The sequence below is a fragment of the Triticum aestivum genome, chromosome 2A (assembly GCF_018294505.1).
Source record: "Triticum aestivum cultivar Chinese Spring chromosome 2A, IWGSC CS RefSeq v2.1, whole genome shotgun sequence".
In the NCBI taxonomy this organism is placed as follows: domain Eukaryota; kingdom Viridiplantae; phylum Streptophyta; class Magnoliopsida; order Poales; family Poaceae; genus Triticum; species Triticum aestivum.
In genome coordinates this window covers 601,220,985-601,292,729 of record NC_057797.1, presented here as the reverse complement: position 1 = coordinate 601,292,729, position 71,745 = coordinate 601,220,985, and the positions used below count along the sequence as shown (strand labels likewise).

General features: G+C 46.6%; 2 protein-coding genes and 1 pseudogene across 2 annotated transcripts; 1 reads left to right on the top strand and 2 right to left on the bottom strand.

Annotated features, from left to right (window-relative positions):
- The first annotated feature begins 49,082 nt into the window (after positions 1 to 49,082).
- Positions 49,083 to 52,265, top strand: LOC123189668 (probable folate-biopterin transporter 2; annotated as a pseudogene).
- A 406-nt stretch (positions 52,266 to 52,671) lies between these two features.
- On the bottom strand, positions 52,672 to 60,095 carry LOC123189669 (enhancer of rudimentary homolog). The gene is made up of 5 exons (NM_001426806.1): positions 59,736 to 60,095; positions 59,542 to 59,644; positions 58,296 to 58,389; positions 53,166 to 53,286; positions 52,672 to 53,083 (listed from the first exon to the last, which is right to left on the bottom strand). The coding sequence occupies exons 2-5, from the start codon at positions 59,542 to 59,544 to the stop codon at positions 52,990 to 52,992; spliced, it is 312 nt and encodes a 103-aa protein (NP_001413735.1). The 5' UTR covers positions 59,545 to 59,644; positions 59,736 to 60,095; the 3' UTR covers positions 52,672 to 52,989.
- Positions 60,096 to 60,123: 28 nt separating this feature from the next.
- Positions 60,124 to 66,532, bottom strand: LOC123189667 (eukaryotic translation initiation factor-like). The gene is made up of 9 exons (NM_001426805.1): positions 66,234 to 66,532; positions 65,559 to 65,630; positions 64,424 to 64,519; positions 64,017 to 64,241; positions 63,398 to 63,495; positions 63,184 to 63,271; positions 62,747 to 63,097; positions 62,426 to 62,668; positions 60,124 to 61,871 (listed from the first exon to the last, which is right to left on the bottom strand). The coding sequence occupies exons 1-9, from the start codon at positions 66,393 to 66,395 to the stop codon at positions 60,834 to 60,836; spliced, it is 2,373 nt and encodes a 790-aa protein (NP_001413734.1). The 5' UTR covers positions 66,396 to 66,532; the 3' UTR covers positions 60,124 to 60,833.
- Positions 66,533 to 71,745: the final 5,213 nt, after the last annotated feature.

Below are 71,745 nucleotides of genomic sequence, written 5' to 3'. Positions count from 1 at the left end.
GAAAAAATATCACAATGTGGACATTAGCTCCTGATACTCTGTTCGGTGTCCGGAAAGGAAAAGCTAAACAGGGGATCAAAATAATCTTCGCAGGAGTCTAACATAATATGTCTTTGTGATTAAGTAGGCGTCGCTGCTGGCTGCTGCTGCTCACACTGTGGAGGTCTCCGGACTGAAGCAGAACCTGAAGCGGGCCGAGAAAGAGCTCGGCCTCATGAAGAAGTAGCTGGAGGACAGCAAAGGTATGCAGTGACCTTCATGTATGTTTAGGAAGAATGAATGGTTCGTGCTTGACTAAAGTGCCATGAACTTTATTAGGGGCCACGACCGAGGTGGCAGCTCTTAAGAAGGCATTAGAGAAGGCCGAGAACAAAGCGGCCAAGGAACACACCGCGCGCGATAAGCACGAGGCCCAGGTCAGCGAGGTTCAGCAAGAGCTCCAGGACGTCGTCAAGAAGTGTGAGTCCTTGGAGCGTGATTCTAAGACGCAAGCGTCCGAACTTGCGAAGGCCCTCCAGAGCACGTAGGAGGCTCAAGCCGAAGCCCAGAGCGCCCTTCAAGAAATCCAGGCGGCCCGGAAGATCGCGGCAGGTAAGGCTTTCAGTATGCAAAGCAAGTCTGTGGAGGAAGCGTTCCTTTTACTTACCCGAATTTGGGGCTCTCCAGGGGCGTTTATGGATTTGTCGCGCGGTGTATCAGAGGCTGCCGAGTTCTATCAGGCCGAGGAAGGGAGTTCGACGGAGAAGCTGTTCTGGTCCTAATATCTTGGACCCGAACATCCGGTGTCCTTCAGCAACCAGTTGAAACAGCTGGTCGAGTTGCACAAGCCAGCCGAGCTAGCCATGAAGGAGCTGATAGTCCGACTATGGCCTGCTGCGCCGATACATGGCAGTTACTTCAGACTTGTGAACTGGCTTGTTGATGCCTGCCCCCGGCTTGAGGTTATAAAGCGGTCGGTCTGCATCGAAGGTGCACGGATGGCCTTTGCCCCCGTCAAAATGCACTGGGCGAAGATGGATGCCAAGAAGGTAATGACCGAGCGGCCACCTGAGGGCAAGGAGCATCGCCGACCCGATATGTATTTTGATGGTGTCCTGGAGGGGTCCCGCATTGTTGCAGATCACTGTGCGAAAGACATTATCTTTGAGTGAATGTACTTGAGCTCCCTCTGCTTTGTATAAAACAAGTTGTTTATGCAATATAATGCTTGTTATGTTTTTAAAATTTTACTTCATGTGTGGCCGTATTGTATGAAATCTGAGGGTTAACCAGTCGTCGGCTTCTGCCCCCATGTAGGTAGTACGGGGGTGTTCGGGATGGAATCTAAACAATCTTGATCCAATTAGATGGTCCTTAAAGGAGTTGTTTAGCGCAACGAACCAGGCAACCAGACTATGCGACTGTAACACCCTCACTTAGCCATAGGAGTGCGACAATAAAAACATGGGCGCAGCCCCTAGTATCTGAACTAGGGTGCTATAGGCGTCAGATCGTGAAGTACCAATCCTTCGCGTAATGCGGAAGAAATCTCCAATGATTTGCAACCTCTGAACAGCTGACCGGCTCTCGCCGCATAATGACAGTCGGTTTTCGGCTTTCTCTACTAAGGTGCTCCTTTGGATAAAACAAGGCACAATCGCAGTAGTTCTCCCTTTACTACCTTAGCCGATATAGCAGAATGTAAGGTAGCAAGCACAGGAGCCGGGCAACCCAACTATTGACCAAAGACATGGTTCGGAGCCAATGCATATAATGCTAAATTTGGGGTGCCGAACTATACTTATAAAAAGTGTTCGGACTTTTGTTGCCATAGTGTGGGGTGCTATGCAGCCCCTGGCGAACATGAAAATGTACCAAAGTGTACGGGTGCTAGCTGATAGGATTATCCACAAGGGAGCTGGAAAAAAACAGAAAAGGTGCGAAGGTAAAAAGCTAGAGTCCTGCAGCTCCACCCGCAGACTGTTCTGATTGTAATTTAATTAGTACATCAAAGCGCATTGATACAGGTAGTGCGATAAGCAACAGGCTATTTGACATGCCGAAACCAAGGGAGAGCTGCATGCGGGTCCTAAAAAACAGGTAAAGCTATTGTTAACGGAATCACCTAAAAAGTGCCCCATATGTCTGCATTTCTCGTCATCTTGGTGTGTTGATCGTTCAAAACGAACGATGTCCAGGCCATCAGATGGTGCCTGTGGGATTGAGACCTAAAAAGGAAACAAGTAAAAGTTGAAGTATGTATGTATCCAATGTCGGTTGAGCCGTACTACGGACCACGAGCTAGCTATGCCTCCATCGATGCCCATGGGATTTTGAGTGTGTAGTTATGTACGCGCGGCACGAATGCCACCACTTGATCGGAACTGCGACAGAGGCTGTATTTCTAGTCGAGCTCCTGACGAGCCGAGCTCTCCTGCTGTAGAGTAGTTCAGACCCTCTTAATGGTGTTCGTGGGCTCGGCAGCCAGATTAAGGTTCTGCTTGAGAAGGTCGCACTGTACTTCTGCTGCTAGGGCAACTATGTGCTCTTCTGTACGGAGGGAGCATTCCGTATTTCCGTTGACTGTTATGACGCTGCGTGGACTGGGTATCTTGAGCTTGAGATAAGCATAATGTGGTACTGCATTGAATCGAGCAAACGCAGTTCGTTCGAGCAGTGCGTGATAGCCGCTGCGGAAGGGGACGATACTGAAGATTAACTCCTCGCTTCGGAAGTTGTCCAGAGATCCGAAGACAACCTCTAGTGTGAATGTGTGATTGAGCCCGTACAACGGGCCTCGACACCTGGTATGACTCCTTTGAAGGTAGTCCTAGTGCGCTTGATCCGAGATGGGTTAATGCCCATTTTTCGCCTTGTATCCTGATAGAGCAGATTAAGGCTGCTACCTCCGTCCATGAGGACGCGAGTCAAGTGGAACCCATCAATTATTGGGTCTAGGACAAGTGCGGCTGAGCCACCGTGATGGATACTGGTCGGATGATCCCGGCGATCAAAAGTGATCGGGCATGACGACCATAGATTAAATTTTGGGGTGACTGGCTGTATCGCGTAGACGTCCCTGAGCGCACGCTTGTGCTCCCTCTTGTGGATGTGGGTAGCGTATATCATGTTCACCGTTTTGACCAGAGGGGCAAACTTCTTCTGTCCCCCTGTGTTCGGTTGCTGGGGCTCTTTGTCATCGTCCTTGCTTTGTGCTCCTTTTTTCCTGTTCTCGGCGTTTAATTTGCCGGCCTATTTAAAAACCCAGCAATCTCTATTTGTATGATTGGGTGGCTTGTCTAGGGTGCCATGAATCTGGCATGGACGATCAAGTATGCGGTCCAAGTTGGATGGGCCTGAATTGTTCTTTTGGAACGGCTTCTTCCACTGTCCGGACTTAGAGCCCCTGAATCCGGCATTGACTATCGTGTCCTCGGTGTTATCGCTGTTGTTTCGATGTTTGTATCTGTTGCGTCGAGATTTTTCTTTGCTAGTTTTAGCTTCAGGGGTACCGGTGTTGCTTGCATTGTTTTTGCTACGGGCCAACCAACTGTCCTCACCCGCACAAAAGCGGGTCATGAGTGTCGTGAGGGCTGCCATGGATTTTGGCTTTTCTTGGCCAAGGTGGAAGGCGAGCCATTCATCGTGGATGCTGTGTTTGAAGGCTGCTAGGGATTCGACATCCGGACAATCGACGATTTGGTTCTTTTTAGTTAAGAACCTAATCCAGAATTTCTAGGCGGACTCTCCGGGTTGTTGGACTATATGGCTTAAGTCATCAGCGTCCGGAGGTCGAACATATGTACCTTGGAAGTTATCGAGGAAGGCCTCTTCCAAGTCCTCCCAGCTGCCAATAGAATTTGCGGGCAGACTGTTGAGCCAGTGCTGAGCTGGCCCCTTGAGTTTTAAACGGAGGTATTTGATGGCGTGGATCTAGGGTTACACTAGGTGAGTTACAAAGAAGGGAATCTACATATCTGGTCGCCAAGCTTGCCTTCCACGCCAAGGAGATTCCCATCCGTACACGGGTGCAGTCTTCGGTCTTCGTATCTTCACAGCCCATCAGTCCGGCCCATGGCTAATAGAACAGACACCTGAGGACCCCTTAGTCCATTACTCCCTCAGTAGCCCCTGAACCTTGCTTCAATGACAAGGTATCCAGCGCGTAGTGTTGTCTTCGGTATTGCAAGGCGGGTTCCTCCTTCGAACTCCAAAAATAGTCTTTGGACGAATTGATCATGTCTGGACCTATAACACACACCACACACAACCGTAGAGAGAATATAATAATACACGAGTCCAATCCACTAACAACTTTTACAACATGACATCACGTCCATCTGGTCATAATTTCGAACCATTTTTTGCCTGCCGCTCCATGTTTCGAGATGCGGTTGCTATTGGCACGTCTTGTCAAGGCATAGATCGTGTCCCCTTATTACGGGATTCTCATCAATATGAGCGTGGGTAACCCAACTGTGCCGTTTACACAGTCCTTGGGAGCAGGCGCATTTTGAGGCGAGTGGGGTGGCGTTCAATATTCACTGCCCTTATAAGGAGATAAGATCCCCCTTTCTTCTCCCACGCCTTCTCTCTTCTTCCGCCTTTCCACTCTTGAGCTCCAGCGCCCAAGTTCTCATCCGTTCCCCACTTGACAAAGTACTCCACCATGTCCGGATCCAGAGCAGGTGGCAAGTGGATGGCTTCTTCTGTTAAGAAGAAGGACATCAAGGAGTTGCGAGAGGCCGGATACCTGGCCAAGGAGATCGTTCACCGTCTCCCGGCCGAAGGACAGATCGTGCCTAGACCAGAACCTCATGAGAGGGTTGTATTTCTCGCACATTTCGTCCGTGGGCTGGGATTCCCTCTCCACCCGTTCGTCCATGGACTGATGTTTTACTACGGGCTAGATTTCCATGATCTAGCCCCCAACTTTGTCCTTAACATCTCGGCATTTATAATCATTTGCGAGGCCTTCCTCCGCATCCCGCCTCACTTCGGCCTATGGCTGAAGACTTTCAACGTAAAGCCGAAGGTGGTGAGAGGTCAACAGGCAGAGTGCGGAGGCGCCATGGTGGGTAAGATGCCCAACGTGATATGGCCCGAAGGTTCCTTCGTGGAGAAGGTGAAGGGGTGGCAATTGGGGTGGTTCTACATCACCGAGCCACGCGACACCAATTGGGCGGCAGCCCCCGAATTCTGATCCGGAACTCCGCTGCGGCTTACCTCCTGGCAAGAGAAGGGCCTCGCCTGGGGCTCTTCGAGCGAGCTGACTGGGCTCCAGACGTGCGTTCAAAACATGCTAACCAAGAGGATCAAACTCGTCAATGTGATCTAGGTTATGCTCATTCGCCGGATCCTTTCGTGCCAACACCGGACTTGCTGTTTGTGGGAGTTCAATCCGGCCAAGCATCAGACGCTACGAGAGCTCTTTGGCACAACGCACGAAGATATCTAGAAAGTGCTCTTCAAGGCCGGTGAGACACCACCGCCCATGACCGAAGATCGTGGCCTCATCTTAAAGCGCTAGGCCAATTCGGTAAGTTTTTTCATGTATTCAAGGTATAGCCTTTACTGGCATATTTTGGGAAGGAGTCTAAGCCTTCCTATCAATTTCCAGGCCTGGATCGACATAGGGAGGGGATTAATTGTCCCGCTCCACTTCCCGAAGACGAGTAAACCCCATTCCTAACAAAAATGCTATTTTCGGCGCCTTATGAGGTGCCAGAGAAGAAGGCCAAGAAGACGGCCAAAGGGAGCAGGAGCGGTCTTCGCCGAAAGGGCGCTTTGGACATGCCGTCCGAAGACGAGACTGACTCTTCGGTCACCGAAGACGACGGCGAGGAGGAAGAAGAAGGCGACTCCCCCCCCCAAAGGGGGGAAGGTAGAAAAGAGAGGCCCCCACGAATCTGGAGGCGAAGGCGCCCAAGAGGGGGAAGGGCTCCCTTGCGGATAACTCCGCATGGGATGTCGAAAGCAGTCCGGAGCGAATGCCCCGAACCAAGCCTCGGGCTGCCTCGTAAGCACCAAAACCCTATGCTCCTCCCAATACATGGCGTTTCCCGTTTATAATATTAACATGTTTAAACTATGCCATTGCAGTCCGGCCCGCGACGGCTCCCCGCGATCCTCGACAGATGATTAGCTAGACTCAAAGGAGATGGCTAGCATGTCTCCGCCGCCCGCTCATTCTGCCTCACCCAAGGGTGATGATGAGGTGGCATCCCAAAGGATCTTCCCCGGCCAGAGGGAGATTCCAGAAATCATTAAGGTGGCGCCGCAGGATGACTCCTCGGCTGCCAGGCACATGGGGGAGAAAACCCCCATGGAGACTGGCAATGGGGGTCAAATTCCATCGGTCCTCAACCGGATACCGTTCCGGAGACCTACACGGCTTTGGAGTCCAGCGAACAGCCTTCCCCAAAAGAAGGAAGTGTGCCTGTTCCACCGGTGACCTCTGTCTAACCAGAGGCATTGGATAATCTTCTGGAGGCACTGCGAGGTGTCTCCATTGTGGATGAGCACCGTATCCTTATGGGTACGGTGATCGAAAAGGTTCAGTCCGCCAAAAGCGGACTGACCGATGCCTGCACTAGCCTTTCAACAGGCTTTGAGGTAACCACTATAGAAAAAATATCACAATGTGGACATTAGCCCCTGATGCTCTGTTCGGTGTCCGGAAAGGAAAAGCTAAACAGGGGATCAAAATAATCTTCGCAGGAGTCTAACATAATATGTCTTTGTGATTAAGCAGGCGTCGCTGCTGGCTGCTGCTGCTCACACTGTGGAGGTCTCCGGACTGAAGCAGAACCTGAAGCGGGCCGAGAAAGAGCTCGGCCTCATGAAGAAGCAGCTGGAGGACAGCAAAGGTATGCAGTGACCTCCGTGTATGTTTAGGAAGAATGAATGGTTCGTGCTTGACTAAAGTGCCATGAACTTTATTAGGGGCCACGACCGAGGTGGCAGCTCTTAAGAAGGCATTAGAGAAGGCCGAGAACAAAGCGGCCAAGGAACGCACCGCGTGCGAGAAGCACGAGGCCCAGGTCGGCGAGGTTCAGCAAGAGCTCCAGGACGCCGTCAAGAAGTGTGAGTCCTTGGAGCGTGATTCTAAGACGCAAGCGTCCGAACTTGCGAAGGCCCTCCAGAGCACGCAGGAGGCTCAAGACGAAGCCCAGAGCGCCCTTCAAGAAATCCAGGCGGCCCGGAAGATCGCGGCAGGTAAGGCTTTCAGTATGCAAAGCAAGTCTGTGGAGGAAGCGTTCCTTTTACTTACCCGAATTTGGGGCTCTCCAGGGGCGTTTATGGATTTGTCGCGCAGTGTATCAGAGGCTGCCGAGTTCTATCAGGCCGAGGAAGGGAGTTAGACGGAGAAGCTGTTCTGGTCCCAATATCTTGGACCCGAACATCCGGTGTCCTTCAGCAACCAGCTGAAACAGCTGGTCGAGTTGCACAAGGCAGCCGAGCTGGCCATGAAGGAGCTGATAGTCCGACGATGGCCTGTTGCACCGATACATGGCAGTTACTTCAGACTTGTGAACCGGCTTGTTGATGCCTGCCCCCGGCTTGAGGTGATAAAGCGGTCGGTCTGCATCGAAGGTGCACGGATGGCCTTTGCCCCCGTCAAAATGCACTGGGCGAAGATGGATGCCAAGAAGGTAATGACCGAGGGGCCACCTGAGGGCAAGGAGCATCGCCGACCCGAGATGTATTTTGATAGTGTCCTGGAGGGGTCCCGCATTGTTACGGATCACTGTGCGAAAGACATTGTCTTTGAGTGAATGTACTTGAGCTCCCTCTGCTTTGTATAAAACAAGTTGTTTATGCAATATAATGCTTGTTATGTTTTTAAAATTTTACTTCATGTGTGGCCGTATTGTATGAAATCTGAGGGTTAACCAGTCGTCGGCTTCTGCCCCCATGTAGGTAGTACGGGGGTGTTCGGGATGGAATCTAAACAATCTTGATCCAATTAGATGGTCCTTGAAGGAGTTGTTTAGCGCAACGAACCAGGCAACCAGACTATGCGGCTGTAACACCCTCACTTAGCCATAGGAGTGCGACAATAAAAACATGGGCGCAGCCCCTAGTATCTGAACTAGGGTGCTATAGGCGTCAGATCGTGAAGTACCAATCCTTCGCGTAATGCGGAAGAAATCTCCAGTGATTTGCAACCTCTGAACAGCTGACCGGCTCTCGCCGCATCATGACAGTCGGTTTTCGGCTTTCTCTACTGAGGTGCTCCTTTGGATAAACCAAGGCACAATCGCAGTAGTTCTCCCTTTACTACCTTAGCCGATATAGAGGAATGTAAGGTAGCAAGCACAGGAGCCGGGCAACCCAACTATTGACAAAGACATGATTCGGAGCCAATGCATATAATGCTAAATTTGGGGTGCCGAACTATACTTATAAAAAGTGTTTGGACTTTTGTTGCCATAGTGTGGGGTGCTATGCAGCCCCTGGCGAACATGAAAACGTACCAAAGTGTACGGGTGCTAGCTGATAGGATTATCCACAAGGGAGCTGGAAAAAAACAGAAAATGTGCGAAGGTAAAAAGCTAGAGTCCTGCAGCTCCAGCCGCAGACTGTTCTCATTGTAATTTAATTAGTACGTCAAAGCACATTGATACAGGTAGTGCGATAAGCAACAGGCTATTTGACATGCCGAAACCAAGGGAGAGCTGCATGCGGGTCCTGAAAAACAGGTAAAGCTATTGTTAACGGAATCACCTAAAAAGTCCCCCATATGTCTGCATTTCTCGTCATCTTGGTGTGTTGATCCTTCAAAAGGACCGATGACCAGGCCATCAGATGGTGCCTGTGGGATTGAGACCTAAAAGGAAACAAGTAAAAGTGGAAGTATGTATGTATCTGATGTCGGTTGAGCCGTACTATGGACCACAAGCTAGCTATGCCTCCATCGATGCCCATGGGATTTTGAGTGTGTAGTTATGTACGCGCGGCACGAATGCCACCACTTGATCGGAACTGCGACAGAGGCTATATTGCTAGTCGAGCTCCTGACGAGCCGAGCTCTCCCGCTGTAGAGTAGTTCGGACCCTCTTAATGGTGTCCGTGGGCTCGGCAGCCAGATTAAGGTTCTGCTTGAGAAGGTCGCACTGTACTTCTGCTGCTAGGGCAACTATGTGCTCTTCTGTACGGAGGGAGCATTCCGTATTTCCGTTGACTGTTATGACGCCGCGTGGACTGGGTATCTTGAGCTTGAGATAAGCATAATGTGGTACTGCATTGAATCGAGCAAACGCAGTTCGTCCGAGCAGTGCGTGATAGCCGCTGCGGAAGGGGACGATATCGAAGATTAACTCCTCGCTTTGGAAGTTGTCCAGAGATCCGAAGACAACCTCTAGTGTGAATGTGTGATTGAGCCCGTACAACGGGCCTTGACACCTGGTATGACTCATTTGAAGGTAGTCCTAGTGGGCTTGATCCGAGATGGGTAATGCCCATTTTTCGCGTTGTATCCTGATAGAGCAGATTAAGGCTGCTACCTCCGTCCATGAGGACGCGAGTCAAGTGGAACCCATCAATTATTGGGTCTAGGACAAGTGCGGCTGAGCCACCGTGAAGGATACTGGTCGGATGATCCCAGCGATCAAAAGTGATCGGGCATGACGACCATGGATTAAATTTTGGGGCGACTGGCTGTATCGCGTAGACGTCCCTGAGCGCACGCTTGCGCTCCCTCTTGTGGATGTGGGTAGCGTATACCATGTTCACCATTTTGACCAGAGGGGCAAACTTCTTCTGTCCCCCTGTGTTCGGTTGTTGGGGTTCTTCATCATCGTCCTCGCTTTGTGCTCCTTTTTCCCTGTTCTCGGCGTTTAATTTGCTGGCCTATTTAAAAACCCAGCAATCTCTATTTGTATGATTGGGTGGCTTGTCTGGGGTGCCATGAATCTGGCACGGACGATCAAGTATGCGGTCCAAGTTGGATGGGCCTGAATTGTTCTTTTGGAACGGCTTCTTCCGTTGTCCGGCCTTAGAGCCCCTGAATCCGGCATTGACTATCGTGTCCTCGGTGTTATCGTTGTTGTTTCGATGTTTGTATCTGTTGCGTCGAGATTTTTCTTTGCTAGTTTTAGCTTCAGGGGTACCGGTGTCGCTTGCATTGTTTTTGCTACGGGCTAACCAACTGTCCTCACCCGCACAAAAGCGGGTCATGAGTGTCGTGAGGGCTGCCATGGATTTTGGCTTTTCTTTGCCAAGGTGGAAGGCGATCCATTCGTCGTGGATGCTGTGTTTGAAGGCTGCTAGGGATTCGGCATCCGGACAATCGACGATTTGGTTCTTTTTTGTTAAGAACCTAGTCCTGAATTTCTAGGCGGACTCTCCGGGTTGTTGGACTATATGGCTTAAGTCATCAGCGTCCGGAGGTCGAACATATGTACCTTGGAAGTTATCGAGGGAGGCCTCTTCCAAGTCCTCCCAGCTGCCAATAGAATTTGCGGGCAGACTGTTGAGCCAGTGCTGAGCTGGCCCCTTGAGTTTTAAAGGGAGGTATTTGATGGCGTGGAGGTCATCGCCGCGGGCCATATGAATGTGGAGAATGAAGTCTTTGATCCACACTGCAGGGTCCGTGGTTCCATCATATGATTCTATATTCACGGGTTTGAACCCTTCTAGGAATTCATGATCCAGGACCTCATCAGTGAAGCAATGAGGGTGTGCGGCACCTCTATATCGGGTCATATCGCGACGTAGCTCTGATGGAGTCCGTCTGCGGTTTTTGGCCCGCGCATGACTAAGTTTGTCACGTCCGAATAGGTGGCCATCGTCGCGTGTCGAGGCACGCCCTCGCGATCCGTAGATTGATCTAGTGTGTCCTGGTTTATTGTTCAGGGTTTGCCGGAGGTCATATGTAGGCCCATGGGCTAATTTACCTCTGCCAGTGCGCTGAGGCGGGGCTGGCTGGTGTTCGGCGTGAGTTGTCATTTTGTCTCGACCACGTGGTGGTCGGTCAGCCGCATTGTACGATGGAGGTATGTAATTCGGTGCCTCCTCGTCAAACTGAGGTAGCAATTTGCGCTTTGGGTAGCTTTTGGTTGAACGCTTGAGGCCGTACTCTTCGGCTGCTAGGACATTGGTCCATTTATTATTGAGCGGATCTTGGTCAGCTTGAAGCTGCTGCTACTTCTTTTTCTGGCTCCTTGCAGTGGCAATTAGCTAGCGCTCGAAGCGCTCCTTCTCAAGAGGTTCCTCAAGAACGATAAAATCCTCGATGTCAAGGCTCACCTCGTCCTCGGAGAGCGGATGGTAGTTATCGTCCTTCGAATCTTCATGCGTGGCCTATTTACCGGGGTTAACCTGCCCGCCTTCCCGTTCATCTTGTTCATTAACTGTATCGATAGGGTATTCGTTGTCTTCGGCACCTTCTGGAGTGTTGTCTTCTCCTGTGTCGGTACTGTTGTCTTTACTGCAGCGTGACTTAGAGCAACGCCGCTGATGCCGGCACTTGGACTGTATTTCAGAAGGTTTATCCTCAGCTAGATCTTCCTTGTCCTCGTCGCTGTTCTCCTTTGGTGCATCCAGCATGTATACATCATACGAGGAAGTGGTCGTCCATCGTCTGGTGAACGGCGGGTTCTGGACCTCTTCTTCTCCGGCATCGTCGTTCATACCATCGATGTCCTCGGAGTCGTAGTCAAGTTCGTCGGTCAAATCCTCGACCGTGGCTATGAAGTGGGTGGCGGGTAGGAAGCGAAATTCTCCACTGTCAGCCCCTAGTTCGAGCCGGATATAGTTCGACTGTGAGTCCTCTGTCAAGGACAGGTTTTTTAACGAGCTTAGCACATCGCCCAAAGGCCAGCGCTGGAAGATGTCTGTGGCGCTGAATTCGAAGATCGATAAATGATCAAGCTCGGCGTCCGTGGCCTCACGTGGTTCGGAACTTACGGCCGGAGACGAGTCCGGAGTTCCGCTGACATAGACGTCGTGAGAGGTTAAGTCTATATGCGGCTCCAACACCGTGGAATCTGTGGCCTCCGTGGTGGGGTTGATCCTCTCGCCCTTGGATGGCATAGCTTGCCCCGGATCTAGGGCCGGAGCGGATACAGGAGCAATCTCCTGGATGCATCCAGATGACAGATTTGGGTCATGATCATCGGGGTGACCGGGAGCGGTTACCGCGGACTCGAATCCGACGAAGATCAAGTCTCCATGGATGTCCGCAACGTAGTTCAAGCTCCCAAATCTGACCTGATGGCCAGGGGCGTAGCTTTCGATCTGCTCCAGATGGCCAAACAAATTGGCCCGCGGTGCAAAGCCGCCGAACATGAAGATCTGCCCGGGGAGGAAAGTTTCTCCTTGGACGGCGTCATTATTGATGATCGAAAGGGCCATCAAACCTTTTGGCGACGACACAGTGGAACTCTCAATGAAAGCACCAATGTCGGTGTCAAAACCGGCGGATCTCGGGTAGGGGGTCCCGAACTATGCGTCTAAGGTCGATGGTAACAGGAGACAAGGGACACGATGTTTACCCAGGTTCGGGCCCTCTCTATGGAGGTAATACCCTACGTCCTGCTTGATTGATATTGATGAATATGAGTGTTACAAGAGTTGATCTACCTCGAGATCGTAGTGGCTAAACCCTAGAGGTCTAGTGAGTATGGCTATGATAATGAGTATCCTCTCCGGACTAAGTCCTCTGGTTTTTATAGACACCGGGAGGATCTAGGGTTACACTAGGTCGGTTACAAAGAAGGGAATCTACATATCTGGTCGCCAAGCTTGCCTTCCACGCCAAGGAGAGTCCCATCCGGACACGGGTGCAGTCTTCGGTCTTTGTATCTTCACAGCCCATCAGTCTGGCCCATGGCTAACAGGCTGGACGCCCGGGGGCCCCTTAGTCCAGGACTCCCTCACCTGTGATAGCATTAAGGTGCGAGGGAAGGGGAAGAGGTCATATGCATTCTCAGAAGATTTTGAAGATAAATCAGTTTAAAGACATTGACCTCATAGTGCGAAGACATTCACTTATTTGAAGAGAGTCGGTTCCAGATTTGTGTGAATCCTTGAATAAGTACAAGTGAGAAATCTAACTAGTTGTGAAGCATAAGTGAATATACTTGGCATGATATGAGATGCAGACATAGATAGATCCATATTTGGAAGTTTAGAAACCACTTTTGGTTGAAGTGGTTGGACCTGGCGGATCAAAAAGGCAGTGAAAAGTAAGTTTTAATTACCGCTTGACGAACTGCTAGACGAGATGGAGAGAGAGGACGAGCAGTTCAATCTCCCACGCCCTAACTTGGCGGCGAAAGACACCTACGGTGGCGGCGGAGAGGACGAGGTCCGCGGCCGGCATGAGGACGGCGTCGAAGATGTCGCGACAGCTAAGCACTTCGTCTCTGGCGTCGATGCGAGCTAGCGGAGGCGCTAGGGTTTTGGTGCGAGTAGAAGAGGTGGAAGAAGAGATAATGACCGCGGTGAGGTGTGTATTTATAAGGACAGGGACGGCACAACATTATTATGCAGGTGCCTCTGGCGGTTCACATCTGAAGGACACGTGCCATGCATGCAACTCATTGGAAGTTGTTCCATGTTCCCACGACGCCTGGATTGTCAGGTGGTCGTTCCGGCTTCTCCGGGTTTCAGGCAATAAGGATATAGCATTAAAACAGATTTAACTTTTATCTCTATGTCTTCTGCTGACAAGGACTCGGAGAAGACAATTGTCAGTTTCAATAGAATGCATATGATTTGGATAGATAGAATTTGAGGTAGAAGCACAGAAGAGGTTAGGGTCCGATCACATTCACTTAGATCAAGAAAATGCAAACTTGAAGACATAGCTATAAGTGAATGATGTAGAGGACAGAACTCGAATATATGTATATATATCAGACCAACTCAACCTTGTGAAGATAAACATGAAACCAAATCAGTGTTGAAGACAAACCAAATGCGAAGACTGTGCAATGTGAACGCCATTGAAACACACCAAACAAGAATTTGGTGGTGGCGTTACCCACCGTATAGGAAGTATTAGACCTAGACACGGCGCACAATTATCGTGGCACTCTGAAGTCAAATTCCGCATTAATGTATTCACACTTAGTATATGTATTCATTGATTGAAGATATATGATACTTCATGTGTTGCACATCTAAGTCATCAACATGCATAAGCGTTAGGATGTGTGTCCAATTACAGGACATTTGAGGTTTCTAGGATATTCAGCTCACACGCAACTTGCAAAACCTTTTCTCATCCAAGGGCTTTGTGAAGATATCTGCCAATTGCTCTTCAGTGTTGACGTGAATGATATCAATATCTTCCTTCATGACATGATCTCTGAGAAAGTGATGATGGATCTAAATGTGCTTTGTCTTCAAATGCTGAACTGGGTTGTTGGCAATCTTGATGGCGCTTTCATTGTCGCAGTACAGTGGCACTTGCTTCAGGTGGATGTCATAGTCCTTGAGAGTTTGCTTCATCCACAGAAGCTGAGCGCAGCAAGATCCAACAGCAATATATTCAAATTCAGCAGTGGAGAGAGATACATAGTTCTGCTTCTTTGAAGACCAATAGACAAGAGATCGTCCAAGAAAGTGACATGTGCCTGATGTGGACTTGTGATCAACCTTGTCACCAGCATAATCAGCATCTGAGAATCCAACTAGATCAAACTCTGAGCCCTTTGGATACCCTAATCCTAGTGTTGGGGTGTAAGCCAAATACCGAAGAATTCGCTTCATAGCTAAGTGATGCGACTCCTTTGGTGCCACTTGGAATCGGGCACACATGCAAACGCTAAGCATGATATCTGGCCTAGATGCACATAAATAGAGTAAAGAACCAATCATGGAGCGATATACCTTTTGATCGAACTCTTTACCATTATCGTCGGGGCCCAGATGACTTTTAGTTGGCATTGGCGTCGTGTATCCTTTGCAGTCTTGCATTCCAAACTTCTTCAGGCAATCTTTGAGGTATTTCTCTTGAGATATGAAGATGTCGTTGCTTTGCCGACAGATTTGAAGACCAAGGAAAAATTTCAGCTCACCCATCATGGACATCTGATATTGCTCTTGCATCATGTGTCCAAACTCATCAATGTATCTCTTGTTAGTGCAGCCGAAGATAATGTCATCCACATAGATCTGGCATACAAACAGTTCACCATCGTATGTCTTCGTGAAGAGAGTGGGATCCAGGGAACTAGGTTTGAAGCCTTTGCTCTTCAGGAAGTCTTTGATGTGTCATACCAAGCGCGAGGGGCTTGTTTAAGGTCATACAGTGCCTTATTTGGCTTGTATACCATGTCAGGATGTTTTGGGCCTTCAAAGCCAGGAGGTTGTGCAACATACACTTCTTCTTCAATCTTGCCATTGAGAAAAGCACTCTTCACATCCATTTGGTACAATAGGATGTTGTGATGGTTGGCATAGGCTAGTAGTATGCGAATGGCTTCAAGCCTAGCCACCGGAGCAAATGTTTCATCGAAGTCAATCTCTTCAACTTGAGTGTATCCTTGAGCAACGAGACGAGCCTTGTTTCTGACTACTTGACCATGCTTATCTTGTTTGTTGCGATAGATCCATTTGGTGCCAATGATGTTGTGCTTGCGAGGATCAGGACGCTTGACCAATTCCCACACATTTTTCAGCTCGAACTGTTGAAGCTCTTCTTGCATCGCTTGAATCCATTCAGGTTCCATGAAGGCTTCAGCAACTTTCTTGGGTTCAGATATAGAGACAAATGCAAAGTGCCCACAGAAATTTGCTAGTTGTGTTGCTCTTGAACGAGTGAGGGGACCAGGTGCATTGGTGCTATCAATTATCTTCTCAATCTATACTTCATTTGCAACACGAGGATGAACTGGATGAAGATTTTTCCCTTGTTGATCATTGTCTTCGTTTTCAGCATTGGCTTCAGGCTGAGCAGTGTCTTCAGGTTGACTTGGTCCAAAAATGATAAGTTCTTCTTTAGCATGTGCCTCTGAAGGTATGATTTCTCCAGTACCCATAAGCTTGATGGATTCACTTGGTGAGACTTCATCTAGCACATTTGGCAGGTGCTCTCTTTGTGAGCCATTAGTTTCATCGAACCGCACATCCACAGTTTGAACCACTTTATAGTGAAAGAGGTTGAAGACTCTATAGGAGTGTGAATCCTTTCCGTAACCAACCATAAAACCTTCATGTGCTTTCGGTGCAAATTTTGAAGTGTGATGTGGATCCTTGATCCAGCACCTAGCACCAAATACTCTGAAGTAGCTTACGTTTGGCTTCTTACCAGTCAGTAGCTCATATGATGTCTTCTTTAGAAGCTTGTGAAGATAAACACGGTTGATGATGTGGCATGCAGTATCAATAGCTTCAGGCCAGAACTTCCTTGGAGTCTTGTACTTATCAAGCATCGTCCGAGCCATCTCAATGAGTGTTCTGTTCTTGCGCTCCATGATGCCATTCTGCTGAGGTGTGTATGGAGCTGAGAACTCATGAGTGATGCCCAATGTATCAAGATAAGTGTCGAGGCCGGTGTTCTTGAATTCTGTGCCATTATCACTTCTGATGTGCTTGATCTTGATGCCATAGTTCGTCATGGCATGATTGGCGAATCGTCTGAAGACATCCTGCACTTCATTCTTGTAAAGGATTATATGCACCCAGGTATATCTTGAGTAATCATCAACAATGACGAAACCATAGAGGCAAGTAGTGGTAGTGAGAGTAGAGTAGTGAGTAGGGCCAAATAAGTCCATGTGAAGCGGAATTCTGGGCTGGAAAAGGTTTCACCAAGCCCTCCCACCAAGCCCTCCCACCCTGCGCTGGTGGCCACTCCGGTGCTGGTAGCCACCCCTCCCTTCATGATGGCTCCTTTTGCCCTTAACTTTGATCGTGGGAAGAAGTTTCAAGCGGATATTGTCGGCGTTCTGGGAATGGGGGTCCCCAGACTTGCCTGCCTGCGGCCTGTGGCATGGCTCAAAGGGGGGCCCAGCGCGGCCCATCTTCATCAACACAGACCCAAGACCCTCGCGAGGGGCCAAGCCTCGCGGGGTGGATGACACGGAGCTTCCTCAGGCATGGCCTCACCAGGCTGGCTCGCAAGGAGGCGGAGAGATCAAGGCGGGGTACCTCACGAGGTGCCCGTGACGCAAGCCATGACGACCAAGGGCGCCAGGCGGGCGCCAGCCCGCGCAGTGTCCTCCTTTCCCCTTTGGTGCAAAGGGGGCAAGCGCAGCCGCGGAGTACCGAGGCATCAGACAAAGGTTGCCATTTCGGTGCAACAAGACCAAGACCAGGAGGACTGCAAGACGGAGGTCATCGTGGAGCCCAAGACGGTGTCACCACCAGAGCTTTGTGCAGGCGAGGACCAACTTTAGTCAGGATAAGTGTACCAGATGTTCCCCTTCAAAATGGCCAATTGTTGGCACCCTTCCCGCTCAATATTTGGGAAGAGGCCCAGGGCCATTGCCTATAAATAGGACCAGCCACCCACAGGGAGGAGAGGTCGAGATCGAGCATCGAGGATCAAGGATCAGATCAAAATCAGAGAGAGAAGGGTGACTGAACTCCTCCTAGCAGTTCGTCCCCCCAGCAAAGAACAGACCCTCACGAGGCTGTTCTTCCTTGTATTGTTCATCATCATCAGCCCAAGAGGCAATCCACCACACCACACACTGGAGTAGGGTATTACACCACAACGGTGGCCCGAACCAGTATAAATCCTGTGTTTCTTGTGCTGTTATTTCCTTAGCTTAGATCTTAGCGAGGCGGAGGGGTGCAGGTAGGTAGGAGGCGAAATCTCCGTGTGCACCCCAGTGTTCGAACCTCGAGGGTCTGCCGGAACCCGAAATCCGACATTTGGCGCACCAGGTAGGGGTGCGCCAGAATTCGTCTTCCACCACCCTGTTCTCCTCCGGCCATCGCGCCCATGTCTAATGCTCATCGGGCCCGCGCCGAGCGCTGGGCCGCTCTCGCTTCCCGCGTCGCCCAGACGGCTCCTATTGGCGGGCGTCCTCGCCATTCCCCGTCACCTGCCGTCAACGCCGCCACCGGCCCGGCGGGGAACGAGCAGCAAGCATCGTCTCAGCATCCGTCAGTGCGGCAAGACGGCCGCACCGCTACTCCCTCGCTCACCCTAGCTGTTTCTTTGTCCCGCGTGCTCCGTGCACCCATGGAGGCTCGAGCTGCGCTCATCGCAGCAAACGAGCTCATGCGCTACCGTCCCGTCGACGACATCTACGAAGAATGGCTCGACCGCGTCGCCGAGCTCGTCCGCGCCGCAGGGGGCTCTCCTGCGTCGTCCGTTCCGCTGCACCGCACCCCGCCCCGCGCGGGCGACGAGGCTCCGGCGGCGCCCCGGCCGCCTCCTCCTCAAGAAGGCGTCATGGCTCCAAGGCGCATGGCCCCTGGGCGGAACCTACTCCGTCAGGTGCCAGCGCGGCAAGAGCAGAGCTGCCAAGAAGTCCCGAGCCCGCAAGAAGCTGCCCGGGCGCTCCCTGCTCCAGCATGTCGCGGCCATGCTCCTGCTCCCGCACGTCAAGACCCCGCGCTGCTCCCAGCTGCAGCGCGTGGGGACATGCAAGACCAAGCTCTCCGTCACCCAAGGCCTCCCGTGGCCACAGCAGGTTGTCGTGCCTTCACCACCGAGCTATGCAGTGTCGCGTGGCCCGGCAAGTTCAAGCCAGACCTGCCTCCTCGTTACGACGGCACGGCCGACCCTGCGGAGTTCCTCCAGCTCTATGAACTGGGCATCGAAGCTGCAAACGGAGACGAGAAGGTCATGGCGAACTGGTTTCCCATGGCGCTCAAGGACGGGGCCCGCACCTGGCTCCTGAACCTGGCCCCAGGCACGATCTCCTCCTGGGACGAGATGCGCACCTGATTCATCGCCAACTTCCAAGGTACTCGCGACCGGCCACCCGCCGTGAGCGACATGCGCCGCATCAAGAACAACCCGGGGAGACCCTGCAGAAGTACATCCAGCGCTTCAACAACGCACGCCTCAAGATTCCCAAGGTGACTGAGAAGGCCATCATCTCAGCCTTCTCCAACGGCATGCGTGATGTCAAGATGAAGGAGGAGCTGGCGATGCATGAAGACCTGTGCACTTCCTTGGAGCTGTTCAACTTGGCGACCAAGTGCGCCAGGGCTGAGGAAGGGCGTCTCTCCCTCCTCGAGCTGCCTGCCGCAAACACAGAAGAGAAGAAGCCCAGGGCCAAGGATGTGAAGCGCAAGGGGGCTCCCGTGCTCGCGGTAGAACCAGACGCCAAGCAGGGCAGAGATCAGCCCGAACCTTCCAAGGGCAGTCGATACTGTGTGTACCATGACCTCCACACCTACAACACCAACGACTGTCAAGAGCTCCGAGCTGTGCGAGAAGGAAGGATCGGCCGTCGCCCCGACCGCGGTGACCGGGGCTACGGTCGAGGAGGAGGAAGGAACGCAGGACGCTAGGAAGACCTTGGCCCGCGCCAAGGGTGGTGTGATCAACCTCGCGAGGATCGCTGGCAAGATCCGCCTCGCGAGGAAGACTGGAGGGATCAGCCTCGCGAGGATCGCTCGCAAGGCAATGCGGGCCTCCCTCCGCTGCTGCCGCAGCCAAGGAGAAACGAGGACTGCCACCAGGACGTGGGGGCTGGGGGCTTCCAGGAGCCGCGCGCGATCGCCTGCATCCTGGGCGGGGCTCAAGCCCCAGCCTCTCAATGCATCTTCAAGCAGTTCGCCCGCGAAGTGAATGCAGTCCTCCCCAAGCTCGAAGCCACGCGCCCTCTCAGGTGGTCGGCGTGCGCCATCATGTTCAGCTCAGCAGATCAGCTCAAGTGTGCGGCTATAGCTGGAGTCCTCCCGATACTTTGTTCCCCAATCATCAGCAACGTGGTGGTCACTAGGACCCTCATCGATGGCGGGGCAGGGCTCAACATCCTGTCCGTGAAAACATTCAACAATCTCCAAGTGCCCTACAGCCAGCTTCAGCCAACCAAGCCTTTCTCCGGAGTCACCGACGGCTCCACGGTCCCGATTGGGCAGGTCCGCCTCCCTGTCACCTTCGGGGCACGCGACAACTACCGCACCGAGCTCATCGACTTCGACGTCGCTCACATTCGCCTGCCGTACAACACCATCCTTGGGTACCCAGCGCTGGCCAAGTTCATGACCGTAACTCACCACGGCTACAACGTCCTCAAGATGCCAGGAAGTGGCGGAGTCATCACGGTGCCCTGTGAAGAGAAGGACGCGGTGTGTTCCCTGGAGCGAGCCTTTCAGGCCGCGTCACTGGAAGACCCGGATCGCGGAAGCAGGAGGCTTCCCGAGACTGCCCCCAAGAAGAAGAAGACATCGTCCGGCCCGGCCCCTTAGGAGGCAGGCCCCTCTGGGCCCGCGCCTACCCAGGGGAACCTCCTTCCATCGCATAGGAAAGCGCGCCCGGCGCCCTCCTCAGGCAGGGCTCGGGGGCTCTCCCCTGGAGGGCCACTGACCTGGCTAGGGTCACGAGGGAGGCGCTTGGGCACCACATAGAGGCGTGTTTCGAAGCACGTTTCCCTCAAGAAGGACTAAGGCAAGGAGAGCCAGACCCTCAGGAGTTCGTCAGCAAGGCCATTCAGGAGCTACAGGAGTCAAGAGTCATGAAAGGCGGCCGCCGCCTACCAGCAGTGGCTCCCCATCCAGGCAAGGATGGTGGGCCGCGCGTCTGCATCGACATACCAGGGCTCAATCGAGTCGCCTCTCTGGAGCGCCTCTGGGTGGGGCGCTGCAGAGGTCCACCCCACAGCTACGTTCGCATGCCTTACGGCTTGCCGAACGCGGCTGCCACATACCAGCGCCTCATGAGGGGCATCATGGAGGCACAAGAGGCCAGGCATTCCGCAGCCCTGGCGGAGATGGAGATGGTCCGCGAGGAGCCACCAGCGCCTCCGGAGCCTCCCGAGGCCCCTGGGCCTGGGGGCTCGTGAGGATCGGCTTCCGCAGCCCACTGAGTCTGCTACACCAACAGTCCTTCGTCCTCAACATCATCAGGTGACATCTTACAAGTTTCATTTCCAGCTGGGAGCGCCCCCCCCCAGGGCTGCATCATTCCCAGGCCGCGTGGGTCCGTCCCTGCGGTATGTATCCCTTTTATTTCATGTTGTTAGCTTACTTTGCTGGGGGCGCCCCTCGGGCTGCATCATCCCCAAGTCGCTCGGGCCAGACCCAGCGGCATGTATCCCTTTTGCGTTTATTTCCGGTTATGTGTTCGACCCGCCATGCTTGATTATTTGATGCCAGTCCACGGCACCTCTTCTTCTCCATGCTGACCACTTGCATGTTAAAGGGGGGTACCTGAGCATCGCGACTCAGGGCTCTTACTGGCTCTCCAGCCCTCACCCTCTGGCCTTGTCCACGGCATCGCAACCTGGCATACCAGCAACGGCTGAGACCAGCTCGAGGGCCGGGACCCGAGGACATAGAGTGCCGGCATCTAACCAAATTTGCAGGGACACATCACAAGATAAGGCCCGGTGTCAAGCGCAACCCGCCTAGAGGTAGGGCCCCGTGAGTCCCGCACTGGCTCACGGGTGCCCAGATACACCTCGCTAGGCCCTACCGTGCCAGCCACGTGTTAGGGCAGGGCTGTACACGCCCCGGGGGCTCCTCCTGGAGGGGGCCCCCTCCCACGTACCAGTGGAAGCACCATGCTCCGCGCTGGCTGACGACACTGCCGAGGAGCGGCTATGCCCGTACACATACGAAAGCGCTATGCTCCGCGCTGGTGATAAACAACTGAGGGTGGCCCCCGGGCCGCATCAACCTTAGGGAGCCCAGAGCTCAGTGTCTAGCCTCATCGTAACGCCTCCCCTCGGGAGTGCCGCGCGAGGGGGCTGGGCACGGGGGCTGCGCCTGGGTCACGCCCAGACGCACGCCGCCCAGCCAGGCCCCCCCGGGCCTGGTTCGTCGCGCATCTCTCCCCGAGCAGAGCCAAGGTATGAAGGCCGTTTGAGCGTCAAGGGGGACTCCTGAGCATCGCGACTCAGGAGCCTAACTGGTCATGTAGCCCCTCACTCCTTAGTTCTGAAAGGCTAACGGCGGTTGAGGTATGCACGCGGCCGGGCTCTGCAGACGTAGAACGGTAGATCCACCCACATCATACCTCCCTACTTGCTGTTCATGCGCCAAGAGGGACTCCTGAGCATCGCGACTCAGGAGCCAAACTTTTCACGTAGCCCCTCACTCCTTGGTCCCGTCCTAGTTTCCGGTCGGGGCTAACGGCGGCTGAGGTATGCACGGGGCCGGGCTCTGCCGGCGTAGAACATAAGCAAGTAGGAAGGAAAAGCATAAATCTCAAGGAATTCAAAAGCAAATATTACAGTCCACACTGTTATCTCAATGCCAAACACAAGTTTAAACGCCTCCCCGAGGCATGATACATGTGCAGGAATTAAAGGCAGGACAGGAGCCATAATGGAGTCACTTGTCGGCGGTGGAGCAGCGCGGAGTGGGTTCGCCTCATGGAGCAGTGGGGTCGGCAGCGCCTTGCTTCGGCTTGGTGCTGAAGGCCCGGAACTTCCCCAGCAGAGCCTCCGCGCGACCCTTTATGGCCTCGGCAGCGGCACGCTCGCCGCTTACTGGCTCCAGTAGGCTGTCGAGGTCGACACCGGGATCGCGAAGGTAGATGTGGGTGAGGACCCGCGTCAGCGCTGCAGAAGACAGGACACGCACCTCGGCCTCGGCCGTAGGGCCAAGGCCAAGGGCGACATCTTCAAGAGCACGAACCAGGAAGGGAAGCAGCTTGGCGGGGCCGTCCTCGGCGCCAGCCAGCGGGCTCTCCAGGCCGCTGTCGTAAAGCGTCCTCAGCGAGCGAGCCTTCGCCTCCACCTCCGTGAAGGCCACACGGTCCTCGGCAAGAACCAGGGCCTTGTCGTCCAGCTCGGCCTTCCTCGCCCCCAACTCCTGCTCCAGCGCGCCTAGGCGGTCGCGGCGCTTCCTGAGCTTTACCTCCCTCTCCTTGACGGCCGCCTCGCGAGCCTTCACGCCTTCTTCCTGCTCTTGGCGAAGGCGGACCTCTTTCGCGAGCTGGTCCCGCAGGCCTTGCAGCTCGTCCTCCAGCGCCTTGCAGCGACCACGGACATCGACCACCTCCCCCAGGGCTGCGTCACGAGCAGCCTTCGCCTCAAGGACGGCCTGCTTCTCCTCATCGCAAGCCGTCGAGGCCTGGACCAGCGCCGCCCAAATCAAAGCGTCGGAGCGAATCCATCCTGAAGCCAGCTCCAAGCGCCCGGCCACCAAGCGAGGGTCGGCGCCAAGAAGATTCTGCCGCAGCCGGTCCAGCTCAGCAGCAGCACGATCTAGAACTGCAGGAGGAGTCGAAGAGACAGCAGTCGGTGGAGTAGAAGGAGAAGGCGGCAGCGCGGCCACAGCATCCTGAGGCGGAGTCTGCTGCGCCCCAACGGCTATAGTGGCGGCAGCAGGCAAAGGCACCTCGAGAGTCACTTGGGCCATGGGGGCTGAGCTCGCCCCCGCCGGCTCAGCCAGGCCTCGCGAGGACGACCGGGTAGGAGAAGCCCGTGCGTCGCAGTCACCCTCCTTCGCGGGTAGAGGCGCTGCCACGGATGGAACCTCAGGAGCTCCCTTCGGCTTCTTTGCTGTGGGCGCCAGCCTATCCAAGAGATGCGGACGTCAAGCCTCAGAAGCAGAACAAGAAGTAAAGACAAGAATCAAGCGCTTACGGGTCGTCGCCAGTGAGCTCAAGCGGCCTCCGGCCAAATTTGAAGCCCGAAAGCCGGCTAGAAGGGTCAACATCGGGAAGCTTGGAAGCGGAAGGTGCATCTGCGTCCGCCTCGGGGCCGGGGCAGACCTGCGGGACATCAGCCCGGTCATGTCCTTCTTCGGGATCGGGGGCAAGCTCCCGCCGTCCTGCTCGTCATCATCCTCATCGTCATCGCTCGGAGAGAGGCGGAGAACGCAGGACCTGCGCCGGGGGAGGGGAGCCCTCGACTCTCCGTCAGTCGCCTCGGAGTCAGGCCCTTTTTCCCGCTCCCCTCCTTCCTCCTCTTCGCTGGAGTCGTCGGAGGGCACGTCCACCGGTTCCTCGGGAGTTTCCATGGGCACGGGCCCGTCCCTGTTGAAGACGGGCATGGACTCCACTACCTACTCCCAGTCATCGCAGAGGAACAAGGGCGTAGGAGCGCCCTCCAACCTCGCCACATCGCCCCCAACCAAATATTGGAGGACCACAGCCAGATCTCCGTCGGCCAAGGCCGCGGGGCTCAGATGGGGCCTCCACATCGGAAGTGAGTACTACCGAAGTGGAGCCAGCTGGTGCTCCAGGAATTCCCTCAGCAGCGACGTGCCGGTCAGCTTCGCCGCCGCCATGCTGGCCGGCCTCAGATCCGCGTCCATCTTCTCCAACACCAGCTTCGCGCGGGGGTCCGCGAGCTCCGCTCGACCCTAATCGCTGGAGCTCGTGGGTTGCTCCATGGGCAAGATCAGCCGAGGGTGGATGCACCCAGCATCCGCCAAGACCCACTTGCTCCTGAAGCCCTCAATCCTTTTCCCGGGGTTCGAAATGGCAATGGCGCCACCGTACGCGATGAAGCTCGTGCACGCGGAAGCAGGACCGCGAGAGGTCCGGAGGTAGAAGTAGTGGCGCAGCAAGGCCACTGAGGGCTGCACCCCTACATGAGCCTCGCAGTAATAGGCGAAGATCGCCAGGAGAAGGACGGAGTTGGGGTGGAGATGCAGAGCCTGTAGCTTATAATGGCGGAGGACAGAGAAGAAGAACTCGGAGAAGGGAGGCACCAGGCCAGCAGCAATGGCGCTTACGAAGAACGGATAGAAGGTGCCCCCTTGACCCTCAGGGGTGGCGGAGCCAGCCTTGAACACCTTCGCCCCGTCGATGCCCCACGCCGCCGCCATCCGGCGCAACCGGGCGAGGCTCGCCTCCGACACGTTCGGCGAGTCTAGGGCAGACGAGTACCAAGCTACGGCCAGGGACTGACGAGGCGCCATGGCTTCCTAGGTCACGCTGTCGGAGTGGATCTGGAAATTTTGGAGGAAGGAAGGTGAGGCGCAAGAAAGGGGATCTGAGCAGCAACCGGAGAAAGCAAAAAGCAAAGCCTAGGCGGATGCCGCTCCTTTATCAACTCGCACGGTTGCTAAGGCGCTCACGTCCAATCAACCACCACGCGGCGCCCAAGGCCGCAGGCTGATAGGGCTCGTGGCGCTTCGCTCTTGCCCTTCCGCCTCCCTGCACGGCCAAGTCCGGGCGCGCCTTGGGCCCGGGGGCTACTGTCGGCGTTCTGGGAACGGGGGTCCCCAGACTTGCCTGCCTGCGGCCTGCGGCGTGGCTCAAAGGGGGGCCCAGCGCGGCCCATCTTCATCAACACAGACCCAAAACCCTCGCGAGGGGCCAAGCCTCGCGGGGCAGATGACACGGAGCTTCCTCAGGCACGGCCTCACCAGGCTGGCTCGCAAGGAGGCGGAGAGATCAAGGCGGGGTACCTCACGAGGTGCCCATGACGCAAGCCATGACGACCAAGGGCGCCAGGTGGGCGCCAGCCCGCGCAGTGTCCTCCTTTCCCCTTTGGTGCAAAGGGGGCAAGCGCAGCCGGGGAGTACCGAGGTATCAGGCAAAGGTTGCCATTTCGGTGCAACAAGACCAAGACCAGGAGGACTGCAAGACAGAGGTCATCGTGGAGCCCAAGACGGCGTCACCACCAGAGCTTTGTGCGGGCGAGGACCAACTTTAGTCAGGATAAGTGTACCAGATGTTCCCCTTCAAAATGGCCAATTGTTGGCGCCCTTCCCGCTCAATATTTGGGAAGAGGCCCAGGGCCATTGCCTATAAATAGGACCAGCCACCCACAGGGAGGAGAGGTCGAGATCGAGCATCGAGGATCAAGGATCGGATCGAAATCAGAGAGAGAGAAGGGTGACTGAACTCCTCCTAGCAGTTCGTCCCCCCCAGCAAAGAACAGACCCTCGCGAGGCTGTTCTTCCTTGCATTGTTCATCATCATCATCCCAAGAGGCAATCCACCACACCACACACTGGAGTAGGGTATTACACCACAACGGTGGCCCGAACCAGTATAAATCCTGTGTTTCTTGTGCTGTTCTTTCCTTAGCTTAGATCTTAGCGAGGCGGAGGGGTGCAGGTAGGTAGGAGGCGAAATCTCCGCGCGCACCCCAGTGTTCGAACCTCAAGGGTCTGCCGGAACCCGAAATCCGACAGATATGAAGGCCAAGTTTGGGCACCCGGTGGTCTTCTCCCCGGGTTTTCGTCAAAAGGAATTCACCATGGTGGTTTCATTTAGACGTGCCTCCTTCAGGATCAATGTGCACACGGTTAGTGTATCTCTCCTTGCCATGTTTGGGGGCTATGCCCAAGGTTTTCGTGTTCGTTTCTTGAAGGATAGGTCTTTCAAGTTCTCGGTAGCTTCAAAAGCAGTGGGTTTTGAGATCTACAATGCTGGTAATATTGTTGAGAAGGATTTTGACGTGGGTTTCAATCTTTGGAACTTTGGGGGCCCGAATTGGCAACGGGAAGAAGCTCTATACTATGCCGCGCTTGATAAAGAATGGACCCTAGTGGGTAGGTCCGGCAAGGCCATTGTTCCTCACTCTGGTGATCGCCGGAGTTATTCTGCGGTTGTTCAAGACGGTAGATCGGTTTTCAAAAGATTATCGGGACCCGTTCAACAGGGCTCTAATCAAGGTCTTAATGACACTTCATTGCATGTTAATCCTGGTCAAGACAGGCCCCAGATGGAGCGCCAGGTCATGCAACGTTCTATTGCACATAATCACGTGGTTTGCCATGCATGCGGGGCCAACGGTCACATGGCCCATTTTTGCACCACTCCGAACCTTCCTGGGCTTTGGCCGTTTATCCCTTTTGATTCTTTCCCGAGCCCACCAGCAGAGGCTTGGGCCGAAGGTGCAGTGGAATCTTGGTTTCGTTGTATTGGGCCGGCGCTACAGACTCGGTGGGTGCCTTCATTTAAGGAGTTGGTCAAGGATTTTTCCCCAAAATTCCAGCCGAGACCGTCACTTACCTCCTCGCCTTCCACTCCACTTTCCTTCTCTGCCACCAACTCTGCTTCTGCCTCGACAAGCTCGCCACCGCTGCCATTGCTGTCAGACAGGGCTCTGGTCACCACCTCACCGGAGCCGTTGTCGATGGCCAACATTCCCATAGACCCTCAACCTTTCATTCCTCATGGCTTTCAGATTTAGGTGATTGAAGGCCGCAATGGGGTTTCTCATGCGATTGTTCCTCATCGCCCGAGACGGCACGAAGACTGGTCGATTGCCACTATCCACCCGCATCCAGATGAGGTATTTTTCCCAAATGTGCGAGAGGTTCTTGAAGAGTTTCTTGAGGGAGTTGAGCAAGTAGGCTTTAGAGAAATCCAACCCTGTCCTTTTGGAGAGGCTTATGTCAGGTTCACGCATGTTAGAGACAGAGATAGGCTCATTCAGCAGGGTCCGCATGCTTTTGGTGATGTTTTTATTTCATTTACTAAGCACAATCAAGGAAGGACTTGGCGTAGGGTTCATTTCAACAGAACTTGTTGGTTGCTGTTTGTGGGGGTTCCATTTGATTTCTGTAATACTGAAGATATTGCTTCTGCGATTTCAAAGTGGGGCAAGATCATTAGTTGGGAGAAAGAAGATGCTTTGAAGGGTAAGATTTTGGTCAAGGCTAGAGTAACTGACCTCGGTGATATCCCTAAGAGTATAAGATGGTCTGAAGGAGAACTATTTGAGGAGGAGTCCTGGACCTGCTCTGTTGAGGTACTTCTTGAGGAAATGTTGGGGGTGGGCCTACAGATGAGGACCCTTTTCCACCTGAGGGTGTGGACCCACACCCTGTGCCACAGCATGCAAATGATTTTCTAGGCTTTCCACCACTGCCTAATCCTAACAATCAAGCTCCTAATGAAGAATGGGATGATTGGGAAGAGCAGGCAGAGCAAGAAGATCACTGAGCTTTCCCAGAGCCAGCACATGTCCTTCCTCAGCAGCCTCAAGTTGAAATTCCTGCCTTGATAGAAGAAGGAGCTCCAAACAGCAGCATTACTACTACAGTTTGACTGTCTAATGGTTTTCTTTCCTTGACCCACTCTGCTAGTGAGGAGGTCAACCAAGGTGCTCAGGCCCCTCATATTGGTCAAGGGCTCCTAAACATTGCATTGGCTTATGATGCAGTTGAAGAAGAGGAGGATTTACAGGATGTACAGCCCAATGTTGAAGAGCCACATAATGTGAACATGGTGCATGCTGAACAGACTCTGAATGTGGTTGCTGTAAAACAACAAAACCTGCAGACAGAGGATGATGTAACTCAACAATATATGCAGCCAGTGCCCACTCCGGGCATGTCCTCTTCTGCCAGAGATATTGAAGCTTCTGGCTCCTCTTTGCCCATTGTTCAACAAGACAAACAGCCTGAGAATTTGAAGGAAGTCCCTGCTACTGAAAATTGTGATGTGCCCATGGAAGTCGCTACTAATGCAACTGTTGGAGATTCTATTCCTTCACATCAAGTCCATATCCCAGATATCAAGGGCAAGGCTGATGTTCCAGTACCCCGCATTGGATCCTCACCTGCAGCAAACCCTAAAGGTAACTATGGGTCCTTCTCTTTGCCAGGTTCTCCTTCCTTGCTTACATTATATACATTGGCCCAAGATCATGCTTTGCAAATCATTGATGGTTCACATTTAATATCTGAAGAAGGACTGGATTTATGGATACAGCACTTTGCACCAGCAACACAAGGAGCTACACCAACTTTCAAAATAGAAATACCAGTAAGTTGGTTTAACTTCACAATTCACTTACTGTTGACACCTGACAAGTTTGGATGGACCATGCATTTGCTAAAGTCTGATGTTTGGAAATTTTTGACTGCTAATTGTGAGCATGAGGACACTTTGCTTTTTCACATACCTGATGGATGTGCAACTTCTCAGGCACCTGCATGTAAGGATTTCATCCTGGGGCTAGGCAAAGAAAATGAGGGTATTAGCCCTGATGCTCACTCTTCCACTGGGGCTAGCAGTCCTCTTCAGCAGGTGTCCTCAAATAAAGTCCTGCCCCTTGGAGAGGCCATATCAAGGAAAAGGAGGGAGAAAGAACCTATGGTAGAAACTAAGGTAAGAAGAAGTGATAGGATTAAAAAGGATAACAATGGCTATAGAAGGAAGTTTTGTGCTACTCAGTCTTGTTTACCATGTAATGCCATACCTTCAAGTATTCACAATTCAGTGGTTAAAAACCTGTCTAGATCTTTCTGCAAGGTTGCTGAGGAAGAGATACAGGAGAAGTTGACCAAGAAGCCCAAGAAGAAGGGGCAGGAAGATGTGGCTAAGGTGTCCAAGGCCACAACAGAAGCAGCAAAGTCCAGGCCTGTGTGATGATGTGTCTACAACATCAGTCTATGATAGATAGCAGGATGGCCTGCTATCCTCTTTTGGGAATTACTTGTCTTATGTATGCAGTCAAATGTAATGCTTGCAATTGCTGCACAATGCTTGTTTGCCCTGGTAGGCACCTTTTGTATGTTATATGCACTTTGCTGCTGTGTCAGCTCTGGTATCTCCTTGTGGTAGAGACTACTATTCTATCTGATGCTATGGAAGCTTCTGGCCATCATATGTGGTTGCTTTGGTTCACCTGCTCATCTGCTTATGTCTCCTGCTGGAATGTTTCCACATGCTTTCAGTGTTTTGTCCTTTTTGTGGATCCCAATAATTTTATGGCCTGGGATTGTCATCAGGGGGTGGGCCCTGCTGACTACAGTAACATCAAATTGATTGTTAATGAATAACAATACAACATGGAATATCTTAAACTGGAATGTGAGGGGCATTAATTCCTCAGATAAGTGGTTGGCTATCAGGCAAAAAGTGGAAGAAAGTGTTGTTGGAATTGTTTGTATACAGGAAACTTAGAGAGAAAACTTTGATCTAGCCTACATTCATAAAGTATGTCCTCAAAGGTTTAATAAATTTGAGTACTTACCTTCCATTGGGGCATCAGGTGGCATACTCACTGCTTGGAATGGAGCTCTTTTCTCTGGGGAGCTAATGTTTCAAAACAAATTCTCATTATCTATTCAGTTCACATGCAGGACATCCTCCAAAAGTTGGGTCCTCACAAACATCTATGGACCTTGCAATCATGAGGATAAAACTGAGTTCATTGACTGGTTTGGTAATATTCAGATGCCTAATGATATAGATTGGATTATTATGGGGGATTTTAATTTTATCAAAACTCCTGAAGACAGAAATAGACCTGGAGGAGATGTAAATGAAATGCTCATGTTTAATGAGGCAATAAGTGAACTTGGCCTGATTGAATTACCCCTAAAAGGCAGGCAGTTTAGTTGGAGCAACATGCAAGACAACCCACTACTGGAGAAATTAGATTGGTTTTTTACCTCTGCAGCTTGGATGACCAGCTATCCTCATACCTTGGCTCTTCCCATGGCTAAACCAATTTCTGATCACCTCCCTTGCATGATTCAAATTGTCACAAATATCCCAAAGTCCAGAGTGTTCAGATTTGAAAACTATTGGCTTAACCACAGTTCTTTTAAACAGGTGGTTCAGACTGCTTGGACTATTCCAGTAGGTCATTCAGACTGTGCTAAGAAGATTACTACAAAATTCAAGAATGTCAGAAGAGCTCTAAAGCTGTGGGTCAAAAACCTTGCTTGTCATAAGAAGCAAATTGCAGATCTAAATGACTGTATATTTCTCTGGGATATGATTGAGGAATATAGGGACCTTACTCTATTTGAAAATAATTGCAGGACCTTGCTCAAGGAGTATCTATTAACTGTGCTCAATGATCAGAAGATTTATTGGAAACAAAGAGCAAAAATTAAAGGAGTAAAGTTTGGAGATGAAAACACAAAATTCTTCCACACTAAAGCCTCTATTAATCATAGGCACAATAAGATTGCTATGCTGCTGAACAAAGATCAAGTTGAAGTAACAGATTATGATGGAAAGGCTGCAATCCTCTGGGAGGCTTTTAAAAATAGATTGGGACAATCTAATGGACACTCAATGCACTTTGACCTTAATGATCTTTATGAAAACACAGTGGACCCCCAAATCTTCATTGATCTAGAAAAGCCTTTTACCCAAGAGGAAGTTGAGGAAGTGGTCAAAAACCTTCCTACTGATAAATCACCAGGGCCAGATGGATTCAATAATGAGTTTATTAAAAATTGTTGGGATATTATTAAGACTGATGTCTTTGAGCTTATATTGGCATTTCATGCTGGGAATGTAAATCTTGAAAGCATTAACTCCTCTTTCATCACTCTAGTGCCAAAAAAAGAGGTGCCACTTTCTCCAAATGACTTCAGGCCAATTTCTTTACTAAATGGTGTTCTGAAAATCATTACAAAACTGTTGGCCAATAGACTGCAAAGAGTTATTCTACAATTGGTGCATATTAATCAATATGGCTTTCTCAAAGATAGAGTGATCCAGGACTGCCTTGGTTGGGCATATGAATACATTCACCAGTGTCATAAATCTAAGGAGGAAATCTTAGTAATAAAACTGGATTTTGAGAAGCCTTTTGATATAATTGAGCATGATGCAATCATTGATATTTTTGGAGCTAAAGGATTTGGAGAGAAGTGGATTTCCTGGATGGAAGCTTTGTTCACAACTGCATCCTCTTCTGTATTACTCAATGGAGTTCCTGGGAAAAGAATTTACATAAGGAGGGGAGTAAGACAAGGAGACCCTTACTCTCCTTTAATTTTTGTGCTGGCTGCTGATTTGCTACAATCCATTCTTAATAAAGCCATGAGATTAAACCTGATCACTGCTCCACTGCAAGTAAACTCATGCCCTCACTTCCCAATTGTGCAATATGCAGATGACACCTTAGTGGTTATGCAAGCTGATTCTAGGCAGTTGTTCTGCTTAAAAGCACTTCTGAATACTTTTGCCACGGCAATTGGGCTAAAAGTTAATTATGGGAAGTCCATCATGGTACCCTTGAATATTGCTGAAGACAGGGTAGAAATTTATACAAACACCTTGTAGTGTGCTAGAGGACAATTCCCATTTACCTACCTTGGTATGCCCTTGGGAATATACAAACCAACTGTTGAGCAATGTCTCCCCCTAGTTAACAGGATTGCAAAAAGATTGGCTGGTATCTCTATCTTCATGACCCAAGCTGGAAAATTATTGTTGGTCAAGTCAGTGATGATATCTTTATCAGTCTTCTTCATGTGCTGTTTGGACATACCTGTTACAATAAAAAAGCAGATCATTAAATACTTGAGACACTATCTTTGGAGAGGACCTGATATGGAGGATAAAAGGCCTGCCTTGGTGGCATGGACCACAGTGTGTAGACCAAAAGACCAGGGAGGCTTAGGAGTTCTAGATATCTTTACACATAATAAAACCCTGCTCATGAAAAATCTTCACAAATTCTTCAACAAACATGATATTCCCTGGGTCAACTTGATCTGGGAAACATACTATAATGATGGAAAATTACCAGGGGACAACATGATTGGATCTTTCTGGTGGAAGTCCAACTTAGCTCTCATTGATCAGTACAAAGCTATTGCTAGATGTAATGTGGGAGATGGTGTCAGTGCTTTCTTTTGGGATGATCTATGGAGCCAAGCAATACTTAAACACCAATTTCCTCACTTGTTCTCTTTTGTCAGAAACCCCCAGCTGAATATTTAACAAGTATTGCAGACTGAGTACCTGCAGGATTTATTCTTCCTCCCCTTGACAACTGAGGCCTATGAGAAATTCTTACAAATGGAAAACATTTGTATAGCCATGAGACAATCTGAGCATTTAGACTCTTTAGACACATGAAGTTACATTTGGGGGACTGAGCACTATTCCTCCATCAAAGCATATAAAGTCTTAATTGGTCACAAACAGACACCCCCACACTTCAACTGGATCTGGCAGAGTTCATGCCAACCAAAGCATAAAGTTTTCTTCTGGCAACTTCTTCATGATCGAGTCAATACCCGAAACTTACTTAGAAGGAAGAATTTTGTGTTGGAGGATTACAACTGTGCTGTTGGAGGCTGTCAACAAGAAGAAACACTGCACCATCTCTTTTGGGGATGTCCATTTGTTCAACAATGCTGGGACTTCATTTGTCCAACAAGAGCTCCAAACCTGTCTGTGTTAGAAGCATTCCAAGACCTCAAAGAAAAGCTAAGGTATCCATTTTACATGGAGATAATCATTCTTGGAGCATGGGCCATTTGGATCACCAGAAACAATAAGATTTTTGAAAATATTGCACCTTCATTCCAAGGGTGGAAGTTCATATTTCTGGAGGAACTGAAGCTTCTCAAATATAGAATGAGGAAGAAGCATGAGAGACAATTTTTAGTTTGGCTTGATAGCATGTTGTGATTACTTTGTTCTTAGGCTAGTTGGTTGTTTAGTTTTTTCTTTCTTTCTTTTTTCTTCCTTTGTTTCCTAGGTTTTAGGTTTTTTAGTCTTTTTGTTTCTTGGGCTTACCTCAAGCCTTTCAGAAATCTTTGTTTCTCTGAGTTATTTATTAATAAAAATTGCAGTGGGGTTTTATCCTACTGTTTATAGTCAAAAAAAGCCCATGTGAAGCAGCTCGAAGGGTTGAGATGTCGTCATGATTATCTTCGAGGGATGCTTGGCCCTTGTCATCTTTCCAGCTTTGCAGGCACCACACGGATGATCCTTCTTGAACTTGACGCCCTCGATGCCTACGACATGTTTCTTCTTCGTGAGTGTGTACAACTTCCTCATGCCAGCATGCCCTAGCCTCCGATTCCAGAGCCAGCATTCTGACGCCTTTGCTAGAAGACATACGGCCAACTGTGGTCCTGCTGAGAAATCTACCATGTACAAATCGTCCTTTCGATATCCTTCAAAGACTAGAGATTTGTTAGACTCCATAAGCACAAGGCAACGATATTTGCCAAATATCACTACCATATTCAGATCACAAAGCATTGAGATAGACATTAAGTTGAAACCAAGGGATTCAACAAGCATCACTTTATCCATGTGCTGATCCTTTGAGATTGCAACTCTACCTAGACCCAATACCTTGCTTTTACCAGTGTCAGCAAATGTGATGTGACTCTTGTTAGATGGACATAAGGTTGAGTCCATGAGAAGACTTCGATCACCAGTCATGTGGTTAGTGCATCCACTATCCATAATCCATTCAGAAGCCTTTGGTATCGTACCCTACAGTGCAGTTAGGGGGATAGGCTTCACCAAGGTAAATGTGAAGCATAAACATTTGACGAACAAGCATATTGTCAAAGTTCAGATCCTGGTTAGGGCAGATCGGATGACTGTCATGAAAACCAGGAACAAAATACATAGTAAGACCATTCGGGCATTTTATCTTGCGCCCCACAAGATGTTTTAGGTCCCCAGCATAAGCATCAGACACCTTTGATTTCCGGCTGGAGACCCTTCCCTGCAAAAAAAGTTAAGTTTTCTTAACCACCCACATTTTCAGGGGTGGCTTCGAAGCAATGAGTCTAAGTGCAGCATCTAAGAACTTTGGCTTTGGAGCCCTAGCAAATAGTCTTGCAGGAGGTGAATAATACTCATAAGAATAAGCAGAGTAGTTCTTGGTCTTATGAACATGACGGTTCGATGAAACACGCTCATATTCATAGGCCTGAGTATGGTTTCCTTGCAAAACATTGGTGTTAGGGTGACTCTGGTGAGTCCTCTGTCTGTATGAAGCATTTGGACCATATGAAGCCTTTGGTCTGGGGTTTGTCTTCTTCCCAGGTGGTGTCATGATCACATTCACCTAAAGATTCTCAAGAAAACTTTTGGGTACCCATATCTTCTTCAAAGGGGGTCCATTCCTGCAGTTATTACCAATATACCTGGCAAACACTTCACCATTCTGATTCTTAAACAGTTTATAGTTTGCATCAAAGGATTCATCAATGATAATCGGGTTAGCACAAGTGAAGCCAGATAAGGTAGATGGATCCACTGAAGGTCCCTTTGCAGCAACCCATGTGGTTTTGGGGTACTGCTCGGGCTTCCAGTAAGAACCATCAACCATCATTTTCCTCTCGAACCCTACACCCTCTTTCCTAGGGTTTTGGTTCAGAATTTGTTTCTTGAGGACATCACATAGTGTCTGATGCCCTTTGAGACTTTTGTACATTCCTGTCTCAAGCAATGTCTTCAACCTAGCATTCTCATTAGCAATAGGGGTTAGTTACCACATCAGCAGTTGAAGATATTGCAACAGTAGTAGCAGTAGAACATCCAGCAACAGAAGCAACATTATCACGCTCAAGACATTTTAGACATGGTGGTTCCAATCTCCTGAGCAGGACTGATCTGTTGAGCGCGGAGTGACTCGTTCTCCTTTTGAAGATCTTCATGAGCCGATCTCAAGTTCTCAAGCTCTTGATTCCTTTGAAGATAATCATAGGAGAGCTTTTCATGAGTAGTTGAGAACGTTTCATGACGACTTTCAAGTTCTTCGTACTTAACATAAAGATTTTTTATGTCTTCAATTAAGGACTGAGATCGGGTCATTTTCACGTCCAATGGGTCATCGCTTTTGTCTACAGTTTTTGAATATGTTCCATGGCATTTTGTTGTTCAGTTGCAATTTTAGCAAGTGTTCTGTAGCTAGGTTTAGATTCACATTTAGAGTCATCTTCACTTGATGTTTAAAAGTAAGCATCGCGTGAGTTTACCTTGGCACCACATGCCATGAAGCAGTAGGTGGGTGCAGAGTCATCCTCATCGTTAGCATCAACGTTGGTGATGAGACCATTGTCTTCAGTGTTGAAATGGACTTGGCGACGTATGCTGAAGCTAGAGCCAGGCTTGCCACGCCTAAATCAGATTCCTCTTCAGACTCCACCTCCACCTCCTCAGATGCAGACTCCTCCTCTGAATCCATCTCCTTGCCAACAAATGCACGAGCCTTGCTGGATGAGCTCTTCTTGTGTGATGAAGACTTCGACGAAGACTTGGAAGAAGACTTTGTGGATTTCTTCTTGTTGTTGTTCTCATTGTCCCATTGAGGACATTCAGAGATGTAGTGACCAGGTTTCTTGCACTTGTGGCACGTCCTCTTCTTGTAGTCACGAGAGGAAGCTTCATCATTTCTTGAGATGGATCTCGAAGACTGTCCGAAGCCTTTCTTCTTGGTGAACCTCTCGAACTTCTTCACTAGCATGGCAAGTTCCTTTCCAATGTCTTCAGGATCCTCAGAACTGCAGCCAGATTCTTCTTTGGATGAGGAAACAGCCTTTGCCTTCAAAGCATGAGTTCAACCATAGTTGGGACCATAGATATCTCTTTTCTCAGATAACTGGAACTCATGTGTGTTGAGCCTCTCAAGTATGTCAGACGGATCGAGAGTCTTGAAGTCAGGGTGTTCTTGAATCATCAGGGTCAGGGTGTCAAATGAGCTGTCGAGTGATCTCAAGAGTGTCTTGACGATTTCATGCTTGGTGACCTCAGTGGCGCCGAGTGCATGAAGCTCATTTATGATGTCAGTGAGGCGATCAAACGTCAGCTGAACATTCTCATTGTCATTTCTCTTGAAGCGGTTGAAGAGGTTGCTAAGAACACTGATCCTTGAGTCTCTCTGGGTTGAGACGCCTTCGTTGACCTTGGAGAGCCAGTCCCAGACTAGCTTCGCAGTTTCCAGAGCACTCACACGACCATACTGTCCTTTGGTCAGATGACCACAGATGATGTTCTTGGCAGTAGAATCCAGTTGAATGAACTTCTTGACATTAGTAGTGTGACACCTTCATCGGCCTTGGGAACGCCATTCTTGACGACATACAGAGGTCGACATCAATGGCTTCAAGATGCATGCACATCTTATTCTTCTAGTAGGGGTAATCAGTGCCATCGAAGACAGGGCACGCAGCGGAGACTTTAATTATCCCTGCAGTCGACATAGCTAAAACTCCAGGTGGTTAAACCGAATCACACAGAATAAGGGAGCACCTTGCTCTGATACCAATTGAAAGTGCTAGTTATCGACTAGAGGGAGGGTGAATAGATGATTTTTATGGAAGTCTTCAAAACACGGGTGCTTTGAAGACAAACTGTAGAAATGAACCTATTGATATGTAGTGGAAGGTAGACTACACTAGACAAGCCATAGTCAAGTAAGCAATGAAGTGAAAGCACGAAGACTATCAGCGGCTAGGTAGTATGGATCAGGATGGAACATAGTATGAAGCCAAACAATAACAGTCTTCACACAATGAAGTCAATCAGATCATGCAAGCAGGCAATGACTTCACGAAGAAAAACTATAAGTAAAGAGAGGTAAAGGATAGAACCAGTTGCTTGGTGAGGATAAGGATTTGTTGGACCAGTTCCAGTTGTTGTGACAACTATACGTCTGGTTAGGGAGGCTGGGATTCAACTCAGAAGACCGCATCTTCACCTTATTCCCCTTGAGCTAAGGACACACAGTCCTCGCCCAATCACTCTGGTAAGTCTTCAAGGTAGACTTCCAAACCTTCACAGACTTCGTTCATCGGCAATCCACAATGACTCTTGGATGCTCAAAACGCGATGCCTAACCGGATGGAGGATTCACAGTCCTCAAGTGTAACAAGTCTTTAGGTCACGCAGACATAAAGACTTCAGTGATGCCTAACACTCTTTGGCTCTGGGTGTTTAAGGCTTTGTCCTCGCAAGGATTTCTCTCTCAAATGCTTCAGAGGTGGGTTGCTCTCAAACGACAAAAGCCGTGCACTAACTCTGAGCAGCCACCAATTTATGGTGTAGGGGTGGGCTATTTATAGCCAGGAGGCAACCCGACTTGATTTATCTGAAATGACCCTAGGTCACTAAGGAACTGACACGTGTCCAACGGTCAGATTTCAAACACACGCGGCAGCTTGACTTGGGCTACAAGTAAAGTTGACTCATCCAGCTCTGGATAAGATTTACTCTCATTGTCTTCGCTCGAAGACATAGGATTTGGTTGAGCATCACTTTAGTCATTCTGACTTTGTTCACTTGGACCCCACTTAACAGTACGGTGGTTCCTATGACTCAACAAAGAAGAAAAGGAAACTACGAAACAACTGTAACATCCCAAAATTCTAAATTTTGGAATGTTATATAAATAGATAGATTTGATTGATCGCTTGATTGATTGACTGAAATTGAGTGAAATTCGAAACCTTTTAAAAGTTAAATGAGAGGGAATAAAAGGACTTTCCCAAACTTTCATTTTCATTTTGATCTTCGTGATTCAAATTCTTTTCAAATACAAAACCTTAGAGAAAAGATGACATGACTTCTTCCATTTAATTAAATGAAAAGGGTATTTGAAAATATCTGAATTTTATTTGGAAATATTTTCAAATTCAGAAACTTCAAGCGACTCAATGATTTTCATGAGAGAAGATAAAATGACTTCTTCAAAACATATGAAATATGAGTTGGGAGTTTAAAAGGATCAAATTTAAAGTCCTTTTGGAAATTATTTTCAATTTGGAGTTATTTGGATTTTTTTCAAATTATTTTTCTCCAGAAATAAAATATATGGAAAATAGGGTAAAATGATTCCCTGCATCATAAAATTTGAGAGAAATATTTTTGTAATTATTTTGGTATTTCTAAAATGATTTTTATTGGATTTTAGTAGGGCAGTGGCACTCTTTCAATTATTTGAATTTTTTTCGAAATTATATGACTTGAAATAAATGTTCATCTTGTAGAAAATCTTTTTCTTAAAATTTTGATATATAATATGCCTATATAAATTTTTTATTTTATTTTTATTTATTCAGGTTATCCTTCTGTTTCTATTTTTTTTTTAAACTGTACGTGCGGCCCGTCCTTAAATGTTGCGCACGTGCGCATCATAGTACCAGCAGGCGTCCTATCTTTTTTTTCCTATATGGGCCAGGCCCAGCCGGGCATATTCCTTCCCCATATTTTTTTTTCTTTTCATAATTTTTTTCTCTCTTTTCTTTTCAATTGCTCAAAAAAAATTGCGGTGTGCGCGGCCGGCCGAACCGCCTAAAGGCCTTTTGGCCATGGTGCACCTCCTTTCTCTGTTTCGTATATTTTTATCTACGTTTAGTCCCACATTACCTAGCCTCTGACCCTTAAACATTTTTTCCACTTATAAATATAGACCCATAGAGCCTTCAAAAATCATCCGATTCGGGTTAAATCAATATTTTGGTTTGACTAGATTCATTTAAGAAAAATATATTTCTCCTCTCCAGCGCGACTTCTAGAAATTGTCTCTTCTCTCCAAAATCGTCTTTTCTCTGCCTTATAAAGATATTTTTTTTGTTTTTTTATACTTACGTAGTTTATTATTTCTAGACTAGTACGATAAAATAATTAGATTACCAATTAGTCTCTATATTTATACGTTAGACCTAAAATTCTTCTAGCCGTAGCTATTTTTCTTTCGTAAAACAGCTTGGCCCTGATTTTTTAAATAGCCATACCTTTTTACTCGTTCATCCAAATTAGATGAAACCAACGCCCACTTCTTCGTTACGATCTCCTCTATCCAGTAAAACAACTTAAACATAACTTAAGTTTTATAACTCCGATTTAGTTGATTCGTTTTGCAAATTGAAGCTCTTGACTTAAACTTTCTGACAAGGCCAAATTCACATAATTTTGGTACTGATAGAAATTGTTTTATGTTGCAAGAGTTATTTGTTGGTTTTGATGTTTTACGAACTGTCTTCTTCGTTCTTCCCGATCTTTTGAGTGATTGCTTATGTGTGGTTACTATTGCTTGCTCACTATAGATTGAACGGAGTGTGACGAGTAGAACTATCAAGAGTTATGAGTGCGAATCATCTTCATTAACAGTAGAACGCAAGTTCACATTTTGATCATATCCCTTCCATACCCAGTTTTTATGCATTAGTTTCACCCTAAAACATTGCATGAGTAGGATTGATAACATGTGGATATTGGGAAGTAGTTGATGAGGTAGTACCTATTGTCCTTTATATCAAACCCTTGGGAGTTACTTCTATGTTATGCTTATACTACTATGCTATCCTCGTAGACGTGGATTGGGTTTGAGTGTATCCATCACAGATGTGAGATTGTTAATTAATGGTTCAACTTAAGGTGGTTACTTTAATACACATCTGGGTGGATTGGTTGGGGCACCTGGAGAACCCAGTGCTTACCCAAGGGGATCCCGGAGGACCCGTGTGATCACCCTATGGAATGCCACCCAGGCTCAAAGGGATCACAAGATTATTCATGCTAGAAACTTCTGTGTGTAGCCACAAGCTATTATGGGCTCTAGCATAGTTGAGTAAGTTGTGTGAAGCTCTTGAAGAGATAGACTAGCAGGTAGTTGGGTTGTAGGTGGTATAGTCTATCCGGAGTAGAGAGTTAATGCTTCTGAAAGACTGTGTCTCGGTCATCCATTTCTCAAACATCATGTAGTACGAGAAATCCAATGGAGGAGATCGAGTCTTGTGGGGAAAAGTGCACAAACATCTACAGAGTGTATAAACTAATCATGATTAGCCGTGTCCCCGGTTAAGGATATCTTGAGTCTCTGTTACTTGGATTATCATATTGATCTCATCATGTTACTTAAATAATTTGTTGGGTTATTGATGTTAATTTGGGATTGAGTTGGAGGAACCTTCTCAATATTTTTCAATCAACTTTGTAGTTAAATAAATCATATTCCTTTGTTGTAGGGAAAAATTGGCTTTTCACAAAAACATTATAACCCTAGAGCTTTTCCACCAGCCAAATATGCATGTAGTGATAGCTATTATTCATCATTATCCTCTGGTGTGAATTTGCTAGTACATTCAATGTACTGACCCTTTGTGGCTGCAACGTCTCATGTTGCAGGACTTCTTACAATGAGTAAGTGATACGTTAGGGTTATGATTTCTACACTCAACTTTGTCATTGGTGTTGATGGGAATCCACAACCTTGTTGTTACTTCCGCTATTTGGATTGAGGTAATAGTATTTACATTATGTCATACATGTGATTTACCTCTGTTATAAATCCTCGAGTACTGTGTGTGTTAGCATACCGATCCAGGAATGACACTTAAGCACAAAGACTTGACCGTCTGAGGTCGGGTCGCTACAAGATGGTATCAGAGCACATATTGACTGTAGGACATGACCCCTAGAAACTGGAAAACCCATAGGAAAGATTTTCTCTATAACTTTCTTTTCAAAAAAGATCTTTTACCTCTCCTCTCTTCTGAGCTTATTCAAATATTCACTTTAGTGATACCATACCCCTTTCCCCTTTTGACCACACGAAGATTCGACTGATGAGACCACTCCAAGAAGTACAAGATATTGGACAACTAAGACCATTCGGAATGAAGAGGATTTTACCATATATTATAATAATGGAAACTACAACGGTTGAAGACTCCGAAGACTAGGAGAATTGAAGGCCCTGTAGAATTTTCCAGATTTGTATGACCTAGGAAGGCACCCCTTATGGAACTTGGCAGACTAAGGAAGCTGTCAATACCTGAGATCAAGGTGTATCGGAGAAAGACCAGAACATGGAGCATGAGAACTCAAAGTTTTGTCAAGAAAACCCTAAGGCAGGAGATATCAACTATGGAAGATAGCTCATGGCAATGACAAGGGCAGAAACACGGTTATCCGTGATGTCATCGCCACTGATACTATGGTCACCGAGCTGAGCTAAGCATGCATTTGTTTGGAAGGATTGGATGGTAGAAGGCTGCTGGACCATCTATCAGCAAAAGATGAAGTTTTAACCTTAGCCGGTGTATCACCAGGATCTAGAGTATTACATCAAGAATTTTAAGATGGACCTTCAGGGAGCCGTATTTGACAAGGAAGCATTTCGTGAAGAACTTAGGACCCAGAAGATGAAAGTAGCCAAGCTGGATAAGCAAAACCTCGAGATACCGGAGATTCGTCAGGAACTGAAGGACAGTAGGACCATGGTTCATGCGAAGGATGTTGAAACCAGAAGTTTGGAACGCAACTCCAGAATATTAAAGGACGTCACGAGAGACTTCACGTCAACAAGAATGATCTGGCAAAAGAACTTGAGAAGGATAAGCACGATCGAAAGAAGCCATTGGAGACATGAACAAGAATCGTAGAGCTTGATTACTTTGAAGATTTATTGACCTTTAGAAGACCCAACCCCTGTTATATGCCTACGTTAGATGCGACGTTTGTGAGCTGTCATTTGTTTGATGTTTTTTCGACAGCCACAGATAAAATCTATCTTTTCAAAACCATTGTTTGTATTGTGTGCATCCCTCTCCCTCTCTCTCATCTCACCCCAAAACCCATGGACCCAATAGAGGATGAATGGAGATGAACTCATATTTTCTGGACCGATGATTCAATTGGAGATAGACCGATGGATTCAGGACATGGAAGATCATATGAAGAATAACACTATAGCCGGAAAGGATATGGCCCAACATGCTCTTCAGTGCTTTGAAAGAGGTGCTGCTACTTGGTGGAGGATGTACCAAACCATGAATGGGTGGCAAGGAGTAACCACTTGGAAAAAATTAAGTTGACTCTACAAAGATCTCATCTTGTGTCCCAGAAGTTGAAGCCTTATGGAAAGAATATGAAGAAACATTGTGCATGCAAGATTTGTGGGTAAATAGGACACACCCGTAAAGAACACAAGGATGAATGCCCTAATTGTGAAGGAAGTCACCCAGTTGAAGAATGCCCAACTAGGCAGATTACTTATTTCTTGTGTGAAGGGACTACCCACTATCCTGCTCAGTGTCACATTTACCCCATGGTATGAAGAACCGTACAGCAGAAGAAAGAAGTAAAGAAAGGAGCCCTTGTGGAAATTTTAGAAGAACCCATGATGAAGGAAGATGCCGGGGGACACACCCAAAGAAGAACCAATTAAACCCTACACCAAGTCATGCTATTCATGTGGAGAAGAAGGACACATCTCCCAGAATTGTATGAATGGGGATCTAGTAGAATTCCCGACGAAGGAAGTAGAGTATGACCCACAAGAAATAGAAGCCATGATTGGCATGGAAAGGTCCAGGAAGAGAAGTAGATTGGATTCCAGGAAGGACCTGAGTCATATCACCTGTTACAGGTGCAAGGAGTCAGGGCACTACCTCGGTAGTTGCCCAAAAAAGGAAACCTCGAGACTTGTCAGAAGTAATATGTTTTCGTTTTAATGAAGCAGGGCACCTTGCCAAAGATTGTCCCAAAGAGAAGGAGACTCGTGACAAATAGTTGAGTCTGTGAGAAGTATAGTAGTAGAAGTGAGAACATTTTCTTTTATATTGAGGTGTTGAGTTGAGGCATGTAATGAAAAAGCAAGAGATTGTAATCATTGGAGAATCAATAAAGTTAGCGTCGTTGGTAAAGATTTGGATTTTATGAGTTGTTACTCTATGAAGAAGGATTTTGACCATTTTTTAGGATATGAGAAATATGGTCTATGTAAGATTTGTGCATTTAAGGGTGGTAGTACCCTGTGAGGACACTTGACCTCTGGAAAGGATTATGATATTCCACAGAGTGGACTTTGGACAAAATAAGTACGAGTTTTATCTCGATATGTGGGATATCCCAAGAGTATGAAGGGATGAAGTATTATTGGAATATAAAGGCGGTATAATGTTGGTAATATGGAGTAATTGTAACATTGTGATGAGTCTGAGTAATCACACCTTAGTTTGGTGCCAGTAGAAGGAAGGGAGACACTACAATTGGAAGGACTGAAGAAATGCTAGGAAGCTGGATGTTGGAATAATGATCAGTTGCCCGATGATGATTTCAAGGTTTGCAAGTGATGAGATGGGCCATAACCCACAAGCCCCAGGACCTGACAAGAAGCAAGCACACCCTTGCTGAAGGAAAAAACCATGGAAGAAGTTACGATTTTAGCAGCAGACGATTTTATAGGAGTTTACGCAAAACCTGAGAGTTGTGAAGGAACGATAGATGTTTGTTTGGCTTGCAGAATCAATGGATTTATCCGAACTTGGTTCGTCGACAAGAGAAATTCTGCAATGCTTGAGAGGATGACCGAGTGTTAGAATTCGAGATTCGCTAAACCATGTACAAGGTAATGATTTGGGTGCGGGATAGATTGATCACCATACCGACTTACTCTTATTATTCGCCTTGCTATATGGGATGGTAAATCTGAGTGACTGACCTATAGTAGAGAGATGACGATATTAAGCCTTGTTTAAACCTTAGAATGGTATAATCACTTTCCCTTGTACAAGGCAGTTGTTGCCAATCGTAGGACATACAGTGAGAATGAAGCCTAGACCCATTTCCTGCAGGAGAAGCCATAAATGGTTGACCACCATGAGATATCGATAGTTGTTTCGTATTGGCGCCAGACCCGTCAGCTAAGAAGACCCAGTCACAGAAGAACCTTACCAAGATGAAAGACAGAAGAATTGAGGAAAATGTTATGCCGCTATCGGAAGAGCCCAGAGAAGGAATTTTCCCGAAAATCTAAGAAGACCCACACTGCCAACAATAAGGATGAAGTATAAGAGTCTTGTTGGAACCGTAACCATGCTTCTAAGGGTGGTAGCACCCTAGACCCCCTCTGATGATCAATGGATTTTGAGAAGACCCCAAACCTAACCTATTTCTTTCTAGCCTCTCCGAATCTCGAGGATGAGATTCCTTTTAAGGGTGGTAGGTTCGTAACATCCCAAAATTTTAAATTTTGGAATGTTATGTAAATAGATAGATTTGATTGTCTGCTTGATTGATTGACTGAAATTGAGTGAAATTCGAAACCTTTTGAAAGTTAAATGAGAGGGAATAAAAGGACTTCCCCAAACTTCCATTTTCATTTTGATCTCCGTGATTCAAATTCTTTTCAAATACAAAATCTTAGAGAGAAGATGACATGACTTCTTCCATTTAATTAAATGAAAAGGGTATTTGAAAATATTTGAATTTTATTTGGAAATATTTTCAAATTTAGAAACTTCAAGCGACTCAATGATTTTCATGAAAGAAGATAAAATGACTTCTTCAAAACATATGAAATATGAGTTGGGAGTTTAAAAGGATCAAATTTAAAGTCCTTTTGGAAATTATTTTCAGTTTGGAGTTATTTGGATTTTTTTTCAAATTATTTTTCTCCAGAAATAAAATATATGGAAAATAGGGTAACATGATTCCCTACATCATAAAATTGGAGAGAAATATTTTTGAAATTATTTTGGTATTTCTAAAATGATTTTTATTGGATTTTAGTAGGGCAGTGGCACTCTTTGAATTATTTGAATTTTTCTCGATTTTATATGACTTGAAAAAAATGTTCAAATTGTAGAAAATATTTTTCTGAAAATTTTGATATATAATATGCCTATATAAAATTTTTATTTTATTTTTCTTTATTCAGACTATCCTTCTGTTTCTATTTTAATAAAAAAATTGTACGTGCAGCCCGTCCATAAATGTTATGCACGTGCGCATCATAGTACCAGTGGGCGTCCTATCTTTTTTTCCCTATATGGGCCAGGCCCAACCGGCCATATTCCTTCCCCATATTTTTTTTTCTTTTCATAGTTTTTTTTCTCTCTTTTCTTTTCAATTGCTCAAAGAAAATTGCGGTGTGCGCGGCCGGCTGAACCGCCTAAAGGCCTTTTGGCCATGGCGCACCTCCTCTCTTTGTTTCGTATACTTTTGTCTACGTTTAATCCCACATTGCATAGCCTCTGACTCTTAAACCTCTTTTCTACCTATAAATATAGACATATAGAGTCTTCAAAAAGCATTTGATTCGGGTTAAATTAATATTTTGGTTTGACTAGATTCATTTATGAAAAATATATTTCTCCTCTCCGGCGCGACTTCTGAAAATTGTCTCTTCTCTCCAAAGTCATCTTTTCTCTGCCTTATAAAGGTATCCCTTTTTTTTATACTTCCGTAGTTTATTATTTCTAGACTAGTATGATAAAATAATTAGATTACCAATTAGTCTCTGTATTTATGCATTAGACCTAAAATTCTTTTAGCCGTAGCTATTTTTCTTTCGTAAAACAGTTTGGCCCTGATTTTTTAAATAGCCATAACTTTTTACTCGTTCATCCAAATTAGATGAAACCAACGCCCACTTCTTCGTTACGATCTCCTCTATCCAGTAAAACAACTTAAACATGTTTTTGAAAGTTCTAAAATTTGAATTCAAACAGATTTGTATTCAAACTTTTTTTGTTCATAACTTGAGTTTTATAACTTTGATTTAGTTGATTCTTTTTGCAGATCGAAGCTCTTGATTTAAACTTTATGATAAGGCCAAATTCAGATAATTTTGGTATTGTTAGAAATTGTTTTATGTTGCAAGAGTTATTTGTTGGTTTTGATGTTTTCCGAACTATCTTCTTCGTTCTTCCCGATCTTTTGAGTGATTGATTATGTGTGGTTACTATTGCTTGCTCACGATAGATTGAACGGAGTGTGACGAGTAGAACTATCAAGAGTTATGAGTGCGAATCATCTTCATCAACAGTACAAGGCAAGTTCACACTTTGATCATATCCCTTTCATACCCATTTTTTATGCATTAGTTTCACCCTCAAACATTGCATGAGTAGGATTGATAACATGTGGGTATTGGGAAGTAGTTGATGAGGTAGAACCTATTGTCCTTTATATCAAACCCTTGGGAGTTACTTCTACGTTATGCTTATACTGCTATGCTATGTTCGTAGACGTGGATTGAGTTTGAGTGTATCCATGACAGATGTGAGATTGTTAATTAATGGTTCAACTTAAGGTAGTTACTTTAATACACATCTGGGTGGATTGGTTGGAGCACCTGGAGAACCTAGTGCTTGCCCAAGGGGATCTCGGAGGACCCGTGTGATCAAAATGCCACCCAGGTTCAAAGGGATCACACGATTATTCATGCTAGGAACTTCCGTGTGCAGCCACAAGCTATTATAGACTCTAGCATAGTTGAGTAAGTTGCATGAAGCTCTTGAAGAGATAGACCAGCAGGTAGTTGGGTTGTATGTGGTATAGTCTATCCGGAGTAGAGAGTTAATGCTTCTGAAAGACTGTGTCTCGGTCATCCGTTTCTCAAACATCATGTAGTGCGAGAAATCCAACGAAGAAGATCGAGTCTTGTGGAGAAAAGTACGCAAACCTCCGCAAAGTGTATAAACTAATCATGGTTAGCCGTGTCCCCGGTTAAGGACATCTTGAGTCTCTGTTACTTGGATTATCATATTGATCTCATCACGTTACTTAAATAATTTGTTGGGTTATTGATGTTAATTTGGGATTGAGTTGGAGGAACCTTCTCAATATTTTCAACCAACTTTGTAATTAAATAAATTATATTCCTTTGTTGTAGGAAAAAATTGGCTTTTTGCAAAAACATTATAACCCTAGAGCTTTTCCACTAGCCAAATATGCATGTAGTGATAGCTATTATTCATCATTATCCTCTGGTGTGAATTTGCCAGTACATTCAATGTACTAACCCTTTGTGGCTGCAACTTCTCATGTTGCAGGACTTCTTACGACGAGTAAGTGATACGTTAGGGTTACGATTTCTACACTCAACTTTGTCGTTGGTGTTGATGGGAATCCACAACCTTATTGTTACTTCCGCTATTTGGATTGAGGTAATAGTAATTATGTTATTTCATACATGTCATTTACCTCTGTTATAAATCCTCGAGTACTGTGTGTGTCAGCATACCGATCCAAGGATGACACTTAAGCACAGAGACTTGACCGTCTGAGGTCGGGTCGCTACAACAAATATGTCTTCGTGCTCCATAGTCTTCATACGATGTCTTCTCATGTCATAGTCTTTAATGTGAATCTCTTCACAGACCATCATTGTCTTCAATGTCTTCACACATTTTTTTGGGGTCATCTCTGGTAGGTAAACCGAATCAATGAGTGACTACTACATGTTTTATCCTACAATTCTCACAAACACATTAGTCCCTCAACCAAGTTTGTTGTCAATACTCCAAAACCAACTAGGAGTGGCACTAGATGTACTTACAGAGGTGAGCATACCAACAAACTTGAATATCTGCCTTGGCTTTGCCTATTATCATTATTCTCACATCCATCAGTTTTTACTTTTTAGATGGGGGTAGAGATATATTGCCCCCGGGCCCTACATAGAACCGATGCACAAAGCCACAAAAAAAGTGCCCAATTTTGGTTAGGTAGTCACAAAGATGGGGTTACCCATGCTAATATCTATTGTTAATCTTTATATGTACTTTGTAGTCTATCCTTGCTAAGTTACTCATGTAACCTGGGTTTCAAGAAGTGGTTGCTATTTTGATTGATATAATCTTAGATTTGTTGCAGACATCTGGTTGTCCAGGGTGGTCCAGCCGTTGCCTGAGAGTATGACGATGCTCTTCAACCCATGACCAATGCTTTCATTAAAATGGATCTACTAAACCACCCTCACTTGGGCGGCTTTAATTGGTACTGTCAGTTGCTTAACAAAGAATACCATGGTCTCCGCACTAGAGGTCTTGTGTGAGGATGAGGGTGAGTCTTCTTCTCATGTTGAAATAGTGTGGTCCATATGTACCCGTCCTTCTTGTTTATGTGGCTTCAGGGTGTGTTTACACTAATTGTAGGCACTTTCGGTAAGTTGGATGGTATGTAAAACCTTTGTTTGCAAAGAGGGGTTTGATGCTTGAACCCATTGCTATGGTCATGTCATTTATTTTAATGACTGTGATGACATCAAAATAAATGATATGACTTTTGCAATGATTCTGAGCACCGAACCCCTCTTTGCAGCAATGGGCCTTTCATATCGTTCAATGGCGAAAGAATTTACAACAACTGTATTCACTTTCTCGAGGCACGTAAATAAGAAGGTTAAGCAACGTGTAGTGTACATGACACCGTTTTCATCGTGAGAGGAAGACTCGCCCTCGTCACATCATCCTCGTAGGGGGGCTCCCATGAGGGTGTTCTAGTGGACCCATTTTATAATAATCAAAGCAAAGCAATAGCCAAGAATGTGACATCACGTGTGATCCTTTTTCATGGATCATCTGTTGATAGCGAGTGAATGCCTTTCAATATCACCGTCGCTTACCGCCGGCAAATCAAATCAGGAAATCATCACGGCCCTTCCCTTTCCCTTCCACTTCCTCTTCCTCTCGGAGATTCCCACTGATGAACTCCGGCGTCTGTGTCTGCAGAACGCCCTGATTTTTCGACGACACGAGCGTTTCTTCTCGTAGTGTAGAAACAAGTTGCAAGTCGACGAACTGTCGAAGTCAAACCAAACACCGCGAACTTGGGTAAAGCCATCGAACACTTCGCCTCGTGCTCAGCTACTGTGCTAGCCAGTCTGCTCACCAAGCAAATATATGCGTCTCGTGCTCGTCGGCCTCTGCCGGCGGCCAACCGCCCGGTCGCCGCGGCTCTCATTCCTGCCGCGCGGTTCCCGGTGGCTTCGCCGCAGATCCCCAAGAAGCCTCAGAAGAAATTGCCCCTCGAGGGCTGCTGTTCCTATGATGGATCCCGAGGCCAAGGAGGGCGGGCCACTCCAAGAAGCTGGCGGCGCCGGCGCCGACGGTGGTCCCCGCGACGGCAGCGCCGAATGCGGCGTCGCCTCCCCCTTCCGCTGGCTGCGGCGGCTCTCCCGCGAGCTGCACTGGAGCTTCGTGCTCGCCGTCTTCGCCGTCTACGGGGCCTGCCAGGGCGTGGGCAACGCCGTCGGGGTGGTCGCCGCCGCGTACTACAGCAAGGACGTGCTGCGCCTCCAGCCGTCCGCGGCGCAGTTCTACCAGGGCATCGTCGACTCGCCGTGGGTCGTCAAGCCCATCTGGGGCCTGCTCACCGACGTCGTGCCCGTCGCCGGGTACCGCCGCCGCCCCTACTTCCTTCTTGCAGGTGAAAAATATTTGGGGATCACTTCTTGATTCCATCACACACACACACACACACACACACACACACTGACACACACACACACACACACAAATAGGCAGACTCGACATCATTTTCATGGTTGGTATCCTGATGCTCAGTTCTCTGATGTTAATGCAGGCGTGATTGGCGCCACGTCTATGCTTATGATCTCCCTGCAAAGCAATTTGGGGCTCATACCGGCGGTCCTAGCCCTGACGGCGCAGAGCGCAGGCGCGGCGATAGCTGACGTGACGCTGGACGCCCTGGTTGCGCAGAACAGCATAACACACCCGCGCTGGCGGCCGACATGCAGAGCTTGTGTGGGTTTTGCTCCTCATTTGGCTCATTGATTGGGTACTCCATCAGCGGCCTTCTTGTCCACTCCATGGGCGCCCAGGTCTGTTGGGTCTCCTGTTAAGCTAATATGCTATCAATCCTTGTTCCTCACATGCCGCGACATGCGAATTCGATGTTCTCGGCGAATGATATGCCTTGTGCTTGATGTTTGAAGGGGGCTCTTGGCTTGTTGAGCATCCCCTCAGCACTGGTGTTCTCAGCTGGGATTCTCCTGAAGGAGAGCCGAGTGACAAACTTCAGTTACAAGCAGGTCAGACAGCAGACTCAACCTTTTTGTTGGGTTGTCTTTGCACACTAATGACATTTAAGGCCTTTGCTAAATCAGGTTCATAAGAAGTTCTACAAAGCAATTCAGACAATGGGGACAACACTCAAGTGCCCTGAAGTCTGGCGCCCATGTTTGTACATATATGTTTCGCTCAATCTAAGCCTGGACATCCAAGGAGGAATGTTCTAATGGTACACGGATCGACTAACTGGACCAGGATTTTCTGAGGTGTGCACATATCATCATCACTGACTAGGAATCTAAAAGATAAAAACATGGCATCAATGGTTAAATCTCTATAGGCAGGTGGTGTTTCATACAGATGCCTGGCGCCCTGGCCACTTTGATGCAACATAATTTATTTATTTATTTATTAATGGTTAAATCTCTATAGGCAGGTGGTGTTTCTGTTAGAAGCCAATCTGGTTATCTGGCCAGAACTCTCTGGCTGGAAGACAGCTAGATGCCACTTTGATGCAACATAATTTATTTATGCAGCTTCCATAAGTAGATGAACATGGTATTTGTGCACTACCTTAATATTGCTAAAGCAATGTACATTCAAATTCGACTAATAAGCTTCTGAAGATGGCCTCTGCCAATCTGCTCAAATGTTCCAAAATAGCAGTCTCAATCAGATCCTAACCCTTTACCGTGTAATATATGATAAAAAATTGCATGGATGTGCTATATAGGCTACATCGAGATTTATGATACTCATTTGTTGCCGGAGAAACTTACAGAACATTTGCATTGTGACAGGAATTTATCGGTGTGATCTATGCAGTCGGTGCAGTGGGTTCACTACTCGGAGTTGTGCTATACCAAAGTGCTCTGAAGGACTACAATTTCCGCAGCATGCTTTTATGGGGTCAGGTGCTGTCAAGCCTGACAGGAATGCTTGACCTAGCGCTAGTGACCCGACTAAACACGAAAATCGGCATACCAGACTACGTTTTCGCTGTGATCGACTGCGGCGTTTCTGTGATGATAGGCAAACTCCAGTGGATGCCGGTTCTAGTGCTTTGCTCCAAGCTTTGCCCTCCGGGCATCAAAGGAACCTTTTATGCGCTGCTCATGTCTATACAAAATGTGGGGCTGCTTATGTCTGCCTGGTGGGGTGGCCTGCTGCTGCACACGCTGAATGTGACTCGATCGGAGTTCACTAACCTTTGGGCAGTTGTATTGATCAGAAACATCTCGAGGCTGCTTCCGCTGATGCTACTGTTTCTTGTTCCTCAAAGCGACCAGAACTCGACACTCCTTCCTGCGGAGATGCTCCATGATGACGAATCTACAGAACCTGTCAAGGATGGATCAGGCAGTGTTGAGTTTTCCGTCCTTGTTGCGGACGATTCAGGTTGTCATCCTCCCGTTGAGGATGTTCAAGATGAGAGAATCAAAGTGACTGATGATGTAGGAGGGGATGTAGAGTTGATCCCACTGATGAACACGAACAGAACAGTTGGGTGATCATCTTTTTCGTAAGAGGGTTGATTCATGATTCATTTAGGCCCCGACCATCTGATTATACGCTTCAGTAGCTGTTGCTAGGAATGTACACAATTTCTTACCGCCTGTTTATCTGTATTTTGTATAGGTAAAAGCAGCTGAGTAGCAAGTGAAGCATACATTTTCTTCTTTCTTTCTTTTTTGCGAGATTCTTCTTCTTTCTTTTCTTAATGTAAAACAAGATAGAATAATACAAATATCAGTCCATTCAATTATTGTGTTGAGCAGTTCTTTTTTCCCTATCCATTGTTTCTTTCCTGCTCTCTTCAGTTGAGTTAAAACAGTAATTTCATCTCCTTCTCTATCAACAAATATGGTAATCATCCCTGATTACCATATTCTTTTCCTGTAACTTTCACCAAGGTTATGGTTGAAAGTTTGGCGTTTTGAGAATGTTGTCCTTTGTAGGTGTGAAGTGCTAGTATTTCAGTACATGTGGTGCTCTGCATATTCTACACTCACCCCTCCCCAGGGCCTGTGCATCTACCAACCCTGTATATCACAGGCACTGGCAGAATTTGTTGGTGAAAGCCGTCTTCTCTTTACCTCATTTTTTGGATGGCAGAGTTGACGGTAAAAAGACGAAGTACAGATCTAGCGTATGTTATGTGGAAGAATTGACTTTGCATAAGAGTTTCTATCTTGATACATAAGTTCATTTCCCAAGCTCACTGAATAACTGAAATTCGAATGAGGGCAAGTGTTGCCAAATTTGAAGACAAAGTGATCGATTTATTATCATACTAATCGTTCATCCACTCATGGTCAGACACACACAGGCAGAAGCCTTCCATTTATACTACAGTGTCGCATCAGAAATGGCAAATAGCCAAGCAAATCGATCATCTTCTCTCTTACACAATTAGCACATGAACCCTAGATCTCTCACACCAACCCGAAACTACAGACAACACAGATATACCACCTTGTACACTTGCTTTTGTTAATCAGAACCAGCGGCTGGCTACTGCCGTGCCTGGTTCTTGAGGTGCTGGAACATCTTCTGTTTTATCCACTGCCTGTCGTACGGCAGAAAAGCTTGAAGTTGATGATCATACCTGCAGGGGCAGACCACAGCATGGTTAGTTGTTTTGCTTTTGTGATTCAGCGCTTTGAAAGTTAATGCGAAATTGTACTCACACTAGGGCACTGATGTCCGCTAGGCCATCGATGAAATTGTACAGGTCTGTGATGTCATAAGTGAAGTTCCTGGCCATCGGGTTGATATCCATGATTTTCTTTTCATAACGGGCACAGATACCTGTCGTTTAGAAAAACAACCTGTTAACCATATTATGCTCTACAAAGACAGTAGCTGAAGAAATGAACGCAAATACACAGGACTTGCTTCAATCAAAGAAAAGCATCTGGTTGTCCATATGAAGATCTACAATGACGGTAGCTAAAGAAATGAACGCAAATAAGTGCAGTTGCAGTGCAGATACGGTTTTGCTGTACCTACTGTATTCCAGGGAACCCACCAGTTTGTGTGGTGCTTAGCTCATGGGTGATCCGGGGAGGATCCTAGCTGGAGTTAATGATGATCTTTTTGAAGTAGGTAACATTTCAAAGGGGAGATATTTCCTTAGCATGTTACCGTTCCAAAGGGATGCCCTGAGGCCGCGCTTGGTATCGGTGTAATTTAATATGGAGGTACTAAATTTATAAGTGTATCTTACCGGACACAAGTGTTTTCCGGCTGGAAACAAAACCGGTCAGTGGAGACGTGTATGTTTTACAGGTGTATTTAAAAGAAAACGGTAATCCAAACAGGGCCTGAAGAAAATGGGAGCTAATTCTGGTGTATGGCCCTAGTGATCAGGTTGTAGAGGGGCTTGAAAATAAATCAGAGGTTCCAATGTGCCCATTATTATTGGGGTGAGGGGGTATCAATCAGAGATTAATTGATCTGTTTAATTTTTGTAGTGCTAATTTGAATCTGATAGTTATCTAGGGGAAAAAGCTAGATTTACTTGGACTAACGAGCAATTAGATTATGTTAGATGTGTGTTGGATAGAGTGCTGATATCTTGTGATTAGGAGCCATGTTCACCCTTTGTAACTTGCAAGTTGTGACCAGAATTGGTTCCCTTTACCTCTATATTCTGAGTTAGATGGTCACAATGGTCACAAAAGGTTCTTTGAAAAACAATGGCTACTAGAGGGTTTTAAAGATTGGGTTATTTATAAATGGGGAGAATTCTTAAATCGGCAACATAGGAGGTGGAATGCGTTGGATGACTGGAACTTCTGTTCTATTGAGCTTAGAAAATTTCTGAGGGATTGGGGACCTAATTTTGGGAGAGAAGTAAAAGTTAGGAAAGACGGTGTTCTTGATAGTTCTGGACACTCTGCTGGGGAATGGCAGCTTGGAACAGGAGTTGATCGGTATTTATAAAGCAGAAGAAGCTTATTGGCAGCAAAGAGGGAGAGAGAAATGAATTGTTCAGGGTGACTGTAAGACAGCTTACTGGGAGAAGAAAGTGTTCTATCTTTTCTTTAATTCATTGATGGGGAAAAGGTGATTAGTGCTAAACAGGAGCTCCCTGACCATATCTATGACTTCTACAAGAGGCAGTTTGGGGCTGAACCTAGAGGTGGCATGTCGTTGGCTGCCGAAGCATGGGGAAAAATATGAGAGTCTCTGAATCAGAAAATCTAGAACTGTGTACACCTTTTACTGAAGATGAAGTGGAGTTTGCAATTAAGCTGATGAACATCAATTCTGCACCCAGCCCTGATGGGTTCTCTATCCTGTTTTTTGGAAAAAATTAGGGGAACTTGAAACCTCTGGTGATGCACATTTTTCATGATCTGCATAGGGGGACTCTTACAGGTTCACAGGATAAAGTTTGGGGTGCTTACTTTAATTCCTAAAATTCCAAGCAATCTAGGCCTATCACACTTCCGAATGTTATCACTAAGATGGGCGGTAAAACAGCTATTAACATTAACTAGAAGAATGCCCCGGGCGTTGCTCCGGGAGTTTGTATGAAATAAAATTAGGCTGAACTAATCAACCTAGCTAGTGTCTTTACAATTTCTCTTATAGCAAGATAATATGTTTATCAATATTTTTAAATAAATAAATGTACATCTCTATGTATAAGTGCAGAATTGGACGAAAACAAAACAAATATGCATGCATGCGTCACTTTCTTTCATAGTGCTAGCACCCGAGTATGAGTTGCATGCATGCATCAGTTTTTTTATTGATTAAAACACTCCTTAGGCATCATTTACTACATGCTCTGCATGCATGCGTTGGTGGATCTTAATGGGTAGATCCAATGGCTATTGTAGTCTGATCGAGTATATCCAACGGCTAAATCAATTTAGGTGATGTGGCTGAAGGAGAAGCAAGAGAATTCCTAGTAATGGGGGCTAGCTATTTAGATATAGTAGATGAGGAGCAAGGAATCTTTTTTTTGTAATGGAACAGAGAGACCCCTTGTCACCTATTCTTTTCAATTTTGTGGTAGATAGTCTCTCCACTATGCTCAATGCTGCTAAGCTGGCCACATCCATTGGCTTGTTGACCATCTTATACCTGGGGGGCGGGGGGGTCTCTCATTTACAGTATGCTGATGACAAGTCGTTGCTGTTTCTGAAGACTGATCTTGACATAATCAATACTCCTATTAAGTTTCTCCTGTACAGTTTTGAGGGGATGTCAGGGATGAAGATAGATTACCATAACAGTAAAGTTTTTGTGTTGGAACGTCATATCTAGGAACAGTGGAGGGTAGCAAACTTGATTAACTGTGCTCTGGGTTCCTCGCCCATGACTTATCTGGGAATTACTATTTCTGACCATTACTATTTGTTGCTGATCTGCAAGGGATGGTTGATAGAATGGCTCATATGGTAGATACTTGGCAAGGGAAATTTCTTACCTCAGGGGAGGGGGGGATTGTCTTGACCAACTCTTGCTTATCAGCTTCTCCAATGTTCTTGATGGGCTTATATTTGTTACAGCCTTACAGGATGGGGTGCATGGTAAGATGGACAGTCCAGATTTTTCTGGCAGGGGCCTGGGAAGATCTTCAAACACCATATGGTTGATTGGGAAAGTTTGTACTCCAAAAGAATCTGTGGGCTTGGGGATTCTTAACACCAAGATCATGAATGTAGCTTTGAGTTTGAAGTGGTTTGGAAAATTCAGCAAGAGGTGAGCCCTTTATGGATGCCTCTTATCAATGCTAAATATCTGAAATGTTGTTAATTGTGGGGCTGCTAGTAATAACTCTTTTCAATTTTGGGGAAGTGTGAGCAAAGTTAAACATCTTCCAGACATGGGAACTACACATCATGTGAGAAATGGGGAGAGAACTTCCATTCGGAATGATCTGTGGTTAGGAAATGATCCCTACTGCAAACGCTTTCCAGCTCTTTTCAGCAAATGATGTGACCCAGATCTCAGGGTTCTGAAGCTCGAGCCTCAGGGGAATGGTTTGTCCCCTTTAGGACGAACTTGGATGAGGTGAAGTCAAATCTGTGGCTTACTTTGTTAGCTGAGATTGCTGGTACTGATTTCAGAGGAGAGGATGAGGTTAGCTCCTGGCGTCTTACACAAAAAGGAGTTTTAGGGGAGTTAAACTTCCTATGAAAAGGGGTACATTAATTTGCACAAATCTGGAACTTATTCAACTAGTTCTATGCACAAAAAGCTTATCCTGCAGGAAAAGGGGTACATTAATTTGAAAAGGAGTTCTGGAGAAGTTAAACTTCCTATGAGAATCTCGTGTGGAAACTCTTGTTGGATAAACTTCCTTCGAGGATCCAATTGCAAAAAAGGAGATGCCCAGGAAATGGGATGTGTGGACTTTGCGGAGCACCTGCGGACGCGGACCACATGTTTTTCCAGTGCATTACTGCTAGGTTTGTGTGGAGTTGTTTGAATGAGATGTTTAACTGGTGGTGGCCTAGTAATAGAGGAGAGTTTATTAGCTTCACTGAGGGGGAGGGGATAGTTTTAGGATTATCTGGATAGTTCTTTCTGTCCAATTTTGGGCGCTCTGGAAAATGAGAAATAAGATGATCTTTGAGAAGAAGTCTAATATTCATCCTTCTGACTACTTGTTTGCTTCGATGATTCACCTGCAGAAGTGGATGCCTCTGTGGAAGGGGAGGAACTGAGGACACAGGAGGAGATCAAGAAGACAAGATTGTGTATTCAGGCACAGATTACCAGGCTGAAGCAGGAATCGACACCTCACCAGGACCCAAGCGGCGCATGATAGATGTGATCTGAAGTGGTTTTTGTTTCCTGCCCTGTTGGTTCTTGGGTTTTCAGGCCCTGTTCTAGTGCCTCTGCTAGTGTGTTTGTTTCTGTAAGCTGGTAACCCCAGCCCTTTACCTTTTTGTTGGATTGTAAGATTTTTGAACCTTTGGTGTTCTATAGACCGGGCATCATAATTGAGATGCCTTTCGTCTAAAAAAATATGCCATCCAGGTCACTGCATGCACGAATAGCCGAATAGGTACACAACCCCACAATGGCCTGCATCTATCATGGGCCAGGGCAATAACTACCAGTACACGTTCTCTTTCCTCCCTCGCATGATTTATTTTCCTTGTATACCAACAACGGTCAGAGCAGCGCTTCTCTTCTTCCTCACAGCGGCATGGTGACCTATGCAGAATCTGAGCAGGGACACGATGGATGAGGTTTTGGATCATGTGTGCGCTCCTGACAATGGGCACAGTGGGGGACGTTTTGCTGCTTCCCAAGACACTGATGAAAAATGCAGGTGCACAATTTGTACATATATCTAAAAGGACCAGCAAAATCCTGTGATTTGTTGTTATGTGACTCCCAAACCATGTGATAATTTGCATACATCAATGGTCATTTCAACTGTTATTGAACATTTTGAACAATGAGATCTTGTTTCATTAAACATTTAAGCATACTAATGGTCTGTCTCGCCTAAACATTAGACAGATATCACTTCAGTTTTCTGAAACATTTGGCACAGTGCACACTGTAAAATGCCAACCACGAAGGTTACTGGTGACAGTAAACAACATTATAAATTGAATTCCTGAACGTTCAGTCCAAGTTCTACTAGATGATGATGGCTGATGACTATTTCTATAGAGCTGAAGCAAGGAATAGATGAACTGTCTATATGCAAAGCAGTAGCATATCTTCAGAATCCCATGATAACTCATAGTCAACAACACATGCACAATCAGACAGCAAAGTAAAATTTATTCACATAATTGCATTAATATTTCAAGCCGCATGCATGAGAGAACACTAACCATCCAGGGCTTGGTTGAGTGAACTGAAGTCCATAAAAGTTCTGGACGCTTTGTTTGGAGATGGTTGCACGAGAACAATGGTGTGCCTTCCAGCCTGTGATAATGTCACAAATAAGATCTTTTATTTTCAATGAAGGGAGATTTTGTTGACTCGAAATGATCATCAAGGCAATAAAAGCAAAAGATTTCACAGCTGGCCTCTGCATAGCTAAGTGCAACAGGCCATAAATAAGATCTGGGGTGCTAAACTTTGCACAAAAAAGTGCTGGTGAGCAAGTCAGTTTTGAAACGGGATAAGCACAATTATTGTCCAGGCACCCAGAACAGCTGGGGACCGATGTACACCAACAAGAGTTTACAGACCGAACATCATGGCAGGTACCACTTTATTATTTATCTTCCACCAGTTCTCAGATAGAAGTTATTTCCAGATTATCATTGACACACTACTTTGAAAGAAAGAATGAGCCCTAAAGAGCACTGTTAATTGCTTCCAAGTAACATATATGCGCCTTTGGGCCTTGCGACCAGCAAAGCCACCCAGGGTCTTCCTAACCGAATTGAACAAAAGCTGCCAAGCACCACGTCGAGCACACTCGGATAGTCCGATTCAACCAGGGCACAGGACACGAGAACACTAGATAACCATCCAACAAGGTATCATACACTCCACACAGAGATGAGAATGATGAATCAAAATTCCTAGGAAAGCAAGCAAACCGCGGTTGACATCTCACATGCAAATCCAAGCTACTCAGAGCATATATACAGAAGACGCTCCGGGATCGATGAGCGCCAAACAGGGGTCCACAGAAGGAACACCAATGCCCATTAAGCCAATACCACATCACCGGTGCCCATTAAGCCAATACCACATCACCGGTGCCCATTAAGCCAATACCACATCACCGGTGCCCATTAAGCCAATACCACATCACCGGTTAACCTCCACATGTTCCCCAAAGGCAGTTATACTTCCAGGATCAATCAATTTCACATCTCAATTTGCAGCGACCTTGGAAAGAGTAAGCAGCGCTGATGAAAAAGAAGCATAAACACGCCATCTGGACTTTGCCCGATGGCAAAACCACCACGAGTTCTTCTAGCCAGAGAAATTAATTAACCCCCCAAAGGCAGGAGGAAATGGAGAACAAAATTCCCCACAACAGCCAGCGAGCCGCGACGCGAGGCAGAGTACCAACGGAGGAAACGGGAATAATGCGGCAGTAGGGTTAGATCGCCGTACCATACTCTCGGCGCAGAAGCAGAAGCACGGGTCCCCCGCCGCACCCCGGCGCAGGCGAGCGTCGGGCCGACGAACCCTAGAGAGACCAGCAGCCGCGCCTTTCCTGCGAGAAACGAGAGAAAACGAAGTGGGCGGAGCCCAGGAGGAATCTCCGGTAGGGGGGAAGCGAAGACGAGACAAAAAAAAAAAGTTACCGGAACGGCGGGTGGAGGCGGAGGCGGAGGCGGTGGATGGTGTGAGCGAGCAAAAAGTTGCAGGGGCAGGGGAGAGAAGCCCGATGCAGAGAGTGAGAGATCCTTTTTTGGAACAGAAATGGAATCCTTCCAAAAACATAGGGGAAACCCGATCGAAATAAATTCTTTCAACCTACCCCAAAAGGAAGAGATCGATATTTACCAGCTACAGTACTTTTTTTGTTATTACCAGATTTTTGGATTTGCGTCATTTTTACCGCGTTTAAAAGATATGTATATGTTTATAATCTCCAAATTGCACTCAATGCTCGGAACTCGGAAGCGAGTAAAAACTTCATGTGTAACGTTCAATTCAAAAAGAATTAATTCGTGTGCACTTGGCCAGCAAACAAGTTTTATTTACGATGGTTGACGTTTGGAAATGGTTTACAAACAGACATGAACTGAACTAATCTCACAACTCACACACATTTAGCTTAGAAACAAATTGAAAATCTCTTCCAATGATCGATTACCAACGGAAAAAAAATCTCACAAGAAAAAGCATCCAATTGAACTTAGGAATAGATTCAAAATCTATAAGAAGGGCATTCAAAAATCTATTTGAAGAGCATCCAATGATCAATTACCAACACAAGAAAAAGCATCTAGCAATAAGCGAGAACTGAGGATGACGGTAATAAGCCAAAATGATCTTAGATTCAGTTTTCGACTCCTACAATGCTGACACGATATATTGTAACCGACAGAATACTCCAAAACCACAGTACATTGTTACAAATTGTGTAAGAACTGAAAAGAAATAATAACATTGGAGGAGACACAAAAACATCCCATTTGAAAACCAAAGAGCCTTGTTCATTCCCAGGCTCCAGCAAGAGTTAGGCCGCCGTCGCCAGAGAGACCAAAATCCATGGCTTCTTTCTGTCCTCGAAACAATAATCAACACTCATGTGACCTCGCAAAAATATACAGCTCAAAACTGGCTGTTGCTCACATCCCAGTTCCTCTGCGGTGAAACACCTAAGCTATAGAGAATACACCATACGCTGATTTTCACTAGACACAGCACCTGAGAAGTTGAGCTGCCAAGAGCTGTTATATCGAGAGGCTGTTGCATGCGTCGACTACTGCAGCATGTGAGCTCAATATGGCCTGGCCTGCTGGGTCTGCTTCTAGGGTTTTCGTCACGGAGGTGAATATTGCTTTGCGGAAGAAGGTGTCCTCCATTGCCTTTAGAATCCCCTCCACGGCTTCAAATCTCAGGCCACACGACAGAATCAGACGAGCAATCACCTCACCAAATTGCGTTGGGGCTTTAGGAAGGTCAATACCAATATCTTCCAACAGCGACCCATATAGCAAGCAACCATTTTCCAGATCTTCAGTCTTGAAAGTTTTCTTGGTGTACAGATGCTCCAGAAGCTTAACAAGAGGGTCAACAAAACTGGCACCTTTATCCAGAGCAAGATTGATAGCTTCTTTAACAATCTCAGGGTGGTAATCAGGACTCTGCAGCTCCTCGATACACTGTTGTGCTTCATCCAAAATACGGATACCAAAATACTCCTCAAGAAGAGATGCTGTCTTCTTCTCAAGCCCTGCAGGGATCACCTTGGCAGAACTGGCTGCTTTGTCAGGAATAGGTACAGAAGCTGGAGTTGCACTTGATGGTTTTGGTGATGCTGTAGTTTGAGCTGGTAAAGGAGTGGGGCTAGCCGTAATGCTGGAAGGGCGGGATGGTGGACCACCGGTGCCCAAGAGTGCACTCTTGCCAATCAGTGCTCCAGTGCCTTGAGGAAGAAGCCTGGGGTTGATGGGTGATGGCTTGTTAATAGATGAAACCTTATTAATCAACGAACCCTGGTTGCGAAGCGGATCGCCTCTTGGCATTGATCTAGAACGCTGAACTTCCCAGTTATCATTATCTAAACCAGGCATCCCAGGCATTTTTCTAGATCCAGGCATCCCAGGCATCATACCTCCTGTTCCTGGCCGGTTCACTGAAAAACCTCCAGGCGAAAGAGGCCCACCTGGTGCATTACGGCCATTCCTCATGTTCGCTGTGGCCCCTGGACGTAATCCAAGGTTCTTTTCAGCCTCTGTGTGGATCTCGCTGATTGTCTTCGCCTTAATCTGAAAGTTACAAGCACAAGTTTACAATGGATGGATTCACAAATACAGCTGGATTCAGTTGCTATAAAAAAAGTCATACAAGTGGGAAAAACTGTTTGAAGGCTTAAGTGTGTCATTCTAGTTTTGAGAACAGACTATACACAGTATAATCAAGTAATGTGGTGGTTTTAACTGACTGACTATAAGCATGTGCATGTTGAGTGTAGAAAGCAAAGTGCACATCTGACTGATTTCCAATAAATGTGCAATTCAACATGCTGATCATTTTTGGTTTGCCAGTACACACGATGCATGTATGTTCTTCTAGTATGTTAACCTTTAGGATCTTAAAACTTCCAGCTTTCCTATAAAGTTGACATGCCTCTTCTGGCAGTATGCAACAAACTACTAAAGTGAGATGAGCCAGTACCCAGCAGCAGTCGTTAACTGGTTATACATAAAAGGTAATAGTTCAACATAATAACAGCAAAGCAGTAACATCGATCCATTAAATCACTATGAAAGCAACTGCATGCAAGAATACACAGTCCATGCACTTGGTTGATTTTATTTACCTCAGCACGGCGAGGAACCCAGTTGTTAGAACGGAGATCAATCAAATCCCGGACCATGAACTTGGAACGTGGGGTCAACTGAGGGTTCGCTACTAGCTCCCTAATCTGGACGAAGTAGGTATCATTGATTCGGCGAGACTTTGGGTTCTCATCAAGCTGTTTACCAATCGTATTGAAGAACTGACAAATTGCTTCGACATGTTCCTCATCAGGGCAAGCCTTTTTATCAGACCCCAGTAGCTCCTACATAGTGCACACAACAAACAGATTAGGCACGTTTTCATGGAATAATAATTGTACCGTTGATTTCCCAAGGTGTACCTTGACAATGTGATGAACTATCTTCTCAGGAACCATCTTTTGCTTGAGTAGCTCACCAATTAGACGAATATTTCCAAGCGTTCTAAGTTTGAAGATCCTTTCTTTGTCCCTTTTCTCCATCTCTTGGTCAGGGCCAGTCAAACTTGCAATCTCAACCCTCAGGCTGTCAGCACCTTCAAAAGCTTCCTGACAATTGTTCAACAGCACACGTTTGAATGTAATCTCTTTACCGCCTGGTTCTTCAGAAGGGAATGTCGGGAGGTTGTCATTGAGTTCAGAACAAAGTTGGGCATACATCGGACAGAATGTCGGTTCAAAAACAGCCTTCTCAAATATGAGAGAGATAACATCCTGAATGAAAAGAAAAAGATGGATAAATCACCAGGAACAGTCAAGAGGACATGGGATTATAATACACAGCTAGAAACAAATCAAACCTTCAAAATATCAGCAGTAGTAATTCCAGAATCTAGCAGTTGGCCCTTGAGTAGATCAAATTTCTCTGGCGTCAGTTTGTTTAGTATACTGCACAAGCAAGAGCAGATAAACAGCATGCAGACGACAAATACAAACTAGGTAATATATATGCTTAGTAAACAAGGAATGAAAATTGCCACGTCAACAGGAACAAGAAGAAAAACATAATATTACCCTTTCACTGTTTTCAGGACTCTGTCTTTCTCCGAGAGATTGCCTCTTCGGGCTGACCAAGGTACATCAGCCTTGATAAGAGCAGGAGGTGGGCCAACCTGACATTTGGAGAACAAAATAAGGAGGGATATACATACGGCCAAACACTACCTTGGTAGGGAAAAATAAGTAATGAAAAATAGAACAAAGCATAACAACACATGAAATCAATCACCACAGAATATATTATGGGACGGAGGGAGTACTTGTTTACTTCTATGCAAACACACAACTTCTGCATGTAGTTTCCTACTGAATACTAGGTTGCTAGAAAAGGGAGTATGTTCATAGTTGCATAGAATGATATTTAATTAAGCAAATTATATAATAGCACAACAGAACCATGATCAGACTACACTGTTGAGTTGTATCAACAATCCCAACATTGTCTGTATGACAGATCAGTAAAACCAAGCAACTGTACTGAGATGTGATGAATGGAGTCACGTCACATCAACATTGATTAGTCAATGCAAATCAGCATTCAATCCAAAAAGGAAGCAACCAGCAATTCAAAATTTACTACAAAAAGGTCAAAGGGAGCAAAAGAGTAAACGACTGATGCTCGTCTTGAAGGTACCTGAGCTTTCTGGGAGCTCGATTGATCTTGCCTGTTAAACTGCTCTTGCTGCCTGCCACTTGCATTGTACTGTTCTTTAACCTCACGAATGTTGTCCCAAGACTTCTCTTCTGGAACTGCCGGTGCTGGAGGTTTCTCTGTGCGTGCACGCCAGTCACGATTATCTGTCTCAGTAAACCGGTTTTGAGCTTGTACTTGTGTCTGTGTCTGTGTCTGCAATTGCACCTGCATAACAAAAAGGACTACAATAAGGGTTCCATCTTCCACATGTGCAAATTAGCATAGAACTGTGATAAATTTAGTGATATGGTAGCATGAAGATCATTTGATAAGAATGCAAAACATTATAGTACAGATTGTAAAAATAGGTAAACTACATACAATGCACATGGAAATGAAGAGCTCACATTTGAATCGTTGCGAACCCAGCTCTGATCGTCACCATGAAGCTCTGCTTCAATTTCCTGCTGAAGCCTCAAGATTTGCTCGGTCACATCAGTAATCTGCAAGGATATTATATCAGTGCATGCTATTAGAACTAACACATAGTTATTGAAGTTCGCTGGACCAAAGATGAAAGCACAATTATGTCCACAAAGAAAGATAGCCCATCTCTATCTAGAACTATTTTTAACACATTCTAGCTGGCATGTTGCTTATCAGTTTCCACCCTTATAAAGGAGAACCATCCTAATAGGTTTGAAACTTGGCTTCCAATTCAGCCTTTTTTCCCACAGGCTCAAAATAAAACATGACTAATCAAACTGCTACTAATCAGGGAGAAGTTACGCACGCTACAGAGTATTCTGCCTCCTCAAATTGACAACAACAGGTGCACTTCCACACCTGTTTCATGGGATGCCTCTAGAATTTACTTCCATCCTTGAACCATGCTCCCCAAGCTCATGATGTTACTTACAAAATAGCACTGCCTTTCTACATATAACTTTCGCAGTGACAGCCTATTTCCACTAATATACCAGCACACACATTCAAACATACAAAACAGGAGTCTTCTACTGACAATCTACACAATTCATTATTGGTTAAGTTTGACTGTACACATACGGCAACAGCATACATCAGTGAACTAAGGGACAGTTCTTTTGGCAGCTTATAAAATAAGCCTCTACCTATCCAGCTTCTCCTATAAGCCGTTTCTCATTCGTTGGGGTTTCTAAACTAGTCCTAGCATAAATAGTTAAGAAGCCTCAACAAATTTAGAGGGCAGCTTAACTTTTAAGCTGGGGAGGGGCAGCTTATTTTTTAAGCCGCACAAAAGAACTGGCCCTAAGTGGGTGGGCAGGTGGGTGGGGGTACTTCACAGCCTATGCGCTATTCATGGCTTGGCCGAAAGTATCCAGGATTACTCAAACTTGATAGTTCTCTCCGATACATCTCAAACCTGTCGAACCACACACTACTGGCATCTTTCAGCAAAGCCAGATAACAAGGTATACTAACAATAGCATATTGAAGGAAGATATTTACAACATAAATTCTATGAAAAAACTGACTTTGTGTGAAGTGTCAGAGATGTACCTTGCGCAGGTCAAGAAGTTGATCTCTCGAATAACGAACACGCTCACGTGACTCAGAATGCAAGTCACCAATCTGCACCAGAGTAGCATCCATGTCATCTTAGCGAAAATAGGCCTATAAATTAAATCAGAATATACCCAAACTCTACCAATGTATAACAGCTTATTTGGTCTGGCTAGGCATGTAAGTATTGTGTTGAGTATCAACATGGTATATGCGCAAGTAGCGATAAACCCAGGAATCTGATTGAGGTCACTGGTTATGCCAACAGCCCACCTCATCCTACATAAAAGCTCAGCCATGACAGCTGAAACCTACCCGAGAGCATAGCCCTCACCCCTTCGCACCAGAAGTGAATACTCTGAAATCTAAATTGTTGCCTGCAGAAGCAGCCAACGTCAATCCCCAGTTCCCCACGCACCTAAACGCATCCTTCTTGCGCATTATCGCAGCCTAAAACCTCGTTCAGCAGCGTACTGACTAATAAATCCCCGCATATCGATTAATTAGGCAGCGTCCTCGGACAATAAACGCTCCATCCAGGCTAGCGCAGGGCCTAGAGCCAAGATCCGATATTTCCCCGCTGGATCTCCTCCCCACGCCCATCCGCAAACCAATCGAACCCGCATCGAACAGTAACACCCTCCCCCCAGATCGGGCGCCGGGAGCTCTCACCCTGGAGACGCCGGAGGCGCCGCCGCCGTGCGGGCGGAGGAAGTCGCCGGAGCCGGAGGCGGCGACCGCGAAGGCGGGGGCGAAGAGGCGGCCGCCGCGGGGCCCGCCGCCGCCGCCGCCGCCGCCGGGGCGCAGGCTGATCACTGGCTGGTCTGTCGTCATGGCTGAGGGTCCCGAATCCGACCAAGGCACCGCGACAGCTCGATCGACAGGGAATCGGCGGGCGGCCGAGGAGGAAATCGCGGAGGAATCCGAGCTTTTTTCTTCTTCTTTGGGGGGGAGGGGAGGGTTGGGTTCCGTCTGCGACCTCTCTCTTAGTGGAGGCGCGGTGACGGGAGGAGGTGGGGTTTTATCCCGGGAGCATTAGGGCTGTGGGGCAAATCCTCGTTGTTTCTGCTGCCACCGCGGGGTAGTCTCGTACTTTCGCCAGGGAGGTCGGGCTGGAGTCGGGGTCTCGGGGCCCGCATGTCGGTACACCCTGCGGCGTGACGGTGGTGGATAGTTACGATTTTGGGCAGGGGAGGCTGGAGGATTTACGGATGCGGTGCCCGGGGTCCTGCTGGAGTGCGATGTTATCTCGCCACTCGCAGGCTGTAATGGACACCCAGGACATGTGACTTTGGACGGGTATTTCATTTGTACTATTTTCAAGTATGTAGTAGAACATACTTCTAATATTATTATTTTTTGCGGATGCACATACTTCTAGTAATATTTAATATGTAGGAGTATGTGTATAATATCGTCATTACAAGATTGGTGCAACGCATTACAAAATCGGATGCAACGATCAATGGTGTATATATCTCATTATGTATGATGACATGTCAGGTTAATACACCATGGTATTAGATTATACATGAATCAGGTATGAAGAAAATGAACATATGTGTCTCATTAGCATGTGTACATATCTCTATATTTATGTTTTTGTTTTACACCAACAAGATCCACTTTGGTTTTGTTCCTTATTCGCCAATAGTTTGCTGCAGGCCATGCAAATTTCGTTGAATAAATAGAGAAGTAGCTACTTTTGCAACTTAGTTTCGCCTTGAGATTCACTTTGATTTCTAAACATTGCGGGAATTTTCGCGTTTTCTAATCATTCTAGCCTTCGAGGAACCGCACAGTTTGCAACTACTTGATTAGGTCCATTTTGCGGTAAAATTGGCAGATTTGTGGTATACATATGGTAAGTAGTTGTTGTTTTCATTATTGAAAACTTCAATAAAACTACTTTTTCTGTTGTATCATTTATTTTATTTTATTTATCTATCAGTTCCTATCGTACCGTGCAATTTACATTTGTAACTAGCTAGACAAGAAGCTTGATAACCTTCTTGAAACGTTGGGGGAAGAGTGTGTTGTTTTTATGTGCACTGTGCAGGTACCTCGTGACTTTGTTTGATGTGAGAACTCTTTCTTGATCGATAAACCTTGGTTCTCAAATCAAGTGAAATACATATTGCTAGGTTATTTCACCCTTGTACTTGGGGTCACCCAACCACTCTTATGAGAAAGCAAGTGGCGGCCTCCATGCCTGTCATGCGAGTTAAGGCTTGGTTAAACAAGCGTGGGGAAGATTTTGGTGTACTCCATGAACCTGTTGTGGGTGGTGAAAGCGATGAACTCGAAGCCACACCAAAACACCCGGTCGAGGAGGTAGAAGGCGTCGAATGTGTTGGTGAAGTGGGCAAGGAGAGCAACCACCACCCGGTTTTGGATGACCTCCTCGACGCGGAACATCCTTGGAGATCCCCGCAGGAGGTGGTGGTAGCCGGACGCGAGGAAGAACTCGGTGAAGTTCCTTGCGGTCCTCAGCCTTGATATCGCCCACACACGTAGTGTGCGATCAACGTACACGCCGGTAGGGTAGAGCCTCTCCGGCACGGTGGGTGGGAAGCGATAGGTTGGTCCGGTGTACTGCATGGCTGAGGGATGTGCAGAAGAAGGATAAGGGATCGAAGAGTAAGAAAGGCAGATGGGTGAGGGATGGCAGAGGCGGAGGATGGCTTAAATAGCCGTAGTGCTACGTGTTATTTGGTCGTGGCAATAACGGGGTCAAATGTAAAGTTAGTAGCCCATTTTCAAACTCACCGCAGCATCGGAGTGTACACGCATGGGAAACGATGGTTTGAAAAGAAGAAGAACAAGAAGCTAATTGCACGCATGGGAATCCGCGCTCATTTAGATACTTTATAACCGAGCACTTTTCCAGCCATTCCAAGCCATTAGCATTTTTAACCGTTGGATGCACTGTTGTGGGTGTTCCTGTCCGTCAGATGCCCCTTGTGCTCCCGCTTGAGCTTTGTTACGCTGACCAAAGAGCGTTGGATGGTACTGGGCCGCTGCTCCGATAACTAATTTGGATGTTTGTCATCAATTTGGCCCAGATGGACTAGATGTGATGTGTTGAACGTGAAAAAAGAGTATTAACACATCGTCCGCACACGCGCAGGAGCGCAACACTTGCATGTCGGCGGACACGTCGCGCCTCGCCTGGGGCCGAGCCTACAGTCCGACCAACATGAGCTATACGGGTCTCTGTCTCCGAGCAATGCAGCAACGGGGCGGTGCGGGAAACCAAGCATCGGCCGCGATTGGAGTCGATTCGTCGGGGATTGAAGATGCAAATCATAATTGCTACAACCATTACTGGCAAGCGAAGCGATAATTGTAGGTCGGTTACTACCCCCGATTCACCTTCTTCATTTACTCGACCCTCGATAATATGCATCGGGCAACTGCTCCTTCCCCGTTCCCGTGGTTACATCTGCAACTCCTTCGGAAGCCATGGTCAACGTGTTGGTCGCTGGTTTGTTTGCCTATTCTGCCAGTCGTCGTCCTCCACCTCCTCATCCTCTCTCTCTCTCTCTCTCTCTCTCTCTCTCTCTCTCTCTCTCTCTCTCTCTCTTTCTTGAATCCAGATGGCTCGTGATTCATGAAGTTTCTAATTTGTGGCAATCTCTTTGCTGCACCGACAGATCAGAGAGACTTCCTCTATCTTAACTTATTTACTATACTGGTGATAGAACAGTATGTATGCTCAATTTCGAATTATCTTATGTGGTATTAGTAGCGTATATGGTACCTCTTTCATCCGACGTTGAATTGACATGTACGGAGAAGTTGTCTTCATATTTAACATGCAGACATGCATACGTTTTACAACATCCCTAACAGAAACTCCTATTTCCTCTTTACTATGCGTCAACCATGGAGGAAGGAATGAGGAGTTGTTGAAGTTGAACTACTGACCAGGTGCTTCCTCCTCTAATTTAGGCTGTAAGTTGCCTCTGATCCTTGGTTTGTACTGTGCGCGATTTAGTGATGTCGTTTCTCCTTATATTTTTGGTAGCTTTGTGGTTGTTTCAATATACTAGGAATAAGTTTATCTGATAAGATGATGTTTCAGGTTTCAACCCCTGGTTGGGCAAGAACGTGAGATCATATCGAATATGGATGACCAGCTCGAGGGATCAATCCCTTTGTCTTATTGTTAGAAAATAAGATGATCTGTATCTCATGAGAAATTTCTCCGGTATGATGATTTCCACTATTTTGTACCTGGGTGGCTAGGTGATTTTGTGTCTGCTTGCCTCAGGTGATCTCTCCTTACATGCTATTTAATTTTCTCTTCATGACTTCTGTTTTCTAACTTAAAATTATTCGCATGTATGATCATTGGATCCCGTTTTCTGATGCACAAGTTGTAAGTTTGCTGCTATATCTCAGCGCAAAAAAAAAGTTTGCTGCCATATCCCATCCTGTGTGTATTTGGTCTGGTGAATTTACGGATTTGTTTAACTGCTAAAATTAGATAGCTTTCTGATTTGTGGTGCTCAGTCTACTTGATCGAAGACAAGGGCTGCTGCACATGGAAAATGATTAATTTTTTTACAAAGTACCAATGCGTGGGCTTTCTCCATTCTTGCAGTAACTTTGTATTTTGGCTATGTCGTGGCATCTACATTATGAGCAACTGGGCACATTGGTTCTGTTTTTGGAAAATAAAATTGTACTAGCATGTGTTATTTAAAGATTAGGGTCAACATAGCTATCTATGTATTGGCAAACTTTTTTTATAACTTGACGATTCAATCTTGATATGGTGAATTATATATCTTCATTTCTTAGGCGTAGTGATCCATTTATTATTGCGAAATATCTAAACCTCTCATGTGTAAAGGAATTAATACAAAATTCTAAGTTCGCCTAAAATGGTACATTGTTAATATTACTCTTGGACAAATGTTTCATGATAAGCAACTATGAAAACAATTGTTATATGATTTGATTATTATTCTATATGATGTACTTATATTTCATCAACCTTTATGGCATGAACGTAGATGGAAGCATATCACTTAAATTGCAAAATTGTGCGAGAAAATCCTGTATACTCCCGCCGTCCCAAAATAAGGGCTTCTTTGATTCAAAGGAATTGCATAGGATTTTTGGAGGATTTGAATCCTTAGGAATTTTTCCTGTGATGCTTGTTTGATTCATAGGATTGGCATCCTTAGGAATTTTTCCATAGGATCCATTTGTACTACATTTTGGAGGAAAATTTGCATCCACTCAAACCTCTTTGTAGGATTCCTTTGTTTTTCCTGCGCTATCAAACATTCTTTGAGATCCTGTAGGATACTATGGGACATGTCATCCTATTCCTGCATTATTCCTATTCCTTCATTTTGACAACCCTGCGAATCAAAGAGGCCCTAAGTGGTTTTAGTTCAAATTTGAACTAAAACCACGACACTTAATTTTTGGGTGGAGATATAAACAAATGTATAGAAGTTCCCTTATATTCCTAACAACTAAGTGCCAAATAGACGGGCGCAGCAACGCGCGCCATCAAAGATCTAGTATATATTATATGAACAAAAATATACAATTTTTGAAGGGCTTGTGGCCATTTTGCATGATAAAAATAAATTTGGCCCTTATAAATTTGGTAATTTTGCATGATAAAAAAAGATAGAGGGCTTGTGGCCATTATACAAATGCAAAATGACCCATTCTTTAATAGTTTGTGGCCATTTTGCATGATAAAAATAAATTTAGCCCTTATAAATTTGGTCATTTTGCATTTGTATAAAACAAAAAGAACTAAATTTTCTACGCAATGTCAATTGTTGTGTAATTTCAAATGATGCAAAAAACCCAGAGCCAACACGTTCACAAAAAACAGAGCTAGCACGTTCACAGAAAAAACGACGCAATTCGACGGCCCAACCAGAGCTTGGTTTCCTTTTGGGCCCAATAACAATGACTTTTTTTTGCGGAGTCAGTGGTGGGCGAGCAGGCGAGCACAATCAACAGGATCGCCTCTCGCGGATCGCCCCACAATCCAACGATGCAGAGTCGTCCTTGTGATCCAACGGCCCGGAGCCTGCACGCAGCCTGCCCATCGAATTCCTTCTAGAAGACCACATCCGAGGGCTGTCGCTTGGCGCTAGGGTATGACCGGACAGCTGACGTTCGGAACTAGGGTTAGGCGAAACCC

Coding starts and splice junctions, on each gene's coding strand:
- LOC123189669 (NM_001426806.1), bottom strand. Junction 53,287..58,295: donor ACTCAACCAAGCCCTGGATG/GTTAGTGTTCTC, acceptor TCTAAACGACAG/GTATCTGTGCCCGTTATGAA. Junction 53,084..53,165: donor GCGGACATCAGTGCCCTAGT/GTGAGTACAATT, acceptor CTGCCCCTGCAG/GTATGATCATCAACTTCAAG.
- LOC123189667 (NM_001426805.1), bottom strand. CDS start 66,395: ATGACGACAGACCAGCCAGTGATCAGCCTGCGCCCCGGCGGCGGCGGC. Junction 63,496..64,016: donor CGAGCTCCCAGAAAGCTCAG/GTACCTTCAAGA, acceptor TCCAAATGTCAG/GTTGGCCCACCTCCTGCTCT. Junction 63,098..63,183: donor CTACTGCTGATATTTTGAAG/GTTTGATTTGTT, acceptor CTTTTCATTCAG/GATGTTATCTCTCTCATATT.